This window comes from Gorilla gorilla, chromosome X (genome assembly GCF_029281585.2).
Source record: "Gorilla gorilla gorilla isolate KB3781 chromosome X, NHGRI_mGorGor1-v2.1_pri, whole genome shotgun sequence".
Lineage (NCBI taxonomy): Eukaryota > Metazoa > Chordata > Mammalia > Primates > Hominidae > Gorilla > Gorilla gorilla.
In genome coordinates, this window is record NC_073247.2 from 95,608,037 (window position 1) to 95,680,125 (window position 72,089).

The 72,089-nt window shown below is 36.2% G+C and overlaps 1 protein-coding gene across 2 annotated transcripts; it reads left to right on the forward strand.

The window, feature by feature from the left end:
• Positions 1-732: 732 nt before the first annotated feature.
• Positions 733-54,509, forward strand: CYLC1 (cylicin 1). 2 transcript variants are annotated; one of them, XM_019019030.4, is made up of 6 exons: positions 733-790; positions 10,687-10,740; positions 32,205-32,245; positions 33,788-33,906; positions 35,221-36,948; positions 54,363-54,509. In XM_019019030.4, the coding sequence occupies exons 1-6, from the start codon at positions 777-779 to the stop codon at positions 54,393-54,395; spliced, it is 1,989 nt and encodes a 662-aa protein (XP_018874575.3). In that variant the 5' UTR covers positions 733-776; the 3' UTR covers positions 54,396-54,509. The 2 variants fall into 2 exon arrangements, with proteins under 2 accessions (XP_018874575.3, XP_018874576.3); XM_019019031.3 differs by lacking the exon at positions 32,205-32,245 and having other exon boundaries at positions 736-790.
• The last annotated feature ends 17,580 nt before the right edge of the window (positions 54,510-72,089 follow it).

The window sequence follows — 72,089 nt, forward strand, 5'->3', positions numbered from 1 at the left end:
TTTTCTCCTGTGGCTAGAAATATGGTCACTGTTATCTAAAACACATATGGGCAATTTTACCTGTATACATTCCTACCTGCCCAGAAAGGTTTTTTATCTATAATGAATAATTCACATTTATGGGTTTTATATAACAAGTAGCTGTTTACAACTTGTTCTAACACAACTCTGTGCATAATAAGAGTTGTTTTAAGCTTTGGGTGAAAAGTTTTTTTCAGGTTTGTCAATAGTAGTTTAATAGATAGTTTACTTTTGCTGAATTTACATATCCAAGAATAAGACATCTTCAAGTTATTTTATGGAAATACCACTATAAATGTACAAAAAGGTTGTAGAGGAGAAAAGCCTAAAAGTGAAGAAAATGTAGTAAGCTACCACTGCTCTTTTTAGAGGAAAATTTATATTCTTCTATTTTCCTTTCAGCACATATATCTCTTACACACACAAATATACACACATAAACACATCTTTGTGCACACATGCACATTCAAAGTTAGTGTTAAAATAGGCTGATATGAAATAATTAAATATTTAATAAACCAAACAGGTAGATTCAATTAATGAATACTGACTATTTCAGTTCAAGTTTTAAAAAGTGGAGTGTGAACACATCCACAATTTAAAAATAGGTTTCAAAAACACCTGTGCACTTTAAAATATGACTACTCTGTCCCCTTTAAATTTCTTTTATTTACAATCCCTTTATGATGTCATCACTCAACATTACCAGTTTCAACTTACTATGCTCAAGTCCAGGCAACGTACAGGCAGGGGAAATGTCTCTTCCAAGGTTTTAAGTCCTCTTTTTAATATTTTTTTAGTATTTTAAATAGCCAATATGCTCAATTTAGTTACAAATGTATATGTTTAACTGTAAAGAATGTTTCTTTCATAGTCGTTTTATTTATAAATTAGAATTTGCATTTTAAACAGAGATATGAAATTTTCAATAATATCTTAGATGTTTTGCTTTGAAATTTCACTAGTGCAGTCTTGTTTACAAAATACCTGCGAATCTTGACTGTTTGATCTCTCTGAGTCTCAGTTTCTTATAACTACATCTTGTTTTAGGACTCATGGAAAGAATAAACTTATGTGAAAGCACTTTAAAATGTAAAGCAGGATACAATGTAGTAAGACTTTGTATGCTAGTTTGGTAAACTTAATTGTATGTGTAGGCAAAATTAGACCGTTCTATTTTTCTGATAAATACATTATTATGTCCAAGAAAGTGTAGTAAGTTTATTTTTTAAATACTTCATTAAGTAGAAGATAAAGTATTATTCATATGGAATTAAACAGTTTTCTGAAGGCTTTAGTTGCTGTAGTGTTGTTTTTTATTTTAAAAGTCAATTTCCTCTTAAAGAATATTTCTGAAAGTAGTTTAAAAATTAAGATAATGTAAGCCATGCTAACTTACACCTACCAGATAATATCCCATATATATTAAATTGAACTATATGAGATAGCTTATATTAAACTATTTTGACCTACAAAAATGGAAATTTCTCATGGTACAACCTAATAAAAAACACTTGTAAAGTCTATGAAAAAAATTCAATTAATGTGGAATAAAAATATGGGTATATGACCAGGCAATTTATAGGAAAAAATCTTAATTGCCAGGAAACTTTAAAAAGTGCACAAATTCGAAATAAAAAGAAAATTTAGAAAATATTTCACTCAGAAATTCAAATTTTGGAGAATTATTCCCTAGAAAGGAATTGCAGACATTTTCCCGCTTTAAATGATACATGTCTGTAATGTTCATATTTTTTTCTATTAGTGGATATTACTTTTAGAAAATGAAAATTCAATAAGTTTGAAAGAAAGAAAAAGAGTAGGCCGGGCACTGTGGCTCACGCCTGTAATCCCAGCACTTTGGGAGGCCGAGGGGGGTGGATCACGAAGTCAGGAGATCGAGACCATCCTGGCGAACACGGTGAAACCCCGTCTCTACTAAAAATACAAAAAAAAAAAAAAAAAATCAGCCGGGCGTGGTGGCAGGCGCCTGTAGTCCCAGCTACTCGGGAGGCTGAGGCAGGAGAATGGCATGAACCTGGGGGGCGGAGCTTGCAGTGAGCAGAGATCGCGCCACTGCACTCCAGCCTGGGCGACAGAGCGAGACTCCGTCTCAAAAAAAAAGAAAAGAAAAGAAAAGAAAAAGAGTGATTTGATCTAGAAATTAAAATTGAGCTCCCCAAAGTGAGCGTCTCAAATCACTAGCGCTTTTACAAAGACATTTCTAATTTGATGCTGCCTACATCTGATCTTCCCTCTTAGATCACAAAGACCTTAGGTTTATGTCACCATTAGGCATTATCTCTTTGAAACTCACTGTCATCAGCAACACCCTCTATGTCCTCTTCTGACTCCAATCTGAATGATAACTCTGTCCTCTTGCTGTATCTGAAACCCAACTCTCTCTCAAATTCATTGCTTTTCCTGCAGCCTTCAAGAGGGGGTGATGTTTTCCTTCCTACATCCTCTCCTACCACTGAACCCAAAAATGCAATAAAGTCTGCTTTATTCCTCAATGCTATTTCCAGGTCATTCTCCTTTCTTACTTCCAAAAATAGCCAACTTTGAATCTCATGTCATCAACTTATATCACCTGTGACCTTTCCTTGTATTCATCACCTGACTCCTAGTACTCTACTTCATTTTGTGATGATTTTCTGTCTGGCTATCACTTTCTCCAAGAGTACCTTTGTCTTAATTCCTAGTAATTTTACTATTAGGTGATCAATCTCATATCTAACATTTTAATTATTTGACTTTCTCTTCTCCAGTTATTTTGTCTTACATCCTACTTTAGTGGTTTACTACTGCACATATCCCTCCAAAATCTCAAATTCAAACATTTCACTCTCCAACTGATACGTCAGGTACCTCTAATAACCCCATTCCAACAATTCTACCTCTAAGACTGATCATTGATTCTACTACCTTTTCCCTGTTCCTTGCTAATGACCTTTCTGTGGCTTTTCTTCTGTTGCCCACCGTAAATCCTTACCTATCTTAGATTTTTACAGGCTCATGGTGAATTAGCACAAATACTTCCTTGCATACATCCTCAGTTCCCTTTATCCCACTCTCTTTTTTGACATCTTTGCTGAAAAAAACACTAATTTTTAATAAATTTAAACCTCTAATCATGCCACACACCTTTGCAAGATAAATGAGCATGAGAAAAAAAATGTGTAACCATAATGATTATCTTCAATTTGAATATAAAATGACAAACTTCAAGTGGGCCATTAATGCTACCTGGCAATTACATTTCTCCACCAGAAAATATAATAGTCTGCAATCATCTTTACCCCAACACCACACCTTCAGTCCTGTTAGAGCAGATGCTTTCTTCTTGCTGCATTTAACTCCTCTAACTGGGCATGCTAGTTTCCTAAGGCTACTGTAAGAAACTACCAGAAACTGATTGGCTAAAACCATCATATATTGTCTCACAATTCTGGAGACTACAAGTCCAAAATCAAGGTGTCAGCAGGATTGGTTTACTCCAGAGGTTCTAAGGGAGACTCTGTTCCGTGCCTCTCTCTCCTAGTCTGACAGTTCCTGGTATTGTGCGGCTTGTAGATGCATTACACCAATATCTGCCTTCATCATCACATGGCATCCACGTTTTGTCTATGTCTGTTTCTCCCTTTGTTCTTATAAGAAAAAGATTTCCTTTTCTTATAAGAACACTAGTCACTTAGATTAGGGCACAACTTAATTCAGTATGATCTCATCTTTATTTGATTACATCTGCAAAGATCCAATTCCAAATAAAGTAATATTCACAAGTACCAGATGTTAGAACTTAAATATAAATTTGGGGGACATAATTCGACTCATAACACAGGATTGGATTTTGTTCACTATTTATGCATATAGCTTTTTTGTTAACTCATATTCTTCCATATCATCATTTTTTCTTAACTCTTTGTAGATTGTGTTCAAAAAAAGTAGTAACTCCTACCACTTAAAAATCCCTTTTCCACTTAAAAAATCCCTTTTCCTTCACAGCCTCTTCCAGCTCCCACCCCATTTTCTGTCAGCTTTATATAGAAAAACTTCCCAAAAGAATTATTCATATTATCTGTACTTCCTTTTCTCCAATTAACAATCTCTTTTTAAACTAGATTTTAATTGAAAAAATTGAATGCATATATATGGCGGATAATTCAAAAAGAACAAAAGGAGAGTTGGCAAAATTCATTCTCCTATACTAGATTCCCAGACCCATTACTGGAGATAATCACTATTGCTAGTTTCTTTTCTCTCCCAAACTTATTTCAGATTTTTGTCGTTACCATTCCATGGAATGGCTTTCACATTTACAATTCCACTAGCAGCACTTGATACAACTGAGCCCCTTCATGAAATATTCTTCTCTTGGTTATCATGTCACTCTGCTTTCTTGGTTTCCCTTCTATCATATTATCTATTCCTTCTCAGCTTCTGTTGCTGGTTTCTCTTTACCTCTTCAATCTTTAAATGTTGAATAGCCCAAAAACTTAGATCTTGGACCTCTTTTTTCCTTATCTGCACACATTTAGTATACAATATCATCCAGTCCAATGATTTTATATGCCATCTAAATGCTGATGAATTCTAAATTTATATCTCTGTTCCAGACCACACCTCTAATTTTCAGATTTATATGTACAACTAATTTATTGACAATTCCACTTTGATGTGTAATAGATATCTCAATATGTGCAAAACAAAATTCTTGTTTTATACCCCTTCTAAACCTGCTCATCCATAAGTATTCTGCATCTCAGAAATTGGCACTACTATTCACTCAGTTGTTTAAGCAAACATAAACATGCACACACACACACACACACACGCACCAACATACCTTTGGCATCATCCTCGATTGCCCTCTTTCTCTAGCAGTGAACATCCAGTACATCACCAAATCCTATAGGGCTTACCTTTAAAATATATCTAGAATTTAGTCTCAACATCAGTTCTGCCACCAACTCTAAACCATTTTGATCTCTTATTTAGATTATTGCAAAAACCTCTGTGCATGTTACCTTGATTAGTTTCATATTGCCTCTGTAACAAATTACCACATACTTTGTGGATTCAAATGATAGAAATTTAACCTCTTACATTTCTGGAAGACATAAGTACAAAATGAGTCATTCAGAGCTAAAATCAAGTTATTAGAAGGGCTGATTCTTTCTGAAGACATCAGAAGCTATTGTATTCCTTGCCTTTTTTAGCTTCTTGTGGCTGCTAGCATGTCTTGGTTTTTGACTGCATCATTCTAATTTCTGCAATGTTGTCATATTGCATTTCTTCTGTAATCAAATCTTCTTTTACCTATTTCTTATATGCACGATTGTAATAACACTTAGGACCCACCTGGATAATCTAAGATTTTAATCGCACCTGCAAATTGTCGTTTGCCATGTACGGTAAGATTCAAAACTTCCCGGGATTAGAAAATTGTATCTTTAGGGTATGTTATTCAGCCTACCACAGTCTGTCTTGAACCCCAAATATTCATGTCTATCCCACATGCAAATACAGTCACTCAAAACTAAATTAACATCTACAAAACTATCACCTCATTTCGGTATTAACTCAAGTCCAATATCATATCCAAATATCATCAGCTCTAAAGTCCCAGTTGCTATAGTGTAAATCATCTAAATCAGGTATAGTGAGATTCTGTATGTGTTCCATCCTGGGGTGAAATTACCCTATATCTGTAGAACTGTAAAATTAAAAAACACATTTTCTGCTCCAAAAATACAATGATTGAACATGGATAGAATAACATAGACATTTTAACTCTATAAAATGGGAAAATAAAAGAAAAATGGAATCATTGGCCTCAAGCAATTTCTAAGTCAAACTGAGTAAACTCTGTTAGATATCAATGTCTGTGAATAATCTACTGTGGCTTGAGATTCCACTACCTTGCCCATGGCTCCACCCCTGGGCTTTCAGCTCTATCCTCAGAGTTAGCCATCATTTTTCTTAAAGTATAGCACATGTTTGCAGCTGTGTCACTCTGCCAGCCTGATTCCTGCCTGTATAGATTTGTCCATTTAATTCTTTCATCCTTCCTCTCTCTGTCCATTTTCATCCCAAACTCTCAGTGTTTCTGCTGGTATAACATTCTCAGAAACTTATGCTTCTCTTGTGTATATTATGAGGATTCCAGCCATTAAAAAAAAGGTTCCTCCACAGATGTTTATACGGAAAATATTTTATATATTTAGTCTATATTCCTGGCTTTTGCTGAGATGGTTGATCAGATCCATAAGTCACATGCTTTATCTTCCAGCACTAGCAAAATATTGTCCAGCCCCACTCAGCATTCTCTCTGGAGAACACTTCCCTGACAGTGAACCTTAATTTATCATCTTTTAAAATCTGCATAAAGTGAGAATTTCCTAAATAATTAAGTCCTGGTGATTGTTTGCATAGCAATTCTTTCCTTAATTATATTTATTTTCCTTCTTATTTTGCTATAGGCAGCAAGAAGAAACTGCATTATACATTCAATGCTTTCCTTGAAAATCTCCTCAACTGAATATCCAAGTTCATTACTCAAGTTATGTTCTTCACATAACTGTAGAACACAGTTCAGCTGTTTCTGCCACTATACAGCTGGAATTATCTTTCCCCCAGTCTTCGATAACATGTTTTTCACTACCTCCTGAATTCTTACCAGCAACGTCTTTAAAATCCATATTTCATCAAGTCTTTTTATGATGATTTACGTATTCTCAAAGATGATTTAGGCTTTCTTCTACAATGTTCCTCACTTTCTCTGAGTTCTGACCAACAAAGTCTTCAACAACCATATTTTCTAGCAGTTTTATTCAAGGCAATCAAGGCTTTTTCTATCACACTCCTCAAAATTATTTTAACCTCTTCCCAATGCCCAGTTCCAAAACCATTTCTACATCTTTAAATATATGTTACAGCAACGACCACTCCTGGTACCAACATTTGTATTAATTTTCTATTGTTGTGGAAAATTGTCACAAACATAGTAGGCTAAACAACATAGTTTTACAGTTCTGGAGGTCAAAAATCTAAAATCTATTTCACTGGGCTAAAATCAAGGTGTTAGCAAGGCTGGTTTCTTCTAAACTCTGAGGGGAAAATCTATTTCTTTGCCATTTTTAACTTTCAGTGGCTGCTCATAATTTTTGACTAGCCCCCATTCTTCCTCCTTCAGAGTGCACCACTCCAGTCTCTGCTTTCGTAATCACTTTGCCTTCTCCTCCTCTGACCCTCTTTCCTTCCTCTTGTAATAATTTTGGTGATTACATTTTGTGCCCTCTTGAGCAATCCAGAATAACCTTCCAGTATCAAGATTCTCAACTGAACCACTTATGCAAAGTCCCTTTTGTCATATAAGATAACATGCAAAGGTCCTAGAAATTAAAATATGGATTTTTTTTATTATTCAGCCTTCAACAATACTTAATGTTTAATTGTTGAATGAAAAATTTAGAGAAAACTACAGCATAATTTCTTGTCTAAGTTTGAGGATTAAATTCATTTGATTATCAGGAAATAAAGTTTAAAGAAAAATGATGAATTAAATATAAATGGTGCAAAAACGATAGGACAAGAAGAAACTTATGTTTATAAATAGTAGATTTGAAGTAGAGAGTGCATAAACTGAAAAGGAATAAAATATTTTAAGAGCAGGATTTCACTCCAGATCAAATCAAGCAAATATAATTATTCAACTATATTAAAAAATGCATATTTGAAAGTTTATTATGAACACTGAAACACTATAAAAGCACAATGAAAATATTACCTATTATTCATATTGTTGTCATAACCATGCTATTTCTCTAAAGAATCTTTGTCATGATGTTCAAAGAAATGTGTATTTTCTTCTATTTAGTTATTTATTTTCTATTTCCATTATTAGAGGAGGAAAAACTGGTACAGTTTGTAATAACTAGATAACAGGAGCTCAATATATCACTATATTTCATTATGGTTATAGATTTTATGCCCAGTTTAATAAATATGTGTCTACTCTACTATCATTAAGATATTCTCCTCTGTTACCTCCTAGAAGTTTTATTATTTTACAGTTCAGCTTTAGGTCTTCAGTCTATCTGAGACTGATTATGGTACTTATTGTGAAATGGTGGTCAAGAATCACACTTTTCCCCTTGTAGATACTTAATTGATTAAAATCATTTATTGAAAACACCATGTTTCCCCAGTGCATGAAAACTTTGGTATAATTTGTGTGACTTTATCTATATAGGTCTCTTATTTTGCTTTCTATTCCACATCATTAGTTATTTGTCTTTGTATCTATATTCCATTATCTTAATTACTGTCACTTTAAAATAACTTGGTATATTAATATGTGGCATTATATATCTTTCACGTTATTTTACTTCCAAATTGTCTTGTATATTCTTGAATCCTTTATTTCCATATAAAAGGTAGAATCACTAGACAGTAATCACAAAATCATTTAAAAATTATTGGGATTGCATTGAATTAATACTTGAATTTGAAAATAATTGCTACTTTTTGTATTACTGAGCCTTTCACACTCTAACATGGTATGTATTTCTATTTGTGTATTTTTTAAAATTTTATCTTAACATTAGTTTCTACTGTTCAGTATAAAGCTATTATACATATATATTTTTATATTTATTTCTGGGTATTTGCTATTTTTTATTTGATTTCATAAATGGTATTATTAAAATATTTTCTAAATGTTTTTTCACTGGTATATAGAAAGGTAATTATAGTTTATCTTTTTGTTAAATTTTAAAGCTCAGGAGTACATGTGCACATTTGGTATATAGGTAAACTTGTGTCATGGGGGTTCACTGTACAGATTATTTAATCACTCAGGTATTAAGCCTGGTACCCATTAGTTATTTTTTATGATCCTCTCCTTCCTCCCACCCTCCACCCTCTGATAGACCCCAATGTGTGTTGCTCCACTCTATGTGTCCATGTGTTCTCATCATTCAGCTCCCATTCATAAGTAAGATCATGGTGGTGTTTGGTTTTCTGTTCCTGCTCTAGTATGCTGAGGATAATAGCTTCCAACTCCATTCATAGCCCTGCAAAGGACATGATCTCATTCATTTTTATGGCTGCATAGTACTCCATAGTGGATATGTACCACATTTTTTTAATGCAGTCTACCGTTGATGGGCATTTGGGTTCATTTCATGTCTTTGCTATTGTGAGTAGTGTTGCAACAAACATAAGCGTCCATTTATCTTTATAATAGAATGATTTATATTCCTTTGGGTATATACCCAGTAATGCGATTGCTGGCTCAAATTGTATTTCTTTCTCTGGGTCTTTAAGGAATTGCCACATTTTCTTTCACAATGGTTGAACTAATTTATACTCCCGCCAACAGTGTTTAAGCATTGCTTTTTCTCCACAACCTTGCCAGCATCTGTTATTTTCTGAATTTTTAGTAATAGCCAAAAGCTCAACATCACTGATCAATGGAGAAATGCAAATCAAAGCCACAATGAGATACAATCTCACACCAGTCAGAATGGCTATTACTACATTTTATCTTTGTCTCTAATAATCTTACTAAATTCACTCATTAATTTTAATAGTGCCCCTATAAATATTTTGAATGTTCTATGTAAACAGTCATGCTCCCTTTAAACAATGACAGTTTTATTTCTTCTTTTTCTCTTCTTATGATTTTAACTTATTTTTACTTGCCTTATCTTTCTTCTTATCACACTAAAATTTCCATTACCATGTTAAATTAAAATTATACTAGTGAACATCGTTTTCTTGTTTCTGAGATCAGGGAAAACTTTCCAACTTTTCACTATAGAGTAATACATTTGTTGTAGGTTTTCTGTAGGTTTCCTTTATTAGATTAAGGTAGTTCTTGTCTATTCCTTGTTTTCTAAAGATTTATCATAAATAAGTGTTAGATATTATCAAATATTTTTTCTACATGTTGAGATGATCATATAATTTTTTTCTTCTTTTTGCTAAAAATTTATTATAGTGTTAGATATTATCAAATTTTTTCTACATGTTGAGATTATCATATAGTTTTTTTCTTCTTTACTGTCTTAATGTAGTCAATTTCATATGTTAAACCAACCTGAAATAATCTCCACTTTGTCATGATATAATATCCTTTCTATGTATTAAATTTTCCAAAAATATTTAATGATTTTGGCATCAGCTTGACACAGTGGCTCATGCTAGTAATCCCAGGGCCTTGGGAGGACAAGGTAGGAGGATTGCTTGAGGCCAAGAATTTGAGAGCAGCCTAGACAACATAGTCAGACCCTGTCTCTACAAAAAATAAATAAATAAATAAAAATCAGCCAGGTACTGAAGTGTACACCTGTACTCCTAGCTACTTGGGAGAGTAAGACAGGAGGATCACTTGACCCCATGAGTTAAAGGAGTTGCAGTGAGCAATGATCTTGCCACTGTACTCCAGCCTGGGTGACAGAAAGATAACCTGTCTCGAAAAAATTAAGAAAAAAGAATTTTGGCATAAACTTTTATGAAAGATGTAGGCGTATAATTCCACTTTGTATTAAAGAATTTATCAGCTGTTGGTATCTATGTTATGCTCTCTTCATAACAAAATCATAAACGTTTCCTCCTTTTCTATTCTCTGAATGAGTTTGTAAACAATTTTTTTAGGAATTTGGAAGAAATGATCAATGAAGACATTTGGACCTGGCGTTCACTGTGTTGGTAAGTTATTAATTATTAAAACTTTAATTATTAAGACTTTTAATTATTAAGACTAAGCCTGGTACTGAGCAGGTCTTAAGCCTCTGTATTGGGGCCAACCTGGAGGTTGGGTCCGTGGGTGCCCACCAGGAGCCTGAGGATATGGGGGCTGGTGTGGAGCTTGGGTTTGCAAGTACCAGCCCGTATTTTAGGACTGTGAGGGCCAATCTTAGGGCTGGGGCAGGCTTGAAGTTTTGGTCTATGTTGGCAGTCTTCTGTGGGCAGTTTGATGCCTAAGTCTGTGGGGGATGTCTGGACTTGGGGTCTTCAAGTGCCAGCCTGGCAACTAGAGCTGTGGGAGCCAGCCTGTCAGTAGGGCAGGACTGGAGCTTTGAGCAGGCCTGGAATCTGAGTCTATGGAGCAAGCCAGAGCTCTGGGGGCTAGTCTGGCACTGAGATAGGCCTAGCCGCTCAATCCATGGGTGCTAGCCTTGAGTCTGCAGGTTTCAGCCTCATCTGCGGTGGGGGCAAGCCTGGAGAATGAGTCCACCAGGACAGTCTGGAGCCTAGGGCCATGGGGTCCTGCATGGTGCCCGGTTTTACTGGGGCAGGTCCACAATTATATGCCATATAAACTCAATACATTGATACTTGTGACTTGCTTCATGGCCCAGTATATGGTCACTTTTGTTAAATGTTCTATGTGAATTTGAAAAAAATAATGTTTTATGCAATTGTTTGGTGTAGTGTTTTTATAGGATGTCAAATTTCGTTATTCAAGTTTTCTATATCTCCACTGAAATATTTTATTTTTGTTTGATTAGTTATTAAGATAGGTATGCTAAAGCTCCAACTGTAATGGTGAGTTTATATAGTACTACTTTTAGTTTTATATTTTTTAATTGCATTTTCCCCATATTATCATTTATACATTCGTTTATTATTAATTTGTGACTATTCCAGGGTTTACATTAATCTTTGACATCTTATAGTTTAGTATGAATTAATATTTCCATCAGTTCTCAAAAATCCAAGCACCTTGCACTTTAATTCAATTTATTCCACCCACATTCTTACACTATTATTATACACTTATGTATCTCAAACTTAGTAGATTATTATTACTATCATTTGTAAATAATATTTATATTCTATACTTGCTCTTTTGATGGTCTTTATTTTATCTTGTGTTAAATGAGGATCATCTCAGGTCATATTTTCCTGCCTGGAGAAATCTCATTAATATTTCTTTTAGTGCTTTCTGCCTGCAATGAAATTATCATGATTTTTGTTTGTTTAAAAATATCTTTCTTTAAGAAAACTCTAAATGTGAAAAGAAGAAAACATTACCAATGAATACAAAAACACACTTAAATACACAGATCAGTGACACTATAAAGCAACCACATAAACAAGCCAACATAATGACCAGCTAACAACACCATATCAGGATCAAATCCACGTATATCAATACTAATTTTAAATGTAAATGACTAAATGCCCAATTTAAAAGACAGAGAGTAGAAAGCTATATAAAAAAGCAAGACCCAATGGTATGATGTTTCTAAGAGACCCTTCTTACATGCAATGACATCCATAGCCTCAAAATTAAGGGATGAAGGAAAATAAACCAAAAAAATGAAAATCAAAAAAAAGCTGGGGTTGTAACCATAATTTCAGATAAAACAGACTTCAAACTAACAAAGATAAAAAATAAGAGCATTACAGCAGGGAGGGGCTAAGTAGCCACCTAGAAACAGCTACGACTGAAGGCTCCCACCAAGAACAAAAATGGAGACTGAATCCTGCACCAGCAACTAAGGTATCCAGGTTCTCTCTCATTGGGACTGATTAGGCAGTTGGCAGGACCCATGGAGAGGGTGTAAAAGCAGAGTGGAGTGACAGCCCACCTGGGAGCTGCATGGTGCAAGGGGAGTTCCCATCCACCCAAGGGAGGTAGTGAGTGACTGTGCAACCCCACTCAGGAAACCACACTTCTTCCACAGATTTATGCAACCCAAGGATCAGGAGATTCCCTCATGATCCCATGCCACCAGGGCCTTGGATCCCAAGCACAAAGCTGTGCAGATTCTCAAAGGCCACATGGCTGGAGACTGCCTAAAGACGACTGAGCTCCTGGAAGGATGGGTGACAGCCATCACTGTGGCTGCCTGCTGCCTAGGATGACTGAGCTCCTTGCCAGAGGTGTGGCAGCCACCACTGCAGCTCCAGTCCCCTGGCTGGTGCCAGGGAGACTGAGTGGTTTAGACCAGAAGAAATTTCCCACAGCACAGCACAGTGGCTGTGACAGATCATGGCCAGACTGCCTCTTTTGGCTGGACCCAGACCCATTCCTCCTCACTGGGTAAGGCCTCCCTGCAGGAATCTCAGCAACTCCAGACAGGGAGTTATGGACAAAACTGTGATGCCCCTGGGGCAGATCCCTTGGGGGGAGCAGTGGCCACAGTCTCTACGATCAGTGGTTTAGCTTTTTCCCCTGCTAGCTCTGAGAAATTCAGACAGTCCAGAAGAGTGGGATTCCCCCAAGTGCAGGGCATCCTTTCTGCCAAGTGGAAGTCAGAGTGCTGTATTAAGTGGGTCTCTGATCCCATGCTTCCTGACTGTGTGAGACCCCACAACGGGTCGTCAGACACCTTATTCAGGAGCATTCCCTCTGGTGTCAGGCCAGTTCCCCTCTGGGATGAAGCTCCCAGAAGAAGTAGCAGGCCAGCCATCTTTGCTGTTCTACTGCCTCCAGTGGTGACACCTCGAGGGGCAGGAGAGGCCCAGGCCAATAGGACCTGGAGTGGACCCCCAGCAAACCACAGCAGCCCTACAGAAGAGAAGCCTGACTGTTAAAAGAAAAATAACAGTAATTAACAACAACAGCATGAACAAAAATGTCCCCACAAAAACCCTATCCAAACATCAGCATCCTCAAAGACTGAAACTAGATAAACTCAAGAAGATAAAAAAGAATAAATAAGAGATATACCTAATGCTAGATGACGAGTTGGTGGGTGCAGCGCACCAGCATGGCACATGTATACGTATGTAACTAACCTGCACAATGTGCACATGTACCCTAAAACTTTAATAAAAGAAGAATAAATAAAAAACTGAAACCTCAAAAATCCAGAGTACCTTTTCTCCTCCAAATGATTACAACACCTCGTCAGCAAAGTCATAGAACTGGGCTGAGGCTGAGATGGATGAACTGACAGAAGTAGGCTTCAGAATGTGGGTAACAGCAAACTTCACTGAGCTAAAAGAGCATGGTCTAGCTCAATGCAAAGAAGCTAAGAACCATGATAAAACATTACAAGAGCTGTCAACCTGAATAACTAGTTTAGAGAGAAATATAAATGACCTAATAAAGCTGAAAAACACAACATGAGAACTTCACAAGGCAACCATAAATATCAATAGCCAGACAGACAAAATGGAGAAAAGAATTTTAGAAATTCAAGGCTATCTTGCTGAAATAAGGCAGACAGACAGACAAGATTTAAAGAAAAAAAGAATGAAAGGAACAAACAAAACCTCTGGGAATTATGGGATTATGGAAAAAGACCAAACCTGAGACTGATTGGGGTACCTAAAGAAGACAGGGAGATTGAAACCAAGCTGGATAAAATACTTCAGGATCTCATCCAGAAAAACTTCCCCAGCTTAACAAGGCATGCCAAAATTCAAATTCAGGAAATCCAGAGAACCCCAGTAAGATACTTTATGAAAAGACCAACCCCAAGACACAGTTATCAGATTCTCCAAGGTTAAAATGAAGAAATAAATGTTAAGGGCAGCCAGAGAGAAAGGTCAGGTCACCTACAAAGGGAAGCCCATCAGAATGACAGCAGAACTCTCAGCAGAAATGCTACAAGCCAGAAAAGATTGGGGCCAATATTCACCATTCTTAAAGAAAAACTTTAAACCCTGAATACCATATCTGGCCAAATGAAGCTTCATGAGCAAAAGAGAAATAAAATCTTTTACAGAGAAGCAAATACTGTGGGAATTCGTCACCACCAGGCCTGCCTTGCAAGAGCTCCTAAGAGAAGCACTAAATATGGGAAGGAAAAAGTGTTACCAGCCACTACAAAAACACCCTGAAGTACACAGACCAATAACACTATGAAGCAACTACCTCAACAAGTCTGCAAAGTAACCAGCTAGCATTATGATTACAGGATATAATACACACATGACAATATTAACCTTAAATGTAAATGGGCTAAATGTCCCAATGAAAAAAACACAAAATAGCAAGTTGGATAGAGTCAAGAATCATTGGTGTTGTTTTCAAGAGAACCAGCTCACATGCAAAGATACACATATGCTCAACAAAAGGGATGGAGGAAAATCTACCAAGCAAATGGAAAGCAGAAAAATAGTAGATGTTGCTGTCTTAGTTTCTGACATAATAGCCTTTAACTCAGCAAAGATCAGAAAAGTCGTTACATAAGGATCCAATTAAACAAAAAGAGCTAACTATTCTAAATATGTGTATACACCCAATACAGGAGCACTCAAATTAAAAAAAGTGCTTAGAGACTTAAAAAGAAACTTGGACTCCCAAACAATAAAAGTGGGAGACATTAACACTCACTGTTAATATTAGACAGATCATCAAGACAGAAAATTAACAAAGATATTCAGGACTTGAACTCAACTCTGGATCAAGTTGACCTGGTAGATATCTACAGAACCCCCCATCCAAAACCAACAGAATATACATTTATCTCTGTTCCATATGGCACTTACTCTAAAATCTATCAAATATTTGGAAGTGAAATACTCCTCAGCAAATGCAAAAGAACTGAAAACATGACAAACAGTCCGTCAGACGACAGTGTAATCAAATTAGAACTAAAGATTAAGAAACTCACTCAAAACTACACAACTACATGGAAATTGAACAACCTGCTCCTGAATGACTACTGGGTAAATAATAAAATTAAGGCAGAAATCAAGAAGTTACTTGAAACCAATGAGATCAGAGACAATGTACTAGAATCTCTGGGACACAGGTAAAGCAGGGTTAAGAGGGGTACTTATAGCACTTAATGCCCACATCAAAAAGCTGGAAACATCTCAAATAAACACCCTAACATCACAACTAAAATAACTAGAGAACCAAGAGCAAACAAACCCCAAAGCTAGCAGAAGACAAGAAATAACCAAGATCAGAGTAGAACTGAAGGAGATAGAGACACACAAAAAAAAGCCCTTCAAAAAATCAAGAAATCCAGGAGCTCTTTTTTTTAAATAATAGTAATAATAAAATAGATCAACTGCTAGCTAGACTAATAAAGAAGAAAACAGAGAATAATAAAATAGACACAATCAGAAATGATAAGGGACATATCACCACAGACCTCACAGAAACACAGATGACCATTAGAGAATAGTATAAGCACCTCTATGCAAAATGAGCTACAAAATCTAGAAGAAATGGATAAATTCCTGGACATATACATTCCCAAGACTGAAACAAAAAGAAGTTGAATCCCTGAATTGACCAATAATTATTTCTGAAATTGAGGCAGTAATAAATAGCCTACCAGCCAAAAAAAGCCAAGGATCGATGGATTCACAGCTGAATTCTACCAGAGGTACAAAGAGGAGCTGATAACATTTCTACTGAAAATATTTCAAACAATTGAAAAAGAGGGACTCCTCCTTCAATCATTTCAGGAGACCAGCATCATCCTGATACCAAAACCTGGCAGAGATAAAAAAAAAAAAAGAAAAAACTTCAGGCCAATATCCCTGAGGAACATCATTGCAAAAATTCTCAATAAAATACTGGCAAACCAAATCCAGCAGCACATCAAAAAACTTATCCACCACGATCAAGTCGGCTTCATCTCTAGGATGCAACACTGGTTCCCCTACACAAATCAATGAATGTAATTCATCACATAAACAGTACTAAAGGCAAAAAACACATAATTACCTCAATAGATGCAGAAAAGGCCTTTGATATAAATCAACATTTCTTCATGTTAAAGACTCTCAATAAATTAGGAATTGAATAAACTTACCTCAAAATAATAAGAGCCATACATGACAAACCCACAGCCAATATCATACTGAATGGGCAAAAGCTGGAAGCATTCTCCTTCAAAATTGGCACAAGAAAAGGATAGCCTCTCTCACAACTTCTATTCAACAAAGCAATGGAATATCTGCCCAGGACAATAAGAAAAGAGAGAAAAATAAAGCATATTCAAATAGAAAGAGAGGAAGTCAAATTATATTTTTTTAAATTATACTTTAAGTTCTGGGGCACATGTGCAGAATGTGCAGGTTTGTTACATAGGTATTCACGTGCCATGGTGGTTAGCTGCATCCATCAACCCGTCATCTACATTAGGTATTTCTCGTAATGCTATCCCTCCCCTAGCCCCACACCCCCTGACAGGCCCTGGTGTGTGGCATTCCCCTCCCTGGTCCATGTGTTCTCATTGTTGAACTCCCACTTATGAGTGAGCAAGTGCAGTGTTTGGTTTTCTGTTCTTGTGTTAGTTTGCTGAGAATGATGGTTTCCAGCTTCATCCATGTCCCTGCAAAGAACATGAACTCATTCTTTTTTACAGCTGCATAGTGTTCCATGGTGTATATGTGCCACATTTTTTTTTATCCACTCTATCATTGATGGGCATTTGGGTTGGTTCCAAGTCTTTGCTATTGTGAATAGTTCCACAATAAACATACATGTGCATGTGTCTTTATAGTAAAATGATTTTTAATCCTTTGGGTATATACTCAGTAATGGGATTGCTAGGTCAAACGGTACTTCTAATTCTAGATCTTGAGGAATCGCCACACTGTCTTCCACAATGGTTGAACTAATTTACACTCCCACCAACAGTGTAAAAGTGATCCTATTTATCCACGTCCTGTCCAGCATCAGTTGTTTCCTAACTTTTTGATGATCGCCATTCTAAGTGGTGTGAGTTGGTATCTCATTGAGGTTTTGATTTGTATTTCTCTAATGAACAGTAATGATGAGCTTTTTTTGTATGTTTGTTGGCCGTATAGATGTCTTCCTTTGAGAAGTATCTGTTCATATCCTTCACCTACTTTTTGATGGGGTTGTTTGTTTTTTGTTTTTTATTTTTTGTTTATTTTTGGAAATTTGTTTCAGTTCTTTGTAGATTCTAGATATTAGCCCTTTGTCAGATGGATAGATTGCAAAAACTTTCTCCCATTCTGTAGGTTGCCTGTTCACTCTGATGATAGTTTCTTTTATAGTGAAGAAGCTCTTTAGTTTAATTAGATCTTATCTGTCAATTTTGGCTTCTGTTGCCATAGCTTTTGGTGTTTTAGTCATGAAGTCTTTGCTCATGCTTGTGTCCTGAATGGTATAACCTAGGTTTTCTTCTAGGGGTTTTTTTTTTTTTATGGTTTTAGGTTTCACGTTTAAGTCTTTAATCCATCTTGAGTTAATTTTTGTATTAGGTGTAAGGAAGGGGTCCAGTTTCAGTTTTCTGCATATGGCTAGCCAGTTTTCCCAACACTATTTATTAAATAGGGAATCCTTTCCCCATTGCTTGTTTTTGTCAGGTTTGTCAAAGATCAGATGGCTGTAGATGTGTAGTGTAATTTCTGAGGCCTCTCTTCTGTTCCGTTGGTCTATATATCAGTTTTGGTACCAGTGCCATCTGTTTTGGTCATTGTAGCCCTGTAGTATAGTTTGAAGGCAGATAATGTGAAGCCTCCAGCTTTATTATTTTTGCTTAGGATTTTCTTAGCTATATGGGCTCTTTGTTGGTTCCATATGAAATTTAAAGTCGTTTTCTCTAATTCTGTGAAGAAGGTTGATGGTTGCTTGATGGGGATAGCATTGAATCTATAAATAACTTTCATGATATTGATTCTTCCTATCCATGAGCATGGAAAGTTTTTCCATTTACTTCTGTCCTCTCTTATTTCCTTGGGCAGTGGTTTGTAGTTCTCCTTGAAGAGGTACTTCACAACCCTTGTAAGTTGTATTCCTAGGTATTTTATTCTCTTTGTAGCAGTGTGAATGGAAGTTCAGTCATGATTTGGCTCTCTGTTTGTCTGTTATTGGTGTATATAAATGCTTTTGATTTTTTCACAATAATTTTCTATCCTGAAACTTTGTTGAAGTTGCTTATCAGCTTAAGGAGATTTTGGGCTGAGACAATGGGGTTTTCTTTTTTTATTTTTTTATAATTATACTTTAAGTTCTAGGGTACATGTGCACAATGTGCAGGTTTGTTACATATGTATACATGTGCCATATTGGGGGGCTGCACCCATTAACTCGTCATTTACATTAGGTGCACCTGCTAATGCTATCCCTCCCCCCTTCCCCCACCCCACGACAGGCCCCAGTGTGTGATGTTCCCCTTCCTGTGTCCAAGTGTTCTCAATGTTCAGTTCCCACCTATGTGTGAGAACATGTGGTGTTTGCTTTTTTGTCCTTGCAGTAGTTTGCTGAGAATGATGGTTTCCAGCTTCATCCTTGTCCCTACAAAGGACATTAACTCATCATTTTTTATGGCTGCATAGTATTCCATGGTGTATATGTGCCACATTTTCTTAATCCAGTCTATCATTGATGGACATTTGGGTTGGGTCCAAGTCTTTGCTATTGTGAATAGTGCCACAATAAACATACATGTGCATGTGTCTTTATAGCAGCATGATTTATAATCCTTTGGGTATATACCCAGTAATGGGATGGCTGGGTCAAACGGTATTTCTAGTTCTAGATCCTTGAGGAACCACCACACTGTTTTCCACAATGGTTGAACTAGTTTACAGTCCCACCAACAGTGTAAAAGTGATCCTATTTCTCCACATCCTCTCCAGCACCTGTTGTTTCCTGACTTTTTAATGATCACCATTCTAGCTGGTGTGAGATGATATCTCATTGTCGTTTTGATTTGCATTTCTCTGATGGCCAGTGATGATGAACATTTTTTCATGTGTCTGTTGGCTACATAAATGTCTTCTTTTGAGAAGTGTCTGTTCATATCCTTCACCCACTTTTTGATGGGATTGTTTGTTTTTTTCTTGTAAATTTGTTTGTGTCATTGGAGATTCTGGATATTAGCCCTTTGTCAGATGAGTAGATTGCAAAAACTTTCTCCCATTCTGTAGGTTGCCTGTTCACTCTGATGGTAGTTTCTTTTGCTATGCAGAAGATCTTTAGTTTAATTAGATCCCATTTGTCAGTTTTGGCTTTTGTTGCCATTGCTTTTGGTGTTTTAGACATGAAGTCCTTGCCCATGCCTATGTCCTGAATTATATTGCCTAGGTTTTCTTCTAGAGTTTTTATGGTTTCAGGTCTAACATTTAAGTCTCTAATCCATCTTGCATTAATTTTTGTGTAAGGTGTAAGGAAGGATCCAGTTTCAGCTTTCTACATATGGCTAGCCAGTTTTCCCAGCACCATTTATTAAATAGGGAATCCTTTCCCCATTTCTTGTTTTTGTCAGGTTTGTCAAAGATCAGATGGTTGTAGATGTGTGGTATTATTTCTGAGGACTCTGTTCTGTTCCCTTGGTCTATATCTCTGTTTTGGTAGCAGTACCATGCTGTTTTGGTTACTGTAGCCTTGTAGTATAGTTTGAAGTCAGGTAGTGAGATGCCTCCAGCTTTGTTCTTTTGGCTTAGGATTGACTTGGCAATGTGGGCTCTTTTTTGCCTCCATATGAACTTTAAAATAGTTTTTTCCAATTCTGTAAAGAAAGTCATTTGTAGCTTGATGGGGATGGCACTGAATCTATAAATTACCTTGGGCAGTATGGCCATTTTCACAATATTGATTCGGTTTTCTAAATACACAATCATGTCATCTGCAAACAGAGACAATTTGACTTCCTCTTTTCCTATCTGAATACCCTTTATTTCTTTCTCTTGCCTGATTGCCCTGGCCAGAACTTCCAATACTATGTTGAATAGGAGTGGTGGGAGAGGGCATCCTTTTCTTGTGCAGGTTTTAAAATGGAATTCTTCCAGTCTTTGCCCATTCAGTATGATATTGGCTGCGGGTTTGTCATAATTCCCTCTTATTATTTGAGATATTTTCCATCAATACCTAGTTTATTGAGAGTTTTTAGCATGAAGGGGTGTTGAATTTTGTCAAAGGCCTTTTCTGCATCTATTAAGATAAATCATGCGGTTTTTGTCATTGGTTCTGTTTATGTGATGGATTATGTTTATTGATTTGCATTTGTTGAACCAGCCTTGCATCCCAGGGATGAAGCTGACTTGATCATGATTGATAAGCTTTTTGATGTGCTGCTGGATTCAGTTTGCCAATATTTTATTGAGGAGTTTCACAATGATGTTCATCATGGATATTGCCCTGAAATTTTCTTTTTTAGTTGTGGTTCTGCCAGGCTTTGGTATCAGGATGATTCTGGCCTCATAAAATGAGTTAGGGAGGATTCCCTCTTTTTCTATTGTTTGGAATAGTTTTAGAAGGAATGGTACCAGTTCTTCTTTGTACCTCTGGTAGAAGTCAACTGTGAATCCATCTAGTCCTGTACTTTTTTGGTTGGTAGCCTATTAATTACTGCCTCAATTACAGAACTTTTTATTGGTCTATTCCGGGATTCGACTTCTTCCTGGTTTAGACTTGGAAGGGTGTATTTGTCCAGGAATTTATCCATTTCTTCTAGATTTTCTAGTTTATTTGCATAGAGGTGTTTTTAGTATTATCTGATGGTAGTTTTTAATTCAGTGGGATCACTGGTGATATCCCCTTTATCATTTTCTATTGAATCTATTTGATTCTTCTCTCTTTTCTGCTTTGTTAGCCTGACTAGCAGTCTATCAATTTTGTTGATCTTTTCAAAAAACCAGCTCCTGGATTCATTGATTTTTTGAAGAGTTTTTCATGTCTCTATCTCCTTCAGTTCTGCTCTGATCTTAGCTCTTTCTTGTCTTATGCTAGCTTTTGAATTATGTTTGCTCTTGCTTCTCTAGCTCTTTTAATTGTGATGTTAGAGTGTCAAGTTTAGGTCTTGCCTGCTTTCTCTTGTGAGCATTTAGTGCTATAAATTTCCCTCTACACACTGCTTTAAAAGTGTCCAGAGATACTGGTATGTTGTGTCTTTGTACTCACTGGTTTCTAAGAATATATATCTATATATATATATAGATAGATACACGTGTATATATATACATGTGATATACAGGTGTGTATATATATATATATATTTGTGTGTGTGTGTGTGTATATATATATATATTTCTTAATTTTGTTATTTACCCCGTAGTCATTCAGGAGCAGGTTGTTCAGTTTCCACGTAGTATGGTTTTGAGTGAGTTTCTTAACACTGAGTTCTAATTTGATTTCACTGTGGTCTGAGAGACTGTTTGTTAAGATTTCCATTCTTTTGCATTTGTTGAGGAGTGTTTTACTTCCAATTATGTAGTCAATTTTAGAATAAGTGTGATGTGGTGCTGGGAAGAATGTATATTCTGTTGATTTTAGGTGAATAGTTCTGTATATATCTATTATGTCTGCTTGGTCCAGAGCTGAGTTCAAGTCCTGAATATCCTTGTTAATTTTCTGTCTTGTTGATCTGTCTAATATTGACAGTGCGGTGTTAAAGTCTCCCACTACTGTTGTGTGGGAGTCTAAGTCTCTTTGTAGGTCTCTAAGAACTTGCTTTATGAATCTGGGTGCTCCTGTATTGGGTGCATATATGTTTAGGATAGTTAGCTCTTCTTGTTTCATTGATCCTTTTACCATTATGTAGTGCCCTACTTTGTCTCTTTTGATCTCTGTTGGTTTAAAGTGTGTTTTATCAGAGACTAGGATTGCAACCTCTGTTTTTTTTTTCCTTTCCATTTGCTTGGTAAATATTCCTCCATCCGTTTATTTTAAGCCTATGTGCATCTTTGCACGTGAGACGGGTCTCCAGAATACAGCACACCAATGGGTCTTGACTTTTTATCCAATTTGCCAGTCTGTGTCTTTTAATTGGGGCATTTAGATCATTTACATTTAAGGTTAGTATCGTTGTGTGTGTATTTGATCCTGTCATTATCATGCTAGCTGGCTATTTTGCTGGTTAGTTGATGCAGTTTCTTCATAGTGTCAATGGGCTTTACAATTTGGTATGTTTTTGCAGTGGCTGGTACCAGTTCTTCCTTTCCATATTTAGTGCATCCTTCAGGAGCTCTTGTAAGGCAGGCCTGGTGGTGACAAAATCTCTCAGCATTTGCTTGTCTGTAAAGGATTTTATTTCTCCTTCACTTTTGAAGCTTAGTTTGGCTGGATATGAAATTCTGGGTTGAAAATTCTTTTCTTAAAGAATGTTGAATATTGGCCCCCAATCTCTTCTGGATTGTAGGGTTTCTGCAGAGAGATCCGCTGTTAGTTTGGTGGGCTTCCGTTTTTGGCTACCCGATCTTTCTCTCTGGCTGCCCTTAACATTTCTTCCTTTATTTCAACCTTGGTGAATCTGATGATTATGTGTCTTGTGGTTGTTCTTCTTGAGGAGTATCTTTGTGGTGTTCTCTGTATTTCCTGAATTTGAACGTTGGCCTGCCTTGCTATGTTGGGGAAGTTCTCCTGGATAATATCCTGAAGAGTGTTTTGCAACTTGGTTCCATTCTCCCCATCACTTTTAGGTACACCAACCAAATGGAGATTTGGTCTTTTCACATAGTCCCATTTTTCTTGGAGGCTTTGTTTGTTCCTTTTCATTCTTTTTTCTCTAAACTTGTCTTCTCGCTTTATTTCATTAAGTTGATCTTCAATCTCTGATATCCTTTCTTCCACTTCATTGATTCGGCTATTACCTTTTTTTGTAGATGACATGATCCTATATCTAGAAAATCTCATCATCTCAACACAAAAGCTTCTTAAGCTAATTAGCAACTTCAGCAGTATCAGGACACAAAATCCATGTGCAAAAATTACAAGCATTCTTATACACAAACAATGTATAAGCAGAGAACCAAATCATGAATGAACTAACATTCACAATTGTTGCAAAGAGAGTACAATACCTAGGAATACATCCAACAAGAGAAGCAAAGGACGTCTTCAAGGAGAGCTACAAACCACTGCCCAAGAAAATAAGAGAGGACACAAACAAGTGAAAAAACATTCCATATTCATGGATAGGAAGAGTCAACATCGTGAAAATGACCATACTGCCCAAACCAACTGATAGATTCAAGGCTATTCCCATTAAATTACCATTGACATTCTTCACAAAATTTAAAAATTATTTTAAGATCCATATGGAACAAAAAAATCCAAATGGCTAAGACAATCCTAAGCAAAAAGAACAAAACTGGAGGCATTATGCTACCAGACTTCAAACTATAATATAATGCTACAGTAACCAAAACAGCACAGTGCTGGCAAAAATACAAGCACATAGACCAATGGAACAGAATAGAGAACTCAGAAATAAGACCACACATCTGATATTCAAGAAACCAGACCAAAACCAGCAATGGGGAAAGGGTTTCTTATTTAATAATTGGTGCTGTGATAACTGGCTAGCCATATGCAGAGAAATGAAGCTGGAACTCTGCCTTACACCTTATACAAAAATTAACTCAAGATGGTTTGAAGACTTAAATGTAAAACTCAAAACGAAAAACCTTAGAGGAAAATCTAAACAATACCATTTAGGACATAGGCACAGGCAAAGATTTCATGACGAAAATAACAAAAGCAATTGCAACAAAAGCAAAAATTAACTATTGGGATCTAATTAAACTAAAGAGCTTCTGCACAGCAAAAGAAACTATCATCAGAGTGGACAAATAACCTATATAATGGGAGAAAATTTCTACAATCTATCCATCTGATAAAGGTCTAATATCCAGAATCTACAAGAAACTGAAACAGATTTACAAGACAAAAACAAACAACCCCATTAAAAACCAGGTAACGGACCTGAACAGGCACTTCTCAAAAGGAAACATTTATGCAGTCAGCAAACATATGAAACAAAGCTCACCATCACTGATCATTAAAGAAATGCAAATAAAAACCACAATAAGATACCATCTCATGCCAGTCAGAATGGTGATTATTAAAAAGTCGATAAACAACAGATGCTGGCGAGGCTGTGGAGAAATAGGAATGCTTTTACTCTGTTGGTGGAAATCTAAATTAGTTCATCCATTGTGTGGCAATTGTGGCAATTACTCAAAGATCTAGATACAGAAATACCATTTGACGTATCAATCCCATTACTGGGTATATATCCAAAAGAATACAAATCATTCTATTATAAAGATACGTGCCAGTGTATGTTCATTGCAGCACTATTTACAATAGCAAAGACATGGAATGAACTCAAATGTCCATCAATGATAGACTGGATAAAGAAAATGTGGTACATATACACCATGGAATACTATGCAGCCACAAAAATAAATGAGATCATGTCCTTTGCAGGACATGATGGAGCTAGAAGCCATTATTCTCACCAAACTAATGCAGGAACAGAAAACTAAACATTGCATGTTCTCACTTATAAGTGGGAGATGAACAATGAGAACACATGGACACAGGAAGGGGAGGAACACATACTGGGGCCTATCTGGAGGGGAGGTGGGAGGGAGAGCATCAGAAAAAAATACCTAATGCATGTTGGGCTTAATACCTAGGTGATGGGTTGGCAGGTACAGCAAACCACCATAGGACACGTTCACCTGTGTAACAAACCTGCACATCCTGCACATGTATCCTGGAACTAAAATAAAATAAAATAAACATTTTAAAAGAGAATTACATAATGGAAAGGGGTTCCATTCAACAAGAAGACCTAAATATTATATATCCAACACAGGAGCACTCAGATTCATAAGCAACCTTTTAGAGACCTACAAAGAGACTTAGACTCCCATACAATAATTGAGGAAGACTTCAACACTCCACTGACAGTATTAGACAGACAACTGAGTCACAAAATTAACAAAGATATTTAGGACATGAAGTCAGCATTGGACCTAATGGATCTGACAGACCTCAACAGAACTCTCCAACCAAAAACCACAGAATATACATTCTTCTAATTGCAACATGGCATATAGTGTAAAATTGGCCACAAAATTAGACATAAAACAATCTTCACCAAATGCAAAAGAACCAAAATTATACCAAAAACACTCTCAGACCACAGCACAATAAAAATATAGATGTCAAGAATAAGAAATAACTCAAAGCCATGCAATTACACGGAAATAAAACTACATGCTCCTGAATGAATTTTGGGTAAATAATGAAAGTAAGGCAGAAATAAGTAAGTGTTAGAGACAGAGCTAAACAATGTTACGAGGGAAATTTGTAGCACTAAACATCCACATTAAAAATAAAAAAGGTGGCCGGGCGCGGTGGCTCACGCCTGTAATCCCAGCACTTTGGGAGGCCGAGGCGGGCGGATCACGAGGTCAACAGATCGAGACCATCCTGGCTAACACGGTGAAACCCCGTCTCTACTAAAAATACAAAAAACTAGCCGGGCGTGGTGGCGGGCGCCTATAGTCCCAGCTACTCGGGAGGCTGAGGCAGGAGAATGGCGTGAACCTGGGAGGCGGAGCTTGCAGTGAGCCGAGATTGCGCCACTGCACTCCAGCCTGGGTGACAAAGCGAGACTCCGTCTCAAAAAAAAAATAAAAATAAAATAAAAAAATAAAAAAATAAAAAAAATAAAAAAATAAAAAAGGTATCAAATGAATAACCTATTATCACAAGTGAAAGAATTGGAGGAGCAAGAGCAAACCAAACCCAAAGCTAGCAGAAGACAAGAAATAGCCAAACTCACAGCTGAACTGAAAGAAATTGAGACGTGAAAAAACATTGAAAAGATCAATAAATCCAAAAGTTTTTTCAAAACATTAATAAGATAGATAGATAGGTTGCTATCTAGACTAATAAAGAAGAAAAAAGACGAGATCCAAATAAACACAGCTAAAACGACAAAGGAGATAGAACCACTAACCCCACAGGGAAAAAAAAATCAGAAACTACTACAAACACCTCTATGCACACAAACTAGAAAACATGAAAGAGATGGATAAATTCCTGGACACATACATCCTCCCAAGACTACCTGAACCAGAAAAATATTGATTCCTATAACAGACCAATAACAAGTTCTGAAATTCAGTCTGTAATAAATAGCCTATCAACCAAAAAAAGCGCAGGACCAGATGGATTCACAGCCATATTTGACCAGATGTACAAAGAAGAGCTGGAACCATTCCTACTGAAAGTATTCTAAAAAATTGAGGAGGAGGGACTTTTCCTTAACTCATTCTATAAGGCCAAGATCATCCTGATACCAAAACCTGGAAGAGACACAACAGAAAGAGAAAACTTCAGGCCAATATTCTTGATAAACATTGATGCAAACATTCAAAAAATAAAAAAATAAAACCAACTTGCAAACTAAATCCAGCAGCATGTCAAAAAATCTAGTCCACCATGATTAAGTAGACTTCATCCCTGGTATGTAAGGTTGGTTCAACATATGCAAATTAACAAATGTGACTCATCACATAAACAGAACTAAAGACCAAAACCACATGATTATTTCAATAGATGCACAAAAGGCTATCGATAAAATTTAACACCCTTCATGTTAAAAACTCTCAATAAACTAGGTATTGAAGGAACATACCTCAAAATAATAAGAGTTATCTATGACAAACACACAGCCAACATCATACTGAATAGGGAATAGCTGGAAGCATTCTCCTTGAAAGCCGGCGTAAGACAAGGATGCCTTCTTTCAACACTCATATTCAATATAGTATTGGATGTCCTGGCCAGGGAAATCAGGCAAGAGAAAGAAATGAAGACATCCAAGTTGAAATAGAGGAAGTAAAACTATTCCTATTTGCAGATGACATGATTCTATATCTAGAAAACTCTGTAGTCTCAGCCCAAAAGCTCCTTAAGCTGATAAACAACTTCAGAAAAATTTCAGGACATAAAATCAATGTCCAAAAATTATTAGCATTTCTATAAACCAAAAACTGTCAAGCTAAGAGCCAAATCAGAAAAGTAATACAATTCACAATTGCCAGAAAAAAGAATAAAATACGTAGGCCTACAACTAATCAGGGAGGTTAAAGAGCTCTACAATGAGAATTACAAAACACTGATCAAAGGAATCAGAGATGACACAAACAAGTGGAAAACATTCTATGCTCATGGTTAGGAAGAATCAATATTATTAAAATGGCCATAATGTCCATAGCAATTTACAAATTTAATGCTATTTCTATCAAACTACCAATGACATTCTTCATAAAACTAGAAAAAAACTATTTTGTATTTTATATAGAACCAAATAAAAAGCCCAAATACCCAAGGCAATCCTAAGCAAAAAACATAATAAAAAAACTCTCCCCCCACAACGCACACATGCACACACACACAAACCCAAAGCTGGAGACATAATGTTAGCCAACTTTATAGTACAAGACTACAGTAACAAAAATACAAAACAGCATGGTACTAATACAAAAACAGATACATAGACCTAAGGAACAGATAGAGAGTCCAGAAATAAGGCCACACACATGCAACCATCTGAACTTCTGTAAAGCTAACAAAAACCAGCAATGGAGAAAGGACTCCCTATTCAATACATGGTTCTGGGATAGCTGACTAGACATACACAGAAGATTGGAACTGCACCTCTTTCTTACACCATATAAAAAATCAACTCAAGATGAATTAAAGCTTTAAATGTGAAACCCAAAATTATAAAAACCCTGAAAGGCAACCTAGGCAATATCATTTTGGTTGTAGTAACTGGGAAAGATTTCATGACAAACATGCCAAAAGCAATCACAACAAAAGCAAAAACTGATGAATGAGACCTATTAGGTTGGTGCAGAAGTAATTGTGGTTTTTGCCCTTTAAAGTAATGACAAAAACCGCAATTACTTTTGTAATAATTAAACTAAAAACTTCTGCATAGCAAAATAGACTATCAACAGAGTAAGCAGACAACCTTAAGAATAGGAAAAAATGTTTGCAATGTATGGACTAAAGTCTAATATCCAGCATCTAAAAGGAACTTCAACAAATGTACAAGAAAAAAACCAAACAACCCCACTTAAAATTGGGCAAAGGACATAAACAGACAGTTCTCAAAAGAAGACATACAGACGGCCAACAAACATATGAAAAACTCAACATTATTGATCATTAGAGAAAGGCAAACCAAAACCACAATAAGATACCATCTCACACCAGTCAGAATGGCTGTTATTAAAAAGCCAAAAAATAGCAGATGCTAATGAGGTTGTGGAGAAAAGAAAAAGGTTATACACTGTTGGTGGGAGTGTAAATTACTTCAACCATTGTGGAAAGCAGTGTGGCAATTCCTCAAAAAGCTAAAAACAGAACTACCATTCAACCCAGCAATCCCATTACTGGTTTTATACCCACAGGAATATAAGTCATTCTATCACAAAGACATGTGCAGCACCATTCACAATAGCAAAAACATGGAATCAACCTAATTGCCCATCAATGGTAGACTGCATAAAGAAAATATTGTACATATAGAGCATGGAATACTACACAGCCATAAAAATGGAATGAGATCAAGTTTTTGTGGGAACATGAATGGAACTACAGGCCATTATCCTTAGCAAACTAACAAAGAAACAGAAAACCAAATACTGCATGTTATCTCTTATAAGTGGGAACTAAATGATAACTTATGAAAACAGAGGGGAGCAAAGACTCTGAGGCATATTAGCGAGTGGAGGGTGGGAAGAGAGAGAGGATCAAAAAAATAACTATTGGGTACTACACTTAGTATCTGGGTGATAAAATAGTCTGTATAACTTACCCCTGTGACACGAGTTTACCTGTGTAGCAAACCTGCATGTGTACTCATGAACCTAAAATGAAAGTAAAAAAACAAACGTGTTTATTTTATCTGATTTTTAAAAGGATATTTGTGTTGTGTTAAAAATCTTGAGTTGGGAGTTATTTTATTTTATAACTTTATGTAGTTACACTTTTGGCTTATATCACTAATTTTCTCCTTTGTATCAAGAGATAGGCTACCATCACCTATATATCAAAGAGTATGTATATATCCATTTATAAAATAAATAATAACTAAGACTACGCTTTGAAAATGAAGAAAACTGCTCAGAAATTTAACTATGTTTCAATTTCCAATAATTTGAGACTGAAATATTGTCTATATAAAGCAGGCATTTCATAATATTTGACTAAATTATCCCTTTTCTCACTGGTTCTTTGTTGCCTTTTCTAGTGATATCCCAAGTGAGATGTATGTGCAAGACAATTGAAGTGTAGAAATAAGATAGTAAAACTTGAATTTACATGTTTCACTTCATATTTTGAAATGTTCTATCTTATAATAAATAATTTATAATATATATCATTATAATAGACTGTGAACTATTCACACACATATTAAGTTGATGTGTTCAAAATTGTTTACAATAAAATGTTTGAAAAAGGAAGTTTAGAAAATGCTGCTTTAGACTGTGGAAAGAAAGTAAAAATCAATGCAGGTGCAAAGTCCTTTTCTTAGAGTATAAAAGCAGTGATCAAGTCAGCATGGCTGACTACGAAACTATTAAATTTCTAGGGATGCAGGTCGTAACATCTTCTAGCTACTCTATTGAATGAAGTGGTTTCACGATAGACAAATAGGGGATCATTGATCAATTGCCTTTGGAAAAACCAAAAGCACAAACTTGAACTATTTCAGACATCTGTAGTTTTCTTTTTCAAAACAATTCAGAGCAGTAGTTCTTAAATAGAACTGAGTATCAAAATAGTCTAAGACAGTTTTAAAATACAGACTTGATTGACTTAACCCAGAAATTTTGATTCATGGTTCTGAGAGCAGTTCTCAGATGTGTTTATGTTTTTAAAACTCCCGAATTAATTTTGATATTTACGTCCAGTTACGAATAACTGGACTAGATATTTTATTGCTCAGTGTCTCCAAAGTTCTTCCTAAATAAGTAAGTCAGTTGTTATTTAATGATGAGTGTGGGTCAGGTTTTGTGCTGGGCACTAGAGCTTTACTTTAGAAAATGAAAATTGATTTACATCAAATATAAATACATTTTGTCATTTTGACTTATTTTTGTTCTGTGTTTTAAAACTTGATGATTTAGGTAAGTCAAAAAAGTCAAGCTCTAAGGCAGGGGTGTGCAATCGTTCAGCTTCCCTGTACCATATTAGAAGAAGAATTGTCTTGGGCCACACATATAATACAGTAACACTAACAACAGTTGATCAGCTAAACAAACAAATCTCAGAAAAAAAATCTCATAATGTTTTAAGAAAGTTTACAAATTTGTGTTAGGTTTCATTCAAAGCCCTTCTGGGCCACATGTGGCCTGTGGGCCATGGGGTGGACAAGCTTACTGGGACATGCGTTTATATAAGCATAACCTCAATTGTAGAAATGGTTGTATTCACCATTCCAGCTAATAAGGAAGTAACATTTTCAAAACACATTATGCCATGTTTATTTTTGGTAGACAATACTTATTAGTACCAAATCAAATGGGCACCTTCCAAATCGATAATATCGTGGATCAATTATCCCTGTATGGAGAGACAATTCAAAATCCAGGTCAACACTTCTATGTACCCCTATAACACATCATTAGTAATTTGATGTAATTTGTGAAAACATTAAAATGTAAGTTTACTTTAGAACTTTTTTAGTGAATTAAGAAAATTCTTGTGATAGTTTGCTGAGAATGATGGTTTCCAGTTTCATCCATGTCCCTGCAAAGGACATGAACTCTTCATTTTTTATGGCTGTATAGTATTCCATGGTATATATGTGCCACATTTTCTTAATCCAGTCTATCGTTGTTGGACATTTGGGTTGGTTACAAATCTTTGCTAGGGGGTGGTGGGAGGGAGGAGGGATAGCATTAGGAGATATGCCTAATGTAAATGATGAGTTAATGGGTGCAGCACACCACCATGGCACATGTACACATATGTAACAAACCTGCACGTTGTGCACATGTACCCTAAAACTTAAAGTAAAATAATAATTAAAAAATAAAAATAAGCTAAAAAAAATTCTGACTCAGAATTTTTCACTAGAGAATACTTTGAGGTTGAACTGATTCAATTTACTTATTTGTTATTAAGTAACAGATTACTTAATTAAGTTAGTATTTTTATTTCAGGTTTTTAAGTTTCTGGTAAAAATACAATTGGTTTATAATAGGGAGATTAATACGAATTAAAGGTAGACATTCTTTAAAAATGGAGATAAGAGAACGAATACAATTTTTTGAAGTGTTGCAATTGAAGAATTTGTTATAATAATGAGTGACAATAAGACAGTTCCAAATCACTGATTAAACATAGCATTGGGCTTTGTTTCTTAGAAATAAAGGATAGATTACTTAAAAAAATAGTTATTATTATTTATTGCCCATAATACAAATTTAATTAAAGCATTATCTTCTTTTAATAGGCTAGAAGTAAACATCAGAACATATGATAATTCCATTCCAAGTAAGAATTTAGTTAATGAAGTTTAATATTTCTTAGATTGGAAAACAATTTTAGGAACTAATGACTAGTATATTCCATTAAATGTGATAAAGCAGAAACTGCTATGAATTTTTATAAAAATTTTATAAAAGCATGTATGCGTGATATTTATATGTGTATGTTGGTAGGTGTATATGTGTGTGTATATTTCTGGCCTTGATGTAGATTTGCACTCACTGGTTTTGAAGAAAGATTTATTTAGTTTGTTCTCCTTCATAATACAAACCAATTTTACTTGTATAAGATTCCCTTGTGTTTAGAATTCATAATTACAGTAAAGAAGGCAAATATAGTCAGAGAGATGAAAACGGTTAATGAACAGCCCATTTGTTAAACAGCTGCAACTTTAGGAACGTTTACGTTAATATATTGAGCTGAAATCTGCCTGCACTGCTATAAATATTACCCATTGGTTCTAGCCCACCCCTCAGGATACATATAAAAGAAGCCTATAACATTGTGATTAAGAGCATGGGCTCTGGGGCCAAAGTACCTGTGTTCAAATCAACTCTGCTACTTACTAGCTTTAATTAATAAATAATTAATAAACTAGCAATTAATTTAACCTCTCCCTCTCTCTGTGCTTTATTTTTCCATATCTGTAAAATGGAGACAATTATATTATCTAATTCAAAGCATTGTTGTAAAGATTAAACAAGTTTACTAAAATGCTTAGAACACAGTCTGGCACATAGTAAACACTACGTAAGTGTTAGTGGTTACAGCTATGCAGTTATTACTATGACTACTTTTCGCCAATATAGCAGCTCTTCAAAAATCTAAATATAGTAACCGTATCTCTGATTAGTCTCTCCATCTCCAAGAGAGCTATGTTGAGTTTCGTTACCAGTTCCACTTTTGACATAGTTTTCAGATAGTTTGATCTTCCTGATCACCCTATTCTTGTCCTCAAGTATGTATATGGCCTTCTTTAAATAGAATCCCCAGAATGGAATGCAGTATTTCCACCTAGGGCCCTAATTCCTGTGGTTCGGGATGCCACTGAGGTCAGAGAGGTGCTAAAAGAAACACTCAGATGTAATCAATCAAGACTTTTACTGACTGTTGTCAACACCGTGCTAGTTATTATGAAGACTATAGCAGAAGTTATATTGTCTGCAGTCTAACTAAAGTGACATAAAGAAAAAAAAAACAGGATACACGAGATGATGTAGATATTTTCAAGGAAACAGAAAATCTCTATTTTCTATTCCTACTGTCTGATTATATAATTTTACCATCATGATTTAAGTATCTGTGAAAATTAATGTAGAAAATAAAATTACAAATTTCATTTTAAATAAAATTCAATGATAAATAAGAAAAATGGTTTTTATTTTCGCTGATTGCTATGCAAATAAACTAGGAACTCTGAGGAAAAAATCTATATTTTAATGTATAACTTAGTTTAATTTAAATAATATGTTTCTTACTCAAGAATATTTCAGGTCTGTGGAAAATCTGACATTAACTCCAAATTGTTTATTATCCTTTCTCATTTAGTCAGTGAATCAAGCAGAAAATCATGGAATCAAAAACACTTTGCTTTGACATTTCCCAAACCACTCCAGAGAGGTACAAATGATAAATCAAGACCTTTGAAATCACAAATAACAGTTACTGTAAGTATAGAAAAAGTCATTTTAAAAAATGAAATCTAAGTTGGTAAAGCATATATAAATATAAGTAAGGCCTATGTAACTTGAATTTTACTACCTGTTGGAAGATATTTTTAAATTTGTAATTCTCTGTACAACAGACTGCCCCTACCTGCTTTAGATTAAGCTCATATTTGTACATAATTATCCACATCAAAGACATTATCTAAGCAAGCTGGAGAACCTAATACTGCACCTGGCAAGTTCTATCAGGACATGTTTACCAGCTGCAAAAAGCAGCTAAAATTTAAATATTAGAGCAGAAACTGATCTTGATGAGGTTTCAAGGCCTCCTTATTTTACAAAATATGAAATTCAGAGACTTGATATTAAGAGATTCAAGTTTTCTACTGTTTCTCTAAAGTCGAGTTATGCTATCAATTAGCAAAAGGAAAAATAAGCATATGTAGGTCACCTATTATGATATCAAACAATTTTTAAAGCATCTCCCAGAGCAAAGTTATAGTCAATGCATTTATTCAAGGGTCATTTATTACATTTTTAGTGATCCAACTTTCATGTTTCTCTTCAGGTCATCTTTTAATTCCGTATTACCATTTGCTTGTTGGCACCTCTACTGAATAATTGAGGGAAAATAAGAAGTAATTTTAAAATCAGTCTTTATGGTTATTTATGACTACAAGATTTGGCAAATATTTGGGTGAGATTTGAAAATAAATTACACCACTGCTGCACAAGTTAATGTGAATCAAGCATCTGTTTATTTCATTCAGTTTATGCCTTTGTTTCTTTTTTTTGTGCAGTGCAGTTGGGGTCACAGACTCTCAATTTGACAAGACACTTTAAAAGCAGGAGTAGAAATTAGGCTAGGGTTTTACAACTATTACAGGAACTGTCATAACAAACTTCAAGTGGATCAGTTTATTTCTGATTTAACTTGGGGATAAACAGTGTTCAATATTTTCCAAAAGATTCTCCCCATATAGAAGTCCCAAAAGCCTACTGTTGGTATTTGAGGACAAGTCCTGGAATGTCATGAGTCACTGTGGGCCTGCTCTAATCTCAATATGAATCATTAATGGAATCATAAAATTCCCACTAAAGTCATTTTATTTCCAAAGTGGAGTTATGTGTCTCTTTCTGTCTCTCTCTTTCACACACACACACACACACACACACACACATAGACACAACCTTGAAAGAGAAAAAAAAATAAGTTTAAATAGATGGTTAATAAAAATATAAACTTTTTTATGTTTCAATGTAGAAAGACAAAACTCATTCACAAATGCTTATTATTCTAACCAATCTTTTCAGAGACATGACAAAAGAAAACTAGAAGAAGGCCAGAAACCAGCTGATAAATGGATAAGGCATTCTTTAAGAAAAATTTTGCAATGGCCACCTATTTACACAGCTGCCAGGGAACAGACTCCATTCAGACATCTTTATACTTCCAAAACCCATCTTAAAAAAGCAGAATATAAAAAGTCCAAAGATGAAAAAGGAGGAACACCTTTGAAGAAAGATTCCAAGAAAAAAGGAGGTTCATATGCAACAAATCCAGAATCCAAGCAAATAGTAGAAGAAGAGAAAACTAAAAGACAAAATGAGGCAGATAAAACTCCCTTAAAATCATCACATGAAAATGAACAATCCAAGAAGTCAAAATCCAGTTCAGAAACAAATCCAGAATCCCAAAATTCTAAGACAGTCTCAAAAAATTGTTCACAAAAAGATAAGAAAGATTCAAAGAATTCCAAGAAGACAAACACTGAATTCCTACATACAAAGAACAATCCAAAGAAAGATTTGAAGAGATCAAAGACTAGTAATGATCCCATATCAGAGATTTTCTCAGAAAATAGTTTAAATGTTGATTTCCTCATGTTAGTGGGACAGTCTGATGATGAATCCATAAATTTTGATGCATGGTTAAGGAATTACTCACAGAATAATTCAAAGAAGCCTACAAAGAAGGACACAAAAAAGAATGCAAAGAAAAGCTCTGATGCTGAATCTGAAGACTCAAAGGATGCTAAGAAAGATTCAAAGAAAGTTAAGAAAAATGTCAAGAAAGATGACAAGAAAAAGGATGTAAAGAAGGACACAGAGTCTACTGATGCTGAATCTGGAGACTCAAAGGATGAAAGGAAAGATACAAAGAAGTATAAGAAAAAATTAAAGAAAGATGACAAGAAAAAGGACACAAAGAAGCACCCAGAGTCTACTGATACTGAATCGGGAGATGCAAAGGATGCAAGAAAAGATTCAAGAAAGTTGAAGAAAGCTTCAAAGAATGATGACAAGAAAAAGGATGCAAAGAAAATTACAGTCTCTACTGATTCTGAATCTGAACTGGAGTCAAAGGAGAGTCAGAAAGATGAAAAAAAGGATAAAAAAGATTCAAAGACAGATAATAAAAAGTCTGTCAAGAATGATGAAGAGTCTACTGATGCTGACTCTGAACCGAAGGGAGATTCAAAAAAGGGTAAAAAGGATGAAAAGAAGGGGAAGAAAGATTCAAAGAAAGATGACAAACAGAAGGATGCAAAGAAAAATGCAGAATCTACTGAAACGGAATCTGATTTGGAGTTAAAGAAGGACAAGAAACACTCAAAGGAAAAGAAAGATTCAAAGAAAGATATCAAGAAGGATGCAAGAAAGGACACAGAGTCTACTGATGCTGAATTTGATGAATCTTCCAAGACAGGCTTTAAAACATCTACAAAAATCAAAGGTTCAGATACTGAATCTGAAGAGTCACTATATAAACCTGGGGCTAAGAAGAAAATTGATGAATCAGATGGCACATCTGCAAATTCAAAGATGGAAGGACTGGAATCAAAGAGAGGATTCAGAATGTCATCCAAAAAGACTACATTCAATGAAAAAGGGGAAAAAGCAAGTACAGGCAGAGTTCCTCCATCAAGAGAAAAACCACCACTCCCTGCTTGTGAGCCTTCTCTACCATCACCAAAGGTCAGACGTCTTTGTTGGTGCAAGATGCCTCCTCCACCTCCAAAACCAAGATATGCTCTTTTGGTAAGTTTACTACTGTTTTATATTTAGGCTGAAATGGATATAAAATGAAAGACTTTTTAAAGTTTGAATTTATGTTTTCTCCAAATAATAGTTATCTTTTACTAGAATATTGACAACTTTGTGACTCAAAGGTAAGAAAAATAAAGAATACCTCACAAGGATGCAAAATACTGCAAAAAAGTTATAAATTTAAGAGAATAGAAATTATTTGGACTAGAGAAGAGAGAAATGACTTGTGATTTAAGAAAACATGTGAAGTTATGTATAAAGAAGGTCATTTTGCAAAAAAAAAGTGGTTAAGTTTTATACTTGGAAAAGAACAAAAATGAAAATTGACTAAAACTTCTACAGGGGCAGATTTAAGCGAGATATAAAGACATTTCCTGAGAAGTTGCTGAATACAGTAAAAGCTAGATTAACCAAAATTCATACATAGCAGGTGGAATACATGCCAAGATTCAACTGTGCAAAAAATTAAATTATTTAATCCATATCTCAAGTGGATTTTTTATGAACCCTCATTATAACTGATATCAGGAAACAAAAGTTAACTTTTCAGAAATAACTATATCTTCTGTAATTTATAAACCTCATGTTAACTTTATCTATTTGGAAGTAAATACTCTGTCATCTTAAAGCTACTACTTCTCTCATCCAGGAAACTTTCCCTTCAATCCCTTCCCCAATAGTCTGATTGTAAGGGAAAGCATAAATAGACATATTACATTAGACAGAGGAGTTCTGGATTAGTTCTCACACTGCTGATAAAGATATCAGCAGTGAGGTGATACTGAGCAATTTACAAAAGAAAGAGGTTTAATTAGACTCACAGTTCCACATTTCTGGGGAGGTCTCTCAATCATGGCAAAAGGCAAGGAGGAGCAAGTCACATCTTACTTGGATGGCAGCAGGCAAAGAAAGCTTGTGCAGAGAAACTCCTGTTTTTAAAACCATCAGATATTTTGAGACTCATTCACTATCACAAGAACAGTGTAGGAAAGACACGCCCCCATAATTCAATCACTTTCCACTGGGCTCCTCCCACGACATGTGTGAATTGCGGAGGTTACAATGCAAGATGAGATTTGGTTGGGGACACAGCCAAACCATATCAAGTCCCTATTCTACATGTTTCCTCCCTTTCTGTCTCTATGATTTTTGGTTCGGTGTAACTCATTTACATGATTTCTGGGCATCAATCTTTGTTTCCTATGCTTGCATGGTATTCATTGTTTATTCTAAGCATGGTAAGACTGCTGCCCTCTGACCTGTTAAACTCGCGGCTTCTGTAGGTACGGCTAGTTCTTGACCCTAAACTTCTCATTTTCATTAATTTCCTCCTCCCTTTCTTCTCCTCATTTCTCCCCCTTGTCACCTTCCTGTTCTTCTAACTCAAGAAATTTATATTTCCTCTTTTAGGCTCAGAGAGATCTATTTTATCTTATATTCCAAATATTTTCTATCTTTGGTTTATAATAAAACTTTACATATGTACATCAATTTACTTCTCATATATTAATATTTTTTGGAAGATAAAAACATCTTTTATCACTCTCAGCCTGGGTTTCAAGTCTAGCTTTCTCCCAGCAGATCCCAAAACTCTGCTTTGAGACTCAAAGTTGATTAATGACCCCCTTGCTCTAGGTGATATCTTCTTTCTCCACCAGATTGAGTTAATGGATGGCTAACCACTAGTGTGACAATACTTACAAGAAATAAAAGTACACTGGGGAATAATTTTTAAGATAAGTAAGAAGAAAGACTCTCAAATAGCTAGACTCTTTTCCACAGGCAGTTTTTAGGAAAAGTAAATAAAATATAAGAAAAAAATTGAATACAAGGATTAATTTTAATTAAAAAAATATCTTTCAGGGTATGTTCTAGGCTTGTACAATTCATGCCAAGTCTCTTTAATAAACTTCCATATGCTTTGCCACCATTCAGTTAGGCTTTTCTATCTCTACTACTCCACTGAAACTTTTCCTTTAAAGGTTACCAAATACCTTCTTGTGGCCATATCTATAGGCTTTTCCTCCCTCCTCATCTTATTTCATAATTCAACAGCATTTAAACTAACCTCTCTGTCTGGAAATACTTCCATTACTTCACTTATATGACTGTGCTCTCCTGTTTTTATTTCTACATACTGGTAGATTTTAACCACCTTTATTGTATCCTTCTCTGCCTCATTATTAAAAATTGGAATGATCCTCTCTTTGTCCTGGACACTCTTGATTTACAGTCCTCACTTCGTGAGTTTATAGCATTAAATGGCTTTAAATATTATCTATGTATTGATGATTCCAAAATTAATATCTCCAGGTATGACCTTCTAATTGAGCTCCAAAATCTCTCCAGCCACTTACTTGAAATCTCCACTATAGTATCTACTGGGCATCTCATACTTAAAATGCTTAAATAATATTTTTAACCCCACACTAAATTCTATTCCTCCCTTAGCTGTCTTCATCTTATCAGATGGCACCACCATCCAGCCAGTTGATTTTTTTAAGCCTGGACATAATCTCCTTCTCACTTCTTTTTCTCACCCTACACAGGTAATCCATCAGCAAGACTTGTTTACTCTACCTCCAAAATATGTCCTGACTGAATCCACTTTCCTTATCTCCATTACTACCACCTTCATTGCTCCAATCATCACCATCATTAGCATCTAGCTATCCATTAACTCATTATGTTGCCCAGGCTGGTCTTGAACTCCTGGGCTCAAGCAATCTTCCAGCCTTGGCTTCCCAAAGTGCTGGGATTGTAGGTGTAAGCCACCATGCCTGGCAGAATAAAATTTCTTACCCTAGCTTCTACAGTCTTTAGCCCCTACCCATTTTTCACCATAATCATGTAGCACTTCTTCTCTTTTCTCTTGTCATCTAGCCAAACTGGCATTCTTTTTGTTTCTCATAAACACCAAGATTGTTTTCTTGCAAAGCCTTTTCATGTGCTGTTTCCTCTGATTGGAATGTTCCTCCCACAGATCTTTGCATGTCTATTCCTTTTCATTATTTAGTTTTTCAGCTTAAGTGTTCTCTTTAGAGAAGCCTTCCCTGACTACCTTACTTTACGTTACACTCTCCTCCACCACTATGCAGTCATCCTCCGAACACTGCATCATACATTATTTGGCTTCACTGAATTTATATTTATATAAAATTATATTTTATTCATTTGTTTGTTAATTATATTCAACATCAGAATTCAGGTTCTATGCAGGCAGTGAATCTCGCCTGTTTTTTCATATATATATATATATTTATATACATATTTATATATATATTTTCATACATGTCCACAGATTCAAAAACAGCAGCCATATATATGAAAATATATATTTTAATATATGTCCACAGATTCAAAAACAGCACCTATGTTATATTTAGTTGGTTGAGAATTTGGTCCCTCTAAAGAGCTACATATCACAGTAGGAGACATTCGGATATCCCTTTTTCCAAGCATTTTTCCTCTAGATATGTCATTAAAACAAGTATTTTTTTAAGTGAGGGTAGTCACAAAAATGCACTTTACATTCTAATTGGGTGTCTGGAAGAGAATACCTATGTATCCTGCTCAATTGTGTATGGGGAATTTATGAACAAACTTTGTTATTGAATCTTATGGAGTTTTCTCCTTCCTTTTTTTTTTTTTAATATGGGCTTGAAGAATGACGGCTTTTCTCCTTTTCTCCTCCACTGGAGTCCTAGTGATTCTCACAGTAGCACATAAGCACATAAGAACCACATAAGCAGTGCTGTGTTTCAGGGTCAGCACTGTTTACACTCCTGGATTAAGATTATTTACATTTGATATTATGTTTATAAATCTTAGCAATATTCTCAAACGTAAGTGAGGAATTCTTTATATTCCAGACGCTAAGGTAGAAAAGTAGGGTGTTATGTTTAGGGTGTTTTGTTTTCCATTCTGTATGCATATATATAATCTTTATTAACAAAAATACAAATACAACAGAAACAATATAAAATATGTAAAGAAAAGCTAATCATTTAGATCCTCATGTCCACTTTCTGATGCCAAATCCCCCTATTTTCTCATCTTCTAGAGGTAAACAATGTTAGCAGCCTGGGGTCCATTTTTCTCTCTTACACCATTGCCTTGTACAAGCAAATGTAAGGAGGGAGAGAGAGAGGGAGAGAGAATTACATAATTTGTTTTGACCAAAATACAATCATGCACATGTAGTAAAGTACAACTTATTTTCTCACTTGACAATATCATGGTCATCCATATAAGTCGTTAGACATACATCTATTGTTATTGTTCTTATTTCCAACTTGCTTGTGAAAACACACACAGAATTTTGTGTCAATACCATACATTGTGATTTGTTTCCCTTCCATCTTTTAAGTTTTTATTTTTGCTTATCTCTCTACTTCTCATTCCCACTTTCACCCATCGCTTTTTTTCTCCTTTCTAGGTAACACTTATCAACAACTTACTACGCTTCATTCCATACTTCTCTCTAAGGTTCACTTTACCATACCAAACATTCAAACACACACAGACACACACACACACACACACACACACACGCACACAGTGGTAGCATCTGGCAGCAGAAGAGAAAGTGTATGGCAGCTGGGAGCAGGAGGAAGTGAGGTTTTCTTATTGTTTTATTTAATTTTATTTTATTATTTTTTTTTATTATTATACTTTAAGTTTTAGGGTACATGTGCACATTGTGCAGGTTAGTTACATATGTATACATGTGCCATGCTGGTGCGCTGCACCCACTAACTCGTCATCTAGCATTAGGTATATCTCCCAATGCTATCTCTCCCCCCTCCCCCCACCCCACAACTGTCCCCAGAGTGTGATATTCCCCTTCCTGTGTCCATGTGATCTCATTGTTCAATTCCCACCTATGAGTGAGAATATGCGGTGTTTGGTTTTTTGTTCTTGCGATAGTTTACTGAGAATGATGGTTTCCAATTTCATCCATGTCCCTACAAAGGACATGAACTCATCATTATTTATGGCTGCATAGTATTCCATGGTGTATATGTGCCACATTTTCTTAATCCAGTCTATCATTGTTGGACATTTGGGTTGGTTCCAAGTCTTTGCTATTGTGAATAATGCCGCAATAAACATACATGTGCATGTGTCTTTATAGCAGCATGATTTATAGTCCTTTGGGTATATACCCAGTAATGGGATGGCTGGGTCAAATGGTATTTCTAGTTCTAGATCCCTGAGGAATCGCCACACTGACTTCCACAATGGTTGAACTAGTTTACAGTCCCACCAACAGTGTAAAAGTGTTCCTATTTCTCCACATCCTCTCCAGCACCTGTTGTTTCCTGACTTTTTAATGATTGCCATTCTAACTGGTGTGAGATGATATCTCATAGTGGTTTTGATTTGCATTTCTCTGATGGCCAGTGATGATGAGCATTTTTTCATGTGTTTTTTGGCTGCATAAATGTCTTCTTTTGAGAAGTGTCTGTTCATGTCCTTCACCAACTTTTTGATGGGGTTGTTTGTTTTTTTCTTGTAAATTTGTTTGAGTTCATTGTAGATTCTGGATATTAGCCCTTTGTCAGATGAGTAGGTTGCGAAAATTTTCTCCCATTTTGTAGGTTGCCTGTTCACTGTGATGGTAGCTTCTTTTGCTGTGCAGAAGCTCTTTAGTTTAATTAGATCCCATTTGTCAATTTTGGCTTTTGTTGCCATTGCTTTTGGTGTTTTGGACATGAAGTCCTTGCCCACGCCTATGTCCTGAATGGTAATGCCTAGGTTTTCTTCTAGGGTTTTTATGGTTTTATGTCTAATGTTTAAATCTTTAATCCATCTTGAATTGATTTTTGTATAAGGTGTAAGGAAGGGATCCAGTTTCAGCTTTCTACATATGGCTAGCCAGTTTTCCCAGCACCATTTATTAAATAGGGAATCCTTTCCCTATTGCTTGTTTTTCTCAGGTTTGTCAAAGATCAGATAGTTGTAGGTATGCGGCGTTATTTCTGAGGGCTCTGTTCTGTTCCATTGATCTATATCTCTGTTTTGGTACCAGTACCATGCTGTTTTTGTTACTGTAGCCTTGTAGTATAGTTTGAAGTCAGGTAGTGTGATGCCTCCAGCTTTGTTCTTTTGGCTTAGGATTGACTTGGCAATGCGGGCTCTTTTTTGGTTCCATATGAACTTTAAAGTAGTTTTTTCCAATTCTGTGAAGAAAGTCATTGGTAGCTTGATGGGGATGGCATTGAATCTGTAAATTACCTTGGGCAGTATGGCCATTTTCACGATATTCATTCTTCCTACCCATGAGCATGGAATGTTCTTCCATTTGTTTGTATCCTCTTTTATTTCCTTGAGCAGTGGTTTGTAGTTCTCCTTGAAGAGGTCCTTCACATCCCTTGTAAGTTGGATTCCTAGGTATTTTATTCTCTTTGAAGCAATTGTGAATGGGAGTTCACTCATGATTTGGCTCTCTGTTTGTCTGTTGTTGGTGTATAAGAATGCTTGTGATTTTTGTACATTGATTTTGTATCCTGAGACTTTGCTGAAGTTGCTTATCAACTTAAGGAGATTTTGGGCTGAGACAATGGGGTTTTCTAGATAAACAATCATGTCGTCTGCAAACAGGGACAATTTGACTTCCTCTTTTCCTAATTGAATACCCTTTATTTCCTTCTCCTGCCTGATTGCCCTGGCCAGAACTTCCAACACTATGTTGAATAGGAGCGGTGAGAGAGGTCATCCCTGTCTTGTGCCAGTTTTCAAGGGGAATGCTTCCAGTTTTTGCCCATTCAGTATGATATTGGCTGTGGGTTTGTCATAGATAGCTCTTATTATTTTGAAATACGTCCCATCAATACCTAATTTATTGAGAGTTTTTAGCATGAAGGGTTGTTGAATTTTGTCAAAGGCTTTTTCTGCATCTATTGAGATAATCATGTAGTTTTTGTCTTTGGCTCTGTTTATATGCTGGATTACATTTATTGATTTGCGTATATTGAACCAGCCTTGCATCCCAGGGATGAAGCCCACTTGATCATGGTGGATAAGCTTTTTGATGTGCTGCTGGATTCGGTTTGCCAGTATTTTATTGAGGATTTTTGCATCAATGTTCATCAAGGATATTGGTCTAAAATTCTCTTTTTTGGTTGTGTCTCTGCCCGGCTTTGGTATCAGAATGATGCTGGCCTCATAAAATGAGTTAGGGAGGATTCCCTCTTTTTCTATTGATTGGAATAGTTTCAGAAGGAATGGTACCAGTTCCTCCTTGTACCTCTGGTAGAATTCGGCTGTGAATCCATCTGGTCCTGGACTCTTTTTGGTTGGTAAACTATTGATTATTGCCACAATTTCAGCTCCTGTTATTGGTCTATTCAGAGATTCAACTTCTTCCTGGTTTAGTCTTGGGAGAGTGTATGTGTTGAGGAATGTATCCATTTCTTCTAGATTTTCTAGTTTATTTGCGTAGAGGTGTTTGTAGTATTCTCTGATGGTAGTTTGTATTTCTGTGGGATCGGTGGTGATATCCCCTTTATCATTTTTTATTGTGTCTATTTGATTCTTCTCTCTTTTTTTCTTTATTAGTCTTGCTAGCGGTCTATCAATTTTGTTGATCCTTTCAAAAAACCAGCTCCTGGATTCATTGATTTTTTGAAGGGTTTTTTGTGTCTCTATTTCCTTCAGTTCTGCTCTGATTTTAGTTATTTCTTGCCTTCTGCTAGCTTTTGAATGTGTTTGCTCTTGCTTTTCTAGTTCTTTTAATTGTGATGTTAGGGTGTCAATTTTGGATCTTTCCTGCTTTCTCTTGTGGGCATTTAGTGCTATAAATTTCCCTCTACACACTGCTTTGAATGCATCCCAGAGATTCTGGTATGTTGTGTCTTTGTTCTCGTTGGTTTCAAAGAACTTCTTTATTTCTGCCTTCATTTCGTTATGTACCCAGTAGTCATTCAGGAGCAGGTTGTTCAGTTTCCATGTAGTTGAGCGGCTTTGAGTGAGATTTTTAATCCTGAGTTCTAGTTTGATTGCACTGTGGTCTGAGAGATAGTTTGTTATAATTTCTGTTCTTTTACATTTGCTGAGGAGAGCTTTACTTCCAACTATGTGGTCAATTTTGGAATAGGTGTGGTGTGGTGCTGAAAAAAATGTATATTCTGTTGATTTGGGGTGGAGAGTTCTGTAGATGTCTATTAGGTCCGCTTGGTGCAGAGCTGAGTTCAATTCCTGGGTATCCTTGTTGACTTTCTGTCTCATTGATCTGTCTAATGTTGACAGTGGGGTGTTAAAGTCTCCCATTATTAATGTGTGGGAGTCTAAGTCTCTTTGTAGGTCACTCAGGACTTGCTTTATGAATCTTGGTGCTCCTGTATTGGGTGCATATATATTTAGGATAGTTAGCTCCTCTTGTTGAATTGATCCCTTTACCATTATGTAATGGCCTTCTTTGTCTCTTTTGATCTTTGTTGGTTTAAAGTCTGTTTTATCAGAGACTAGGATTGCAACGCCTGCCTTTTTTTGTTTTCCATTTGCTTGGTAGATCTTCCTCCATCCTTTTATTTTGAGCCTATGTGTGTCTCTGCACGTGAGATGGGTTTCCTGAATACAGCACACTGATGGGTCTTGACTCTTTATCCAACTTGCCAGTCTGTGTCTTTTAATTGGAGAATTTAGTCCATTTACATTTAAAGTTAATACTGTTATGTGTGAATTTGATCCTGTCATTATGATGTTAGCTGGTGATTTTGCTCATTAGTTGATGCAGTTTCTTCCTAGTCTCGATGGTCTTTACATTTTGGCATGATTTTGCAGCGGCTGGTACCGGTTGTTCCTTTCCATGTTTAGCGCTTCCTTCAGGAGCTCTTTTAGGGCAGGCCTGGTGGTGACAAAATCTCTCAGCATTTGCTTGTCTGTAAAGTATTTTATTCCTCCTTCACTTATGAAGCTTAGTTTGGCTGGATATGAAATTCTGGCTTGAAAATTCTTTTCTTTAAGAATGTTGAATATTGGCCCCCACTCTCTTCTGGCTTGTAGGGTTTCTGCCGAGAAATCCGCTGTTAGTCTGATGGGCTTCCCTTTGAGGGTAACCCGACCTTTCTCTCTGGCTGCCCTTAACATTTTTTCCTTCATTTCAACTTTGGTGAATCTGACAATTATGTGTCTTGGAGTTGCTCTTCTCAAGGAGTATCTTTGTGGCGTTCTCTGTATTTCCTGAATCTGAATGTTGGCCTGCCTTGCTAGATTGGGGAAGTTCTCCTGGATAATATCCTGCAGAGTGTTTTCCAACTTGGTTCCATTCTCCCCATCACTTTCAGGTACACCAATCAGACGTAGATTTGGTCTTTTCACATAGTCCCATATTTCTTGGAGGCTTTGCTCATTTCTTTTTATTCTTTTTTCTCTAGACTTCCCTTCTCGCTTCATTTCATTCATTTCATCTTCCATTGCTGATACCCTTTCTTCCAGTTGATCGCATCAGCTCCTGAGGCTTCTGCATTCTTCACGTAGTTCTCGAGCCTTGGTTTTCAGCTCCATCAGCTCCTTTAAGCACTTCTCTGTATTGGTTATTCTAGTTATACATTCGTCTAAATTTTTTTCAAAGTTTTCAACTTCTTTGCCTTTGGTTTGAATGTCCTCCCGTAGCTCAGAGTAATTTGATCGTCTGAAGCCTTCTTCTTTCAGCTCGTCAAAATCATTCTCCATCCAGCTTTGTTCCGTTGCTGGTGAGGGACTGCGTTCCTTTGGAGGAGGAGAGGTGCTCTGCGTTTTAGAGTTTGCAGTTTGTCTGTTCTGTTTTTTCCCCATCTTTGTGGTTTTATCTACTTTTGGTCTTTGATGATGGTGATGTACAGATGGGTTTTCAGTGTGGATGTCCTTTCTGTTTGTTAGTTTTCCTTCTAACAGACAGGACCCTCAGCTGCAGGTCTGTTGGAATACCCTGCCGTGTGAGGTGTCAGTGTGCCCCTGCTGGGGGGTGCCTCCCAGTTAGGCTGCTTGGGGGTCAGGGGTCAGGGACCCACTTGAGGAGGCAGTCTGCCCGTTCTCAGATCTCCAGCTGCGTGCTGGGAGAACCACTGCTCTCTTCAAAGCTGTCAGACAGGGACATTTAAGTCTGCAGAGGTTACTGCTGTCTTTTTGTTTGTCTGTGCCCTGCCCCCAGAGGTGGAGCCTACAGAGGCAGGCAAGCCTCCTTGAGCTGTGGTGGGCTCCACCCAGTTAGAGCTTCCCGGCTGCTTTATTTACCTAAGCAAGCCTGGGCAATGGCGGGCGCCCCTCCCCCAGCCTCGCTGCCGCCTTGCAGTTTGATCTCAGACTGCTGTGCTAGCAATCAGCGAGATTCCGTGGGCGTAGGACCCTCCGAGTCAGGTGTGGGATATAGTCTCGTGGTGCGCCGTTTTTTAAGCCGGTCTGAAAAGCGCAATATTCGGGTGGGAGTGACCCGATTTTCCAGGTGCGTCCGTCACCCCTTTCTTTGACTCGGAAAGGGAACTCCCTGACCCCTTTCGCTTCCCAGGTGATGCAATGCCTCGCCCTGCTTCGGCTCGCGCACGGTGCGCGCACCCTCTGGCCTGCGCCCACTGTCTGGCACTCCCTAGTGAGATGAACCCGGTACCTCAGATGGAAATGCAGAAATCACCCGTCTTCTGCGTCGCTCACGCTGGGAGCTGTAGACCGGAGCTGTTCCTATTCGGCCATCTTGGCTCCTCCCCCCGGTATCTGTTTTATTTTAAAATAAAGAAATAATACATACTTCTTTGCATCTTGGTCAGCAATAGTTGTTACAGCTCCTCCTAACTTTTGCCATTCTAATGGATGCATAATGATATCTCATTGGTACTTTAATTTGCATTCTCCTAAATGCTAGTTTGTTTAAATATCTTTTGAATGTTTGTCATGCCATAGGTTTGATCTTTTGAGAATTATTTCTTTGTATTCTTTGTCCATTTTTCACATGGGTTATTTGTATGTTTCTTGCATTTATTAAAGTATCTTTGCATATTATAGGTATTACTCCTTCATCTGTCTTCCTTGTTGTATTTTCCCTAGCTTTCATGTCTATTAATTATTTTGCAGTGTATTTTGCTGTGCACAAATACTAAATTTTTGCATAGTCAAATACATCTATAATTTCTTTGGTTGTTTCTTGGCTGTCCGTATTAGTGAAAATTATCTTCTCCACAGAGTAGTTTTTAACAGGGACTAAAACAAAAACTAGTCCTTAGTAAATAATAAACTGTCATCGATGTCCAAATTGAGCATTGTGACAATCAAGGTTTTATTGTACCGAAATGAGTTAACAAAGGAGATGTCCTAGTGTCTTTCCCAAAAGAATTAAATACGTTATTTGAAAAATCAGAAGTCCCATGCAAGTTGTATAATCTAGTGGCTACTGCATACAGCTTTGGAGTCAAATAATTTGGATTTAAATCCTTGCTCTATCACTTACTAGCAGGATACTTTTCCCCAAAAGTATCTTAATCATTTGAAATATTAAGTGATTTCTTTCTTAATCACTTGAAATATTATTTTTTCTCAAGTGTAAAATGGGATATTAATAAGACCTTCCCTATAGGAAAATGAAACATGTAAGATGTTTAGTATATTATCTGCTATTTTATTATGCATATTCAGGGAGCACCACTCCTATCAACATCCCTCAAATAACAATGCATGTGGCTTTTAATTTCATCCAGGTTATATGAGCACAATGTAAAAGAAACCAACGTATTAGAACATGTTTAATTCAACAAATAAACCAATCAGTATTTTTAACTGCCACCCTCTCCTCAATAAAATTAATTAATTGATAGCATATTTCATTTTCCAGGAGGAATTATCATTTTCTGAGCATGCAGAGGTTATATGACATTATGCTCAATACTGGGCAATTGATTAAAAAGCTTATCTTTCAATTTCCATAGTTAATTAGGAGTCAAAAGAAGACAGACTAAATAATCAGAAAACCCAAACTAAGGAGACTGCAAGTTGATTCACTGTTCCTATTCAAGGAAAGTGGGTGTTGTTGTTGTTGTTGTTGTTGTTGTTTTGTATTAAACTGGAAAGCACTTCAAGGAAGTACTACTTATTTCAGGTGAAATCAGTCAAAACGCAAATTGAAGTAAAACACATAAGAACCGTCGAACTTGGTTCACTTTATACTTTTTATTTTTTTCTGGGACACATGTTCCTTCATAATAAAATAAAGCAAGTAAATCCCTCTCTTATTCTGGGCCTGATTTCTCATCTCTAAAATGAAAAATTGAACTAGGTGAGCTGTAATTTCAAATTGTATGGCTAGCATAGTGGGATGAATTTGTCATTTCTTAGTTGTGCCTGCCTGAAAGATATCGGTCATATGTCTGCCCATAACAGTGATGGACTACGGATCGAATATGAGGCTAACCAGATAGTAGAAGTGACTGACACACTAGAGCACAAAAAAAATAATGGTAACATTGAACGGAAATTATTACCACAAGAAATTATTCTTAGGAGGATTCATGAATTATTGGGTACCAGTGATTTCTAAAGGTTTTTGAAACATTTTCGAGATCTTTGTACAATATGTAATCATGATTCTGGAGGTAATTTATTTTTGAAACTGTCATTACCTGATTTTTTTTTTTTGAGACAGTCTCGCGCGATCTCGGCTCACTGCAACCTCCACCTCCCAGTTTCAAGCGATTCTCCTGCCTCAGCCTCCCATGTAGCTGGGACTATAGGTGCCCATCACCACACCCGGCTAATTTTTTGTATTTTTAGTAGAGACGGGATTTCACCGTGTTAGCCAGGATGGTTTCGATCTCCTGACTTCGTGATCTGCCCACCTCAGCCTCCCAAAGTGCTGGGATTACAGGCGTGAGCCACAGCGCCCAGTCACCTGATTTTATCTATTAAAAAGAATACTGGAGTTGTTTTAATTTGAAGCCATCCCACTGTATTTGATAAAGTTACTGTCAAGTACCAGTGTAACTGAATGCCCCAGACAGACAGAAAGATATAAGTGCCTACTGATATGTTTCTGTTTTTATTTCCTCTGCTGGTTATTTCCATATCTCTGAATAATATATTTATATGACTACTTCTCAATTTTACACATTTTCCATTGGTTTTCTTCCATAACAGATAAAGATATAGGTTGTGTACATCATCCTCTCTTCTTCTCTCTAATTGAGTCCTATATTTGTTTTTAATATATTTGCCAATTACCTTTATAACATTAAATATTATATTTGTAACCTTTTTCCTACCCTTTTTCCCTACTTTTCTCTTCTGTTCTTCATTTTTGTACCTTTTCTTTAGTTCTTTTTTAAAAAGTGCTCTTTTAATAGTTCCCTGCAATGACCTTTCACTGAATATTATGGTCTTGTCTGTACCTACATTAACTTGTAATCTCTTGCCTTTGTAAAAACTATCTCTTCCCTTAACTTCCCTGAGTTTCTACTATTGTGGTTTTCTTTCTTGCTACTACTTTTCTTTTTCTTCTCCTACTACTGTTTCCGTATCTTCAATTCTTGCACTTCTTCCTCTTCCTACATCCAACTCAAAGTTGTTTTCTATGGCTCAGTTATTAGACCTCAACTCTTCTCTATATACTCTGGGAGCATTAATCTACCACTATGGCTTAAATTTTCACTTCTTTGTAGACATTTCAAACTGTATATCCCTAGACTATTTTCTCATCCTAAATCTTGTCTATTACCTCCTATATTCAAACACTTTCTAAGCTCCAAGTGATCAGAAAAAAATGAAATTTTTTGATTTCATTTTTAATTTAAATTTAATCCACCATTGGGGCCTTTTCTGTTATTCTGGTAAAGTCATTTGCAAATGAGAAATATAGTACCTAACCTACCCATTATAACAAATTGTTCTTAGGTTCGAATATTTAAAAAAAGTGTGAAAGGGTTTTATAAATGACAAATCATTATACAAATGTAAGACTTTATTACTACTATTACTGCCTTATGCCTTCATTTATATTACTCCTCTTTTTTCTTGCAATTGGTTTCTCCTTCTTCTCCAGTTGTCTTCTTCAAAGCTCAACTTTCCCTCAAAACATTGTAACACTTATATTGCTCTCTATTTGTTGGGTTGATATTAATATTGTGTTCTAATTCTTTCTAACTACCGTAACACTCAGAGTATCATTCTGCATGTAGAAGATGATTAACAACTATTTGTTGACTGATTAACTTAAAAGTTTGGTAATAAGTTGAAAGTTTATATTTGGAATTTTGTCATATTTAGGAGAATTATCAATCTTTATTACTATGTTTTATCTATCAATAAATATTCCTTGAGCAAATATTCTGTGTCAGGCACTGTTCAAATCAATGAAGATATAAAATGCATATCTATTTCTTTCAAGGAAGTTAAAGTTTTCACCTAGGGAATAAAAATTCTAGCAGCTTTTGTTTTAGTTGTCCTCTCTAAATAAAATAACCTTCTCTGAAAATAGGAACACTCAAAATATTATACAAAACCAACAAGCTCTACATTCTTTTCTCATCTATGTAATTTACTCAGTTATTATTATGGTTGTGCATTGTATCTATCTTCTGCTAAAAAGTAAGCTGCATGATGACAAAGCTCTTTGTTTACTAATGTATTTGAAATTCCCAAGAAAGTGGGCACTCAATATTTGCTGAAAAAGTGAATGTGGCATTTGTTAGAGGACTACCAAAAAATGAATGAAAGAATTTCTCGGCAGTTGTATAAACACAGCTGGAGCTAGGTAATATCAAATTTAAGTATGTTCAGTTCATAAATTATTTATTTGTACCACAAAGCTGAAGTAATATTTCAGCTTGGTTATAAAAGATAAGCAAGATTTTGACAGAGACAATGGAGAAGTTTATATTCAAAAATTACCAACTAATTAAAAGCAGAACCAGGCTGTGGAATTATATTATGAGATGCAATATTATAGCATGATGCCTAAGGGTGAAACTAACTGAAGGAGAAAACAGTTTACAGCCTAGAAGCCAGTCAAAGTGGATGGTGGGAGAAAGAGTTGGCAAGTGGCATGATAAGCATGATGACAGGCTAAGGGAAATAAAAGCAGCAGAGAATATTGTGATGCCTCTTCACAACAAGTTTTTTTTAGAAAAATGTTATTCATGTTCTTAGCCTACTTTTTGATGACATTGTTTGGTTTTTTCCTTGTTGATTTGTTTGAATTTGGTGTAGATTCTAGATATTGTTCCTTTGTCAGATATATAGATTATGAAGAATCTCTCCCACTCTGTGGGTTGTTTGTTTACTCTGCTAACTTCCTTTTGCCATGCAAAAGCTCTGTAGTTTAATTAAGTCCCAGCTATTTGTCTTTGTTTTTATTTCATTTGCTTTTGGGATCTTGGTCATAAATCCTTGCCTAAGCCCAATGTCTAGAAGGGGATTTCCAATGTTGTCTTCTGGAATGTTTATAGTCTCACAAATAACCACTAAAGAACTTACTCATGTAACCAAACACCACCTGTTTCCCAATAACATATGGAAATAAAAAATAAAATAAAAAACAAACACTAAAGTATAAAATAGTTGGGAGGAATTTCTGGTTTGTTCTATGATATGATAACTTTTTTATGCATTTTTAAATTGCATGCAGTTTGCTAACAATTTTTTTTCCTATTTTTTAACTGTGTTACTGTGTTGCTACTTTGCTGTGCCCAAGCATAGAGACTCCTTCATCACCAGCTGTGAGATTTGGTGTCTTCTTGTTGACCTCTGACTGTCAATAATAATTTCTAATTCCAAACTCTGTATTTCTTAGAAAATGTCTTATTTTCTAGACGTTACCCAAACTCTTTCCTATATGGAAAAAAATTCTACCAGCTACTACCATTCTCTGAGCTATCAATCTAATTCCTCACTAAGGTATTAAGTTTAATTTTGGTTACTCTTTCCATAATAACTATGGTTTAATCGAGGCCTCTAAAGATCTTAAACTCAAAATCTAAATGAATGAATTTTAAATGTTTGAATTTGGGGTAATGTGAAATGTTCTAGAATGTGACATTTCTAGTGCCTCTCCCAAATCACAATATACAGGTAGAAGTTATTCCACATATATTTAAGGATAAAACAAGCCAACATTTTCTTTCAATTATTTGGGATACATAATGATATAGAAAAAAAGACTGAACTGTGAATCAAGAGTGCTATGATAAGACATATTTCTGAGAATGAAAACAAGATCTGTATAATAAAAAATTCAAGAAATAGAAATAGATAATTTATACAGGAGGAAATAAATATGAGGCAAAATCATAAAAATATATTGATGATGATTAGTAATCAGAGCAACCCCAAGAGATCATTTTGCACCTAGTAATGCGACTATTATATATATATATAAATCTTATGTATATTAACTATATCAATACATAAAATATAATTTTTATATGTATTGTATATATAAGATATATCTTACAACTGTTGAAGCTTCAGTGACAGCAGTACATTTATTCACTGCTGACTTCAGAAGGGGACCAATATAAACCAGGTTAACCTTCCTCTGGTCCTATATGGGAATATGTAGGAAGAGTCATAAATGATAAAATAATATTTGACTCAATAATCCCACTCCTATAAATATAATAAAAAATTTTCAGAAGAAAATAAGAAGAAAAAACAAACTATGCATAAAGAGCATGATTGCAATACTGTCTATAAGAGAAAAACTTTGGTATAAATGTATAATATATAAAACTATGTATACTTATAAATTAATGTATATAATATATTTGTATAATGTATAAAATTAGAGGGGGGTTAGTAAGATCTGAAACAGATTAGTATGCATTCATTGAAATAATAATGATGGAGCCTAGGAAATTAGAGGGAAAAGTTTGTACTATAAGGCTAAGAGAAATAAGCAAGAAAAAATACTATGGGATTGCAACTAAACAGAAATCTTCATGTTTGTGGATAAAGAGTATGCATTAATATGCAAATTCGAAAATAATTGTGTTAGTGTGGTGGAATTTGGGGTGAACACAAGATATTTTAAATGCATTTTCATTTTTTACATTATATTTTTATTTTTAAAAGTTCTAATCCATTAATGTAGTTGTGAAAGTTTAGGCTAATGGTGTAACATTGCTGGGCCTTGGCTCCTGTACAAACACTGATGATTGGACTACCATTCAGTACTTCTCACTCTTCAGTGTCCATTAAGATTATTCAGGGAGCTTGTTGAATGTGCATACTGCTAGACTATATCTTCACAGATTTTGACTTGGTAGGTCTGGGGTGGAGACCAGGGATCTGCGTTTTTAATAAGAAATAATAAAAATGATATCCAAGTTCCCTTTCAACTATGACAGTCTGTGCTTTCGTGTGATCCTTAACACATCATAGTTGTCTTGATTAATAGACAAATAAAGCCTTTCTTTTTATTTGCATTTTTCTACTTTGCTTCTCAGCCTGAAGCACCATGGATTCATAAGCTGCTTTAAAGAACAACTGAGCACTTGGTTTCACAGAATGGCCTTACCACAGTAAGCACCAGCTACTCTCAAATGAGCATTTCTACCTCTGTTGAACTGAAATAAAAACAAGTCTTCCATGAGTATCAAGAGTTGCTTTTTTGCATATAATTTACAGAAGTGATTTATAGACATGTTTTTTATTATTTATCAAATGTCTCAATTATTCATACCAAAATGATTTAGCATTTTACCCCATGTTCTCAAGCTTCAGTCTGGAAACTATTTCTGAGTTTGGGTTCAAATGTACTCTGCTTCAATACTCTTACCATATTTCATTAAATTTCTCTTTTACTTAGCATTCAAAATAAAAGTAAATAGAGAATGAAAGGGAGGAAGCAGATCTTCCACACCCTTAAGAGAAATAGAGAACTATACATAGATATTAACCCCTGACAAAAATTTTTTGTTTGGCCAAACTTTCATCATACTCCTGAACCATCTCCTAGGCCTATCTAGGCATTTCCCTTGTAAAATCCGTTTTAGCAAAAAAGCTGCTAAATCAGTTTAGCAAGAGTCTTACACCCTTAATAACTGATCCTTCAATATATGATCAGGTTTCTCATCATCCACCATCTTCCAGGTGATTTCTCATCACCCTAGAATCCTGTTAAGTCAGGATAGCCAGAATCCCCCCTTATCCCTGATGTTACCTCTCAGTAATTTTCCATCCACTGACTAGCACCCTGCTTTTTGACTATAAATTCCTACTTGCTCATTCTATATTCAGAGTTGAGCCCAATCTCTCTCCTCCAGTGAAATACCCCATTCCCATTGTCCCTATACCTATCCAATGATAGCTTCCCTTTGAAGAAAGTCTGCTTACCATCTTCAATGAGTGTCAGTGAATATGTTTTTCTTTAACACCTTACCTCCTCTACACACATACACATATAGAATTCTAAACTTAATTATTTACTTTTATTTCTTTTTCTCCTTATTTTATTTATTTATTTACTGATAAACTGCAAATGTTCATGAGATAATAACACACATATCTCAATCATTTTACATATTTCTGTGAATATGCTTGTCACATTATTTCCTGAGAACAGGATACTGGTATGGAAGGAAAGAGAGAGAGAAATAGACAGAGATAAGTATGGCGGCCTCCTTTACTTCACCCAGTCTGCTTTGTACCTTTTGGTTATTTATTATTATTTATTATTATACTTTAAGTTCTAGGGTACATGTGCACAACGTGCAGGTTTGTTACATACGTATACATGTGCCATATTGGTATGCTGCACCCATTAACTCGCCATTTACATTAGGTATATCTCACTTCAGTTTGCTCTCAGAAATGACAACATTTCAGATCCAATTCTTAAAGAGGTGTTATTTTTCTAAGCCATTTAATAACTTTACATATGTCTATATAACATATACTTTAAAAAGTTATAAGAAAAGTTTAGAAACAATCCAATTAGCCCTCAATAAACAATTTGCTGAATATATGACAGTTCTTCAACACAATGTAATGCCTTGTGAATGTGAAAAAGAATAATAAAGCTCTCTATGTAGTGACCTAGAAAGAGCTTCAATATAAATTTAAGTGAAAAAAATCAATGTGCAAAAGAGAGGATATGCTATGTTATTTATAGTGTTTTTAAAAGAAGGGAAGAGCTGACATATAATTGCATTTGCCTATATTTGCATGAAGAGACTCTGGTAGGATAAAAAATAAAATAATAAAAGTGGTTACCTATAATAGAGGAGTGGTATTTGGAGAAATGACAGGTTAGAGAAACAGATGAAGTTTAGACCTAATACTAATATTCAGCCAGTACACATTGAATGAGCCGTAATGGTTGATAAAATACTACAATATTTCTAAATCATTTGGTAAATGGCACCTACACTGTTCACCACCCCTTCCCCTCGACACCTTGAATGCTGCTCAGTCTTCTCTCTTGGAACATCACGGATCCTCCAGGAATCAAAAGCAAAGACATAATTACAAGTATAAAAGACGTATTCAGTGAAACACTTGTGAAAGGTAAAAGGAGAGAGAGCCGAAGTAGGTAAGAAGAGACTGTAGACTGCCATGCAAGCTGGCATCCATGAAAGGAGAAAGGAAACAAAAGAGCCTCAGCTGTATTAAAGCTCAGGGAAAATCTCAGGCAGGCCAATGGGGAGCCCAGAGCAAAGACTGCTCTTTAGAGGAATCTGTGTTGGGCAGAAATAGCCAGGCCTTAGTACTGTCACAGTGCTTAATCATTGTCTGGGAGAAGTCCAGTGGGAGTGTAGCCGCAGCTTGAATATTGGTGATTCTGAAATGAGCAGAGGCTGTCAGCTGACGCTATTCCTCAGAAAAATATCCCCTGAAGTGAGATCTGAGCAGCAATTTCCCTTGACCATCACAGCACAAATCCATTTCTTTATCCGTATTCACTCCTCAAAAGTTCTATGGGCTTCTCCTCCTTAGGGAAAACTTAAAAGAGGAAGGGTAGAGGGAAAACCACAGTCCTTATCCTTCCAGTTGATCTTAGGGCCACAACTGGTCTGGTCTGGTCTCCTACACTGTTCATCTTAAATTCCTCTCATTCTCCTATGTGTCTTACCTGGTGTTATAATCTGAAATTTCATTTCTGAAGGGTCTGAACCCTTAGTAATTGTAACCTTCTCGGGTTCCATTCACAGTTAAAATTGGGCAAGGGATTCAAAGAGAAGCCTAAATGGATCATGTGGCTTCCACCAATATCCTTTCCTTTCCACATTGTAAAAAGCAACTCTACCTCCCCTCTGCTTATCAGATTAAATTAGCCTTCTCAAAATGGTGATTCTTTTCAACATCTGGTTTCTAGGTATAAGGAGTCCAAAGATCCCTAGCAGCAGCTGTAACTTGTCCTTCAGTGGGACTCTTGTATGTCCCTTGGCAAGCTTTATGTCCCCCTTTTGGGATAAGGACTTATAACTCTGTAAAGCCCAGAGCTGCTGTGACAAGAAGCACATGGGCTCCCAGTGAGTCATTTTGAGAATGGTGGCAAGTGGGGCCACTCTTGATTCTATCCCTTTTGGCATATGTGTTTTTCCTATTGAGGATAAAACACCATGTAGAAATATCTGTTTTAATTCTTATACTGCATCTCATGGACAGCACTCCATCTTGCAGAGTATTGCAGCCGAGCTCATACTTCATCACTGTGACTTCAGTAGGCCATTCAAGCTCTCTGTGAAGTTGGCTGCTTCTCAGTGGTGCAGTATGTAGTATGACTGTGTACTTCATGGTCATGGGCCCACTTCCATACCTCCTTTACAGTTTAATACCCTGGTCAGATGTTATTCTTCCTCAAGGATACCCCTGAGTTTGGCTGTAATGCAAGTGCTGTTCATTTTCAGCTAGAACCCACATACTCAGCCGAAATATTTATAAACCAAGCTCAGGCATTTTTTTCCTCCTTCAGATGGCCATAGGTGCAAGCTGAAGAAGGATGCTGGAGCCAGCACAGTAGATGATATGGAGGTCTGTGGTACCTGCTCATGAAGCTTACTTATACCCTCTAGTCCTACTCACAAATGATCCCAGAGTGACCATATTCCACTTTTGGGTATCTTTACAGCAGCATCACACTCCTGGTACCAATTTACTGTATTAGTCTGTTCTCACATTGCTAATAAAGACATATCCGAGACTGGGTAATTTATAAAGGAAAGAGGTTTAATGGACTCACAGTTTCACATGGCTAGGGAAACCTCACAATCATGGCCAAAGATGAAGGAAGAACAAAGACATGTCTTACATGGTAGCAGGTAAGAGAGCTTGTGCAGGGGAACTCCCGTTTATAAAACCAACAGATCTCATGAGACTTATTCACTATCACAAAAACAGTATGAGAAGGACCTGCCCCATAATTCAATTACCTCCCACCAGGTCCTTCCCATGACGTGGGAATTATGAGAGCTACAATTCAACATGAGATTTCGGTGGGGACATAGCCAAACCATATCAACAAATAATGAGCACAGTGTCTGATAGGTAATTTTTCAATCCTCATTCTCCCCCCACCCTCCACTCTCAAGTAGTCCCCAATGTCTGTTGTTGCCTTCTTTGGGTCCATATATACTTGATGTTTATCTCCCACTTATAAGTGAGAACATGCAGGATTTAGTTTTCTGTTTTCATTTAATTCACTTATAATAATGGCCTCCAGCTCCACCATCTTGCTGCAAAGAACATGATCTCCTTCTTTTGTATGGCTGTGTAGTGTTCCATGGTGTATATTACCACATGTTTTATATCCAGTCTACAGTTGATGGACATTTAGTTTTATTTCATATCTTTGCTAGTGTGAATAGTGCTGTGATTAACATAGGCATGCATGTGTATTTATGGTAGAATGATTTATATTCCTATGGGTATATACCCAATAATTGGAATGCTGATTTGAAAGGTAGTTCTGTTTTGAATGCTTTGAGAAATCACAGCAATACTTTCCACAAAGGCTGAACAAATTTACACTCCCACCAGTAGTGTAAAACCGTTCCTTTTCTCTGCAACCTCGCCAGCATCTGTTATTTATTGACTTTTTAATAATGGCTATTCTGGCTGGTGTGAGATGATATCTCTTTGTGGTTTTAATTTGCATTACTCTAATGATTAGTGCTATTGAGCATTATTCATATTTTTGTCAGCTGCATGTATGTCTTCTTTAAAGAAATGTCTGCTCAAGTCTTTTGCCCACTTTTTAATGGGGCTGTTTGTTTTTGCTCGTAAATTTGTTTAAGTTCCTTATAGATTCTGGATGTTGGACTTTTGTTGGATGCATAGTTTGCAAATACTTTTTCCTGTTCTGTAGGTTGTCTGTTTACTCTGTTGACAGTGTCTTTTGCTGTGCAAAAGCTCCTTAATTAGGTCATATCTGTCAATTTCTGGTTTGGTTGCAATTGCTTTTGATATCTTCATCGGTGAAATCTTTGACAGTTCCTATATTCAAAATTGCATTTGCTAGGTTATCTTTCAGAAATTTTGTACTTTTACATTTTACATGTAAATCTTTAATACATCTTGAGTTGATTTTTGTATATGGTGTAGGAAGGAGTTCAGTTTCAATCTTCTGCATGTGGCTAGCCAGTTATCTGAGAACCATTTATTGAATAGGGAGTCCTTTTCCCACTGCTTGTTCTCATCAACTTTGACAAAGATCAGATGATTGTAGGTGTGTAGGATTATTTCTGGACTCTCAGTTCTGTTCATTGGTCTATGCTTCTCTTTTTATACCAGTACCATGCTGTTTTGGTTACTTAGCCTTGCATGATAGTTTGAAGTCAGGTAATATGATGCCTCCAGATTTGTTCTTTTTGTTTAGGATTCCCTTGACTATTTGAGCTGTGTTTTGGTTCCACATGAATTTTAAAATAGTTTTTTTTTAATTCTATGAAGAATGTAATTGGTACTTTCATAGGAATAGCATTGAATCTGCAAATGGCTTTGGGCAGTATGGACATTTTAACAATATTGATTCTTCTTATTCATGAATATGAAAAGTTTCTCCATTTGTTTGTGTAATCTCTGATGTCTTTGAGTTGTATTTTGTAATTCTCATTTTACAGATCTTTCCCTACCTGGTCAGTTGTATTCCTAGCTATTTTACTCTCTTTATGCCTATTGTGAATTAGATTGCATTCTTGATTTGGCTCTTAGTTTGGATGTTGTTTGCGTGTAGGAAAGCTACTGATGTTTCTACATTGATTTTTTTTTCTCTTCAAATATCTTATTTTTAATGACTTAAACACCAGCGTGGAGACTTACGGTTTAAACACTCTCGTTTCTTTGCTCCGTGCTTTGGAAGGGATAGGGACTGCATTTCCCACCTTGTCTGAGTGAAGTTAAAACCTTGTCTTGTAAATAAATAAATAATTTCCTAACTAACACCACAAAATACAAACGAGACCTAGTTTCCCTCAAGGGGCAGGTCGTTTCCAGGTACCCACTGTCGCTGCTCCTCTTGAGGGCCTGGCCATACCTGCCACGAGGAGCATGCGGCAAGAATGGCTTCCTTTCTTCTATTTGCTGCTCTCTAGAAGGGCAGAGAATCTGCTTCGGCCTGCCGGGGCTGATGGCGTCTCGCTCTTGAGAAAAATCTTGCTGGGGCAGGTCCTCCGGCAGCACCAGCACTTTACCAAGAGTGATGGGAAACTGAGACTTTGTACAAAACTGCGCTGGCACTCACCGTCTTAGGTAGCGGATTTATAGAGTGAATACTGTGCTTGGGCCTTTTTCATGAAGACTTGGATCCCAGTTCATGGAGCAGCTGAAAAAATCGGCTCGGGCCACCAGCGGATACACTCACAATGAAATGAGAGGCCGTGTAAGGTTTGCAAGGCGGAATGGCCTGTAGTTTTAACTCGGAAATTGTGGCGACGCAAACCCAAACCAACTGCTACTTCTTGCTGGGAGGCAAACTGTTATCAGGCTTTGTTTTCACTCCTTTGGTGCTTGACCTGATTATTTTGAATCCTGAAACGTTGCTGAGTTATTTATGCGATCAAAAAGCCTTTGGACAGAGACTATGGGATTTTCTAGTTAAAGAATCATATCTTCTGCAAACATGAATAATTTCTTCTTCTTTTCCTTTTTGGATGCCTTTTATTTATTGTCCTTGGCTGGTTGCTCTTACCAGGACTTCTAGTATTATGTTGAGCTCTTAAATATTCTGGTTATTAATCCCTTGTCAGATGGGTAGTTTGCAAGTATTTTGTCCCATTCTGTAGGTTTTCCCATTACTATGTTGTTTGTTTCCTTTGCTGTGCAGGAGCTTTTTAACATGATTTGATTCTCCTCAATTTCCTTCATCAGTGTCCTAGAGTTTTCATTATAGAGATCTTTTACTTTTTGGTTAATTCCTAGGTATTTAATTTTATGTGTGGTATTGCAAGTGGGGTTACATTTTTATTTCTTTTTCAGCTTGTTGTTTGTTGGCATATAGAACGGCTAGTGATTTGTGTATGTTGATTTTGTATCCTGCAATTTTTGTGAATTCATCACTTCTAGTAATTTTTTGTGGAGTCTTTTCAGGTTTCTCCAAATAAAAAAAAATATCATCTGCAAACAAGGATGATTTGACTTTTTCCTTTCCAATTTGGATATCCTTTATTTCTTACTTGTGTCTTATTGTTCTGGCTATGACTTCCAGTACAATGTTGAATAACAGTAGTGAAAGTGGGTGTCCTTGTAGTTTTCCAGATCTTAGAGGAAAGCCTTCCACTTTTTTTCCATTCATGACACTAGATGTGGGTCTGTGACATATGGCCTTTATTATGTTGAGATATATTCCTTCTAACCCAGTTTTTTGATGGTTTTTGCCATGAAGGGATGTTGAATTTGATTAAATGCTTTATTCAGTATCCATTTAAATGATCATATGATTTTTGTTCTTTATTCTGTTGATGTGATTTATCACATTGATTGATTTGCATATGTGAAACCATCCTTGCATCCCAGGGATAAATCCTACTTCTTCATGGTGAATGAACTTTTTAACATATTATTGAATTTGGTTTGCTGGTATTGTGTTCAAGATATTTACAACAGTATTCATTAGAGACATTGCCCGCTAGATTATTTTTTTTGGCTTTGTATGGCTTTGGTTTCAGATTAATAGTGGCCTCATAGAATGAGTTTGGAAGTATCCCTTTCTCCTGTGTTTTTTTGGAATAGGTTGAGTAGGGTCAGTATTAGTTCTAATTTGCTTTGTAGAATTCAGCAGTGAAGCCACTGGGCCCCAGGCTTTTCTTTACAGAGAGACTTTTTGTTATGGTTTCTATCTCATTACTTGTTATTGGTATATTCAGGTTTTGGATTTCTTTCTGGTTCAATCTTGGTAGGTTGTACGTGTCTAGGAATTTTTCCAATTTCTTCAGATTTTCCAATTTATTGGCATATTGTTGCACATAGTGGCCACTAATGCTTCATTGAATTTCTTCAGTGGCAGTTGAAATGTCTCCTTTTTCATCTCTGGTTTTATTTATTTGACTCTTCTCTCTTTTTTCTTAGTTAGCTTAGATAAAGTTTTTTAAATTTTGTTTAACTTTTCAAAAAAAACCTTTTAGTTTCATTGATGTTTTCTATTTTATTCATTTCAAATTCATTTATTTTTTCTCTAATCTTTTTTATTTCTTTTCTTCTATTTATTTTAGTTTTGGTTTGCTCTTGCTTTTCTAGTTCTTTAAGATGCACCATTAAATATTTTTATTTGAAAATTTTCTTCTTTTTTTCATGTAGGCAATTATAGCTATACCCTTATGTCTTAGTACTGCTTTTGCAGTATCCCCTAGGTTTTGGTATGTGGTGTTTCCATTAGTTTTTTCAAGCAGTTTTTCAATTGTCTTCTTAAGATTTTTCATTGACCTACTAGTCTTTCAGGAGCATATTGTTTAATTTTCATGTGTTTGCTTACTTTCCAAAATTCCTCTTGTAATTGATTTTTAGTTTTATTCCACTGTGGTCAGCAAAGATCAGAGAAGATGCTTGATGTTACTGTAATTTGTTTTAATATTTTAAGATTTGTTCTGTAGCTTAACATATGGTATATCTTTGATAATCTATGTGCTAAGAAAAAACGATGTGTATTCTGCAGCTGTTGGTTAAAAATGCTCTTTAAATATTTATTTGATCTATTTGGTCTACAGGACAAATTAACTCTGATGTTTCTTGTTGATTTTCTGTCTGGAATATGTGTCCAGTGCTAAAAGTTGGGTGTTGAAGTCTCCAGCTATTATTGTATTGGGACCTATCTGTATCTGTATCTTTAATAATATTTGCTCCATATGTCTGGTTGCTGTAGTGTTGGGTGCATGTATATTTAAAATTGATATACCCTCTTGCTGAACTGACCCCTTTATCATTAGTGACATTTTTGTCTATCCTTATAGTTTGTCTTGAAATCAATTTTCTCTGATATTAATATAGCTACTCCTGTTCTCTTCTGCTTTCCATTGGCATAAAATAGCTTTTTCAATACCTTTATTTTTAGTTTATGTGTATCTTTATAGATAAAGTGTGTTTCTTGTAGACAACAAGTTAATGAGTTTTGTATTTTTATCCGTTCAGCATTCTATGTCTTTTGATTGGAGAGTTTAGACAATTACATTCAATGTTATTATTGACAAGTAAGGACTTACTGTTGACATTTTTTTCTTTGTTTTCTGGTTGTTTTGTGGTCTCGTCTTCCTTCTTTTTGTTCCTTTTTTACTTCCTTTAGTGAAGGTGATTTTCTCTGGTGATATAATTTAGTTTCTAGCTTTTTATTATTTCTGTATTTATTGTATATTTTCTGGTTTTAGGGTACTTTGAAGTTTGTAAATACTATCGTAAAACCCATTATTTTACCCTGATAACAGCTTAACACTGTTTGCATAAACAAGCCAACAAACAACCACAAAGAAAACTAATAAAAATGCTACACCTTAAAATCATCCTCCTGCTTTTCATCTTTTTGTTGCTTCTATTTGTATCTTATTGTACTATGTCTTGAAAAGTTACTGTAGTTATTATATTTGTATGGTTAATTATTTAGTATTTCTACTTTGCACAAAAGTAATTTACACACCACAGTTACAGTGTTATAATGTGCTGTGATTTTCTGTGTACTTACTATTACCAGTGAGTTTTATACCTTCAGGTAATTACTTATTGCTCATTAATGTCCTGTTCTTTCTAATTAAAGTTCTCACATTACAAGTAGGACAGGTCTGGTGTTTAAGAAATCTCTCAGCTTTTGTTTGTCTGAAAAAGTCTTTATTTCACCTTCAGGTTTGAAGAATAGTTTTGCCAGATGTACTATTCTAGGGTCTTTTTTTTTTCCTTCAGCACTTTAAATATGTCATGCCACTCTCTGCTGACCTGTAAGGCTTACACTGAAAGGTCTTCTGCTAGACATTTTGGATATCCATTGGATGCTATTTGTTTCTTTTCTCTTGCTGCTTTTATGATTTTTCTCTTCGTTCCTGATCTCTGGAAGTTTGAGTATTAAATGTCTTGAGGTAGTCTTTGGTTAAATTGGTTTAGTATTCTATAACCTTCTTGTAGTTGGATATCAATATTTTTCTCTAGGTTTTAGAAGTTCTGTGTTCTTCTCTCTTGGAATACACTTTCTACACCTATCTTTTTCTCTACCTCTCCTTCAAGGTCAATAATTCTTAACTTTGCCCTTTTGAGGATATTTTCTAGATTCTGTATGTGTGCTTCATTGTTTTTTTTCTTTTGTCTCCTCTGTCTGTGTATTTTCAAACAGGCTTTCTTCCAGCTCACTGTTTCTTTCTTCTGCTTGATCAATTCTGTTATTAAGGGACTCTGAGGCATTTTTCATTATGCCAATTTCAATTTTCAGCTCCAGAATTTCTGCTTGATTCTCTTTAATTATTTTAATCTTTGTTAAATTCATCTGATAGAATTATGAATTCTTTTGTTATCTTGAATTTCTTTGCATTTCCTCAAAACAGCTATTTTAAATTCTCTTCAGAAGTGAAAGAGAAATAAAATCCTTTACAGACAAGCAAATGCTGAGAGATTTTGTCACCACTAAACTTTTGGTTTCATTGATTCTTTGTATTCTTTTTCAATCTCTGTTTCATTTAATTCTGCTCTGATTTGGTTATTTCTCATCTTCTAATTTGGGGTTTGGTTTCTTCTCACTTTTCTAGTTCTTTGAGGTGTGTCATTAGATTGTTAATTTGTAATCTTTCTACCTTTTTGATGTAGGCATTTAATGCTATGAACTTCCCTTTTAACACTGCATCTGCTTTATCCCACAGGTTTTGGTATGTTGTGTTTTCATTTTTATATTTTACTCTTTATTTTTACCTTTCTTGTTAATTTCTTGAATGACTCAGTGGTCATTCAGGAGCATGTTGTTTAGTTTTCATGTATTTGCATATTTTCCAATGTTTCTCTTGATACTAACTTCTGGTTTTATTCAACTTTGATCTGAGAAGTTACTTTATTTGATTTCATTTTTGTAAAACTTTGTTGACACTTTTTTGTGCCCTAGCTTATAGTCTACCTTGGAGAATGTTCCAAGCATGGGTCTTTATAAAAGGCCAATAACACAATAAAATATAAGCATAAGACATGAAAAGACCACCTACAAAAATAAAATGTAAACATCCCTATAACATGTAAATGTGTTACTTATGAGGAAGAACAAATTAAAATAACAGCAAAATGCAATTTTAAAAAGTACAATTTTAATAAAAAGTTTGACAACAGATTCCATTGGTAAGGCTGTGGAAAAGTAGGCACTCTCATACACTGCTGGTGGGCATATAAATTGGCATAACCCCCAAAAAGGGCAATTGTCACCATACGTTCAAATTGCACATGCCCTTTTTTTTTTGGTCCAGCAAAGCTACTTATATTTGTTCTACAGATATATTCACAGACAAAATAATGACAGGGAACATTTATTAGTTAAAACGTTAGCAGAAGTGGTCATAAACAACTCAAATAACCACCAATAGCCTACTGGCTTAATATTATAGTACACAAAGTCAATGGAATGCAATGCAGTTATAAATAAGAATGACAAAACTGTTAACATGAAAAAATTAAAGTGCATAGCAATTTGTACAATATGATAGTTTTATATCATAAATATAATGGACCTAGGGATGTGTATTTATATGTGCCTGTATTTGTAAACCAAACTCTAGAAGGAATATATACAGGAATCTAATTAGTGTGATTCTATTAATGGAGGTTCTGCAGAGAAACAGAAACAATAGGCTGAATATATCATATGTATGTGTGTATTATTTATATACATATAATATATATGATTTATTATATATAATTGATATTTATGATTGCTATATATGATATATGAGATATATATAGAGAGAAACAAAGATATACAGAGAAATTATTATGAGAAATTGGTACACCATATTATGGAGGCTAAAAAATCCCATGATCTGCCTTTTAGAAACTAGAGACCAAGTCTAAAATCCTCAGAACTAGGGAAGCTAATGATGGAAATCTCAGTTCCACGTCAGGAGAAGATGAAATGTTCTAGCTCAAGAGGTAAGGCAGAAAGCAAATGGACCAATTCCTTTTTCCTTTGCCATTTGTACTATTTAATTTCTAAATTATTGGTTGATGCCCAACCACATTTGGGAGAAAACATTACTGAATTCACCCATTTAAATGCTAATCTCATCCAGAAACACCCTCAGAAACACACTCAGAAACACACCCTGGAACCCACTCAAGTCGATACATATAACTAACTATTGCAAGTCTACTTCTTGTCATCTTGGCACACCTACCCATCTTCATAAACCATAGTCTCCAAATAAATGTCATAATTCTTCCTAATATCAAACAACCATCTCGTGTACAACCAAAAATACACTAACTCATTCCCCAGAAAGGAAAGAACGTTGTTTAGTGATTTTTACTCTTCTTCATGTAAAATTAATAATACTTGCACCCTATGATATAAAATGAATAATACATCTTAATGTTACATGGTGAGACAATAAGAGTGTAAGGAAATAGGAAAATATAGATATATACACATGCAAGTGTATTCATAGTAAAATAAGGAGGAAAGATTCATTACAATTAAAGTTTCTTTTTCAATAACTGGTTGTGTGGTCATTGTTGGTATTTATAACTTTTTTAAACTACCCATTCTGTATTTGCTTTGCCTTCAGCAAACACCTCAGGTGATTATGGTTATGTGTCTCGTGAACCAAATTTTAATTCCTGTAGGGTCTAGGTCATTAGTAGTCCTGCCTTGATTGGGTAATTGTGATTTTCATTGAGTTTAATCATAAGGCATTGTAATACTAAGAGATGCCCTAAGAGATCTCCTATATTTCAGTCATACTTTTTCTTACTTCTATTGTAAAGTAGTAGTCAAATACCTCCTTGGCAGTCAGGATCAATCACTCCAGCCAACACTGGAGCCTTTTTTGCCTGTTAATTCAGAAGCATGAAGAGCGCAAAGTGGCCAGTTGACAGTCTTAACTGCCAACTCAATGGAATCATTGTCATGTCTCCTAGTGGAAGCATTCTTTCCTCTTGGAATTAGATCTGTAGGCCAGTAGAGCATAAAGTCACAAGAAAAGGAAGCAAAAAATTTTTGCTAGTGAGTTGCTAGGGGTAATAGTGAGTGGTACCACTCTTATTCCCATCCCTTGATTTCTGGACTCATGAATCCTGACTATTGAAGAAACAGCGCCGTATACTAGACACTGACTCAGAAAACATATAGCCTTCTGGAGAACCTTGCCTTAGCCCTGCAAGGTATTTTCATCTAGCACACAATGTAACTGAGTCTTCAAAAGATTGTTTACTGGTCTATCAAGACAGCTAATTCAGGATGGTGTAGAATATGGTGACACCAGTGAATTCCATGAGCATGGGCCCATTGCTGCACAACTTTTGCTGTGAAGTAAGTTCCCGCTTAAAACAGAATACTCTGTAGAATATCATGACAGTGAATAATGCATTCTGTAAGTCCACAGATTGTAGTTTTGACAAAAGCATTGCGTGCAAGGAAGTCAAATATGTATCTATAGTAACTGTCTAATCCAATAAGAATAAAGCACTGGTTCTTCCATGATGAAAGATGTGCAATGTAATCAAACTGACACCAGTATCTGCCTGATTTCCTAGAAAATAGTGTCACATTGGGGGCTTAACTGGGTCTCTGACACTGGCAGATTGGGCAATCAGTGATGGCTATAGCCATGTTCAACTTGGTGAGTGGAAATCTATAACTCTGAGCTCATGTATAACCTCCATATGTGCCACCATGGTCACTTTATTTATGAGCCCATTGGATGATGACAGAGTTGGCTGAAGAAAGAGGTTAACTAGCATCCAATGAACAGGTCATCCTATCTACTCGATTATTCAAATTTTTCTTTGCTTAGATTACCCTTTGGTGAGCATTCACATAGGATGTAAATAGCTTCACATTCTTTGCTCACTCAGAGAGGTCTATCCATATACCTTTTCCCCAAATTTCTTTGTCACCATTTTTTCAATCATGTTCCTTCCAAGTCCTTAACCAAACCATTGGCCAAAACTTATGAATCAGTATACAATTGTACATTTGGCCATTCTCTCCTTCCAAGCAAAGTGAACAACCAGGTGCACTGCTCCAAATTCTTCTCATAGAAAGAATTTCCCTTTTACACTGTCCTTCAGGTATGTCCCAGAAATGGTCTGTCATGTTGCAGCTGTCTACTTCCTGGTGGTGCATGCTTATCTACCAGAAATATCTGTAAAAGAGCCCCTAGTATTTTCTTCTTCTGTCAAATGACAGGTAACTCCTCATAAGGCAATAGGTGCAGAATGGGAGAGTGATGACTGTGTAGCAGGATTAGAAACGATGGGAATGTGGGTCACTTCTTTATGTAACTTACTTGTGCCTTAAGGGCATGCTTGGGCCTGATTATGTGTACACCACTTCCATTGATGATAGAGTGTTGCTGGGTACACTCAACTTTATAGCTTGGTGGATTATGTAACACTCAGTTTGTGATTGTAGCTCAGATCCCTTGGTAACATGGTGGTCCATGGTTAAGCATTCAGTTTCTATGAAGGTCCAGTAGCAGGCCAACAACTGTTGCTCTAAAGGAGGGTAGTTATTGTAAGATGACAGCAGGGCCTGGCCTCAAAACCCTAAAGTCCTGTGCTATAATTCGTCTGTAGGGGTCTTCCAAAGGCTCCAAACAGCACCTATATAGGCTAATGACACTGTGCAAGCAACATTGTATCTGCCTGATCATGTGGCCCCAGTGGCAGAACAGCTGGCACAACAGGCTTGATCTGTTGTAGAACCTTCTTTTAAACTGGGCCTCACTTTAAACTAGGAGGTTTTAGTTTACTCAGTAAATGGATCAGTAAATGTGGCCTATGTTGCCTTAAGAATAAAAAAAAAAGCCAACTAGGTATTGCGCCTCTTCTTATTGTAGAAAAAAGGCTGGATGCAACAACTTCTCTTTCTCTTTAAAGGGAATATCTCCATAGGTTCAACATTACTGGACTCCTAGAAAATTCACTGAGGTGGAATGCCTCTGAATTTTAGTCAGATTTATTTTTCACGCTCTGACACACAAATGTCTTCCCAATAAGTCTAGAGTAGTTGCTACTTCTTACTCCCTAAGTCTAATCAGCAAAATGTCTATGTGACAGACCAGTGTGATAACTTGGGGAGGGGAAAGGAAATAAAGATCCCTGAAAACTAAAGAATAATGTTAGGATAGAAAAATTGATAAACACCTGAGATAAGACAGTGAAGCTGTGTTGCCTACCTTGTCATCTGAAAGCAGACTGATTTTCGTGGGCTTTATGGACCAATGTAGAGAAAAGGCATTTGCCAGATCAGTAGCTGATAACCCAGTACCAGGGATGTATTAATTTTCTCAAGAAATAAAACTACTTCTGGTATAGTAGTTGCAATTAGTGTCACTAGTTGGTTATGCTTACAACAGTCCACTGTTATTCTCCAAGATCCACATGTATTCTTCACAAACAAAACAGGAAAGTTGAATGGGGGTGTGGTGGGAATCACCCAACCCTGCATTTTTAAATTAATCAGTGCTGGCACTAATTGCTAAAATCCCTCTAGGAATGAAATATTGCTTTTTGTTTATAATTTACCCAGGTAGAGGCAGATCTAATGGCTTCCACTTGGCTTTTTCCACCAAAATAGCCAACATGCTACAAGTCACAGAACAAGTGTGGGCGTTCTTCCAGCTTCTATATGTGTCTACTTCAATTATGAATTTCAGAAATTAGAAAACTACAGGATGGAGTCAGACACCTACTGGTATCATCATGAGATAAACCTGAGCTAAAACTCCATTTATCACCTGACGTCCATAAATTCCCAACTTTAACCAGTAAACCACAGTGATGTTTTGGGTCTCCTGGAATTAGTGTCAGTTCATAAATAGGATTCAGTAGTCACTCAAAAGTCTTGATTATTTTATTTTCTCCAATGTACAACTACCCTGGCAAAAATTAGTAAGCCATTTGGGGAAGATGGGGAGAAACATTAACAGTGTAAACTTTCAGTGGTGAGAAAACTGAGGAAAAGTGGCAAATAGGAGACAGGACTAAACTACAGCTCCAACTTGGACAATCAGAACAGAGTGTGGGGACTCACATCATGAACTTTTGCTCTAAGAACTACTACAGGAATATACTAGTAAAGCCAAAAGAATCAACAGACCCTTTGATGGAAGTGGATTGCTCCTGCAGGATGTGGAGACAGCCCAAATACTGTAATTGCCCAAACTGTGAAGGTGGGAAAAAGGGATCATCCACTCCCGAATACACATCCTTACTAAAGAACTTGAATGTCCAAATCATGGGAGAAGGATTTGACCTTATCTAAAGCTGAGACAATTTATAGAGCCGAGTGAAATATAGGCGTAGAGGAAAATCGGCAAAAGCCCTGTGGGATCTCTGGGTCCCCAAGGAAGTCATTTCTTACTTCTCTCACAGAAGTCCTTGGGGAGGGCTGCAAGAAAAACTGGAAAAAGACCACAGGGAGAAGGAAACCTAGAGCTAGACATTGTAACAATTTCAACCAAACAAGAAGTTTCCTGGCCAGAACTCGTGGGAAGGCATCAATCCAGTGTGCAGACTCGACAGGCAGGGAGATGCTAAAGCACTACTTGTTTTCTTAGCTGGGATGCTGGTAACCTGGAGCAAGTTCTCAGCCCTGCTGACCCACTGTCTGGTAACAAACTTGGTGCTGTTGGGGGGAGCAGAGTTAAAGTGAGACCAGCCTTTTGGGTTGCATGGGAGTTTGGTGAAGACTGTAACTGCTGGTTTTCTTCCACTTTCTTGACAATCTGCATGACACAGCAGATGCAGCCATAATCCTCCTGAAAACATAACTCCATTGACCTGGGAAACACAAACCCATCCCCCACAACAGTGGCAGCAAGCCCCACCAAAGGGTCTGAGCACAGACATGCCTAACACTGACCCTATTTGATGGTCCTTCTCTACCCACCCTGATAGATAAAGAAAAAGATAACTTCCTCTTGGAAGTTCTAGGGACCTACCCCCTGCCTGATCCTCCCCTATACTACCAAAGCTGATGCTCTCTTGAAAGTACCACCTGCTGGCAGTAAACCAACCAGCACAAAACTATTGCACTAAACAACTACAAATAAGGACCCTCAGAGTCCATTTCACTCCCCTGCCACCTCGACCAAAACAAGTGCTGGTATCCGTGGCTGAGAGATCTGAAGATGGTTCGCATCACAGAACACTATGCAGACAGCCCCCAGTACCAGCCCAGAGCCTGGTAGCCCTGCTGGGTGGCTAGATCAAGAAGACAAATACCAATCACTACAATTTGGCTCTCGGGAAGCCACATCCTTAGAAAAAGAAAAAGAATACTACATCAAGGGAGCACCTCGTTGGGCAAAAGAATCTGAACAGCAGCTTTGAGCCCCAGATCTTGCCTCTGACATAGCCGACCCAAATGAGAAGGAAACAGAAAAGCAATTCTAGTTATATGACAAAACAAGGTTTTTTAACGCCCCCAAAATATCACACTAACTCACCAGCAATGGATACAAATCAAGAAGAAATCCCTGAATTGCCCGAAAAAGAAATCAGAAGGTTGATTATTAAGTGAATCAAGAAGGCACTAGAAAAAGGTGAAGTCCAACATAAGGAAATAA

Bases quoted from the DNA above. Each gene is read 5' to 3' on its own strand.
- CYLC1 (XM_019019030.4), top strand. The intron at 33,907-35,220 runs GTAAGTATAGAA...CAATCTTTTCAG, and splicing joins AATCACAAATAACAGTTACT to AGACATGACAAAAGAAAACT. The intron at 36,949-54,362 runs GTAAGTTTACTA...TTTGCTTCTCAG, and splicing joins AACCAAGATATGCTCTTTTG to CCTGAAGCACCATGGATTCA.